This window comes from Lactuca sativa, chromosome 5 (genome assembly GCF_002870075.4).
Source record: "Lactuca sativa cultivar Salinas chromosome 5, Lsat_Salinas_v11, whole genome shotgun sequence".
NCBI classification, from domain to species: domain Eukaryota; kingdom Viridiplantae; phylum Streptophyta; class Magnoliopsida; order Asterales; family Asteraceae; genus Lactuca; species Lactuca sativa.
The window spans coordinates 279257258-279329346 of NC_056627.2; the positions used below are offsets into that span (position 1 = coordinate 279257258).

Sequence of the window (72089 nt, forward strand, 5' to 3'; positions counted from 1 at the left end):
CATATTACTATGATCATGTATACCCGATATAACTATCACAATGCGTTGTGATTCATCGGTATAGTTAGATCCTGAACTTGTTCTATGCTATAGCACCTAGTGATGTCTGTCCTATTATCGTATATGTAACCGTACTTATGTAAGTGTAATCATGTAAACATATATATGTAATAGTATAGCAATGTACTGTAATGTTCTACGTGTGCTAGCTGTAATGTGTGTTCTCTCTCTATCTAGCATGTATAGTAATGTACTGTAATGTTCTACGTGTGCTAGCTGTAATGTGTGTTCTCTCTCTATCTAGCATGTATAGTAATGTATTGTGTGTACTAGTTGTAATGTATGTTCTCTCTATCTAGCAAGTATTGACTCATGAATGAACTGACTCATTGTATGATATCGCATTCTAGTAATTGTTCTAGTATCTTCCTAAACTACCCATATGGTAGCTTACTAGTAATTTAACTGGTACGTATGAACATGGGAATGTACCCTTGCTACCCAAGGGTATTGAACTGAACTGGAAGAACCTTTATGACTATATATGTACACATGATATATAACTAATATTTAAAGGACCTTCGGACGGATACCCGATATCCCACCAGACCACATCTCAAGCGCGAAAAGGAAATAGGGTGAATAGCCTTCCTAAGTCTTTTAAACATTTCTTATATAACTATACATATATAGGCATGCAATTTATAATATTAAAGCATAAAATAAGTTTTGTAAAACCTTTGAACATAATTATTATCTAAGAAAAGATTGACTTGTTGTCAATCTATAAAACAGGTTGAAGCATGGATTTGATAAAACAGTTTAAGTATAAAGAAACATTCGTTTGAAACACAATTGTAAATGAGTTTGAAATGAAACATACAAAGTAAAATGTATAGTTTAATAAAGAGTTTTAAACATATAAAGTGTTTATGAAAAACATTTGAAGGAAACTGTTTGGTAAAACGGCTAATGAGTAGCCAATCATTTGAATGCTGCTTATTAATCACATGTGATTGATATAATAGGTAGCATGATTCTACTTGTATCCCCCCATAAAGTATTTAAAACATTTAAAAGGTTGATTAAGGGGTATGAACTCACCTGTTGCGAGTGGATCGGAAGGAAGTGTCGGATAAGTGCTTGGTGTCAAGTGGAGACTTATACATGCACAAAGATCCTAATTACATATGAGGACATATGTATATAAAAAATTAGTCTTTAAACAACTAATAAACAAGTCAAGACACTCTAGGACATGACAAACACTTTGTATAAGTGTTATAAGTACTAAGGAGTGCATCTAAGTGTTGTAGGGAAAGGCTAGTGTGTTTGGGGTTCAAGGAACACTCCTAAAATGAGTTTACTCCCTAAAGACCAACACTCCTTGAGTTTACGGTCGTAAACTCCTAACCTTTTGACCATTTGTTGATTTGAAGTCTTCTAAGCTATTCCAAACATTCCTACTTCATGTTTAAGCCTCAGGAAGTGTTGTGTGGCATCAAAACACACCTAAATGGAGTTTACGGTTTAAGGACCATTTCTCCATGAGTTTACTACCTTAAACTCATGAGTTTACTACCTTAAACCCATAAGTTTGGTATTTGGGGGTTTTCAAGTCCTTGGCTCAATCATGACAATAGTCTAGGTTAGATTTAGACATAAGGAACAACCATGGGACTTTTATGGGACATTTTAAACACCTTTTGGGGTGTTTACGGTTTTGGGAGATTCCCAAACCGTAAACACATATAAATGGTTGTTTTCTTTATCTTTTAGGTGATATACACATCAAGGATGGATCTAGACAAGTCCCTAAGGCATTGTGAAGCATCTAGACACCCTAAAGCACCCTAAGACACTAAATTTGGTGTTTACGGTTTTGGGAGCCTCCCAAAACCATGAACACCTTGTTCTTGGTGTTCTTGGGACTTTTCCTTGGTATAAACATGTATAGCTAGCTTTAAATGACTCTAGGATGGAAGTACTTACATTATGGAAGCTTGAAATGAACTTTAAGTCCAAGAACACTAGTGTGTGTTCTTGGTGTTTTAGAAAAACTAGTCAAAACACATAAATGGATGGATTAAAGGATGTACAATCACTAGATTAAGTGATATACTAACTTGAAAGGGCTAGAAACACTTACTAGATTGAAGATATTTGAACAAAACTTGGATGATACTTGAGAGAATTTTTGGAGTTTACTCTTTTGGTAAATGGGGAGTAAACACAAAATGACTAGTTTTTGGGGAGTAAACTCATGCTTAAGGCATGAGTTTATGTTTTTGGATGATTTTTCGACCCAAACATAAAAGTTTGGTCGTGAACTTCTAAGACACGAGGTGTTTGCGGTTTTTAAATTTCAAAACCTAAGACGACACTTTCTTTCACCCGTTCATTTAAAGAATAATATTAAAATAATCAAACGAACTTTAAATTTGCCAAAAATAAGTAATAATGTAATTGACCTATAAATCGAAGTGATTGACTGTTAGGGTTTTACCGAAAGAAAATTTCGAGTTGTCACAAAAGGCTATATATCTAAAAGTTAAAAGAAACCAATTAGACTGTAATTAACAATTATACACAGATGATCAATATGAACTAATTTATATAAAATGCCCAACCAATAAAAAAACATACATGTTTAGATCCTTGACATAAACAATTGACCCCAAATCATGAAACCTCATAATTTCGGCTTATAACTCTCAATCTATTAAAAGAAAATTCAGAATAGGAAACATCAATTGATAGGGTGAAATCGGTACAGAAACAAACAAAACTTATCTTGTTATGAATTGTGATTATTCTTGACATTATTCTCTCTCCCTATTTATATAAGCCTTCAAAATCTTGAGTTTTGTTCCCTTCATGCCTCTCAATAGTTCCTACACACTAAGTTGGCAAACATTTTTAAACAAATGATGGATTAATTGTATCAAATACTGATAATAAAGCATAAAAAACTCAACATTTATTGTCAGATTCAATCAATTTATTATTTCTTCAAGTAAAGCATGCATAAGAGGACTAAATCAATCAAAAATTGAGTAAAACAACTATACATCATCCTTCAATCCCAAAAGGAATTCATAATGACATTTCATCAGACACCTAATATGTTGGGATAATCGGTTTGAATCAAATAGGGATTTTTAGTTCAAATAGGAAAGTTTATTTTTTTATTAAGTTTTTCCTAGTTTTTGTATTTGAGTAGGTATCTTTTAGAATTAGTATAAGTACGTGCATTTGTTTATTATTATTCCAGATTAAGTTTATTAAGCCAATGATATTTAGACTCCAAGCAATCTTTTAATAGCCTTGTTTTCATATCTCGTTGTTAATTCTATATTATCGCTTCTTTCTTATTTTTGTTATCTACTTGTTGTTACCTTAGTGCATAAGGTACCTAGTGTGAAGAAGTTTATTTAACACTTGGTATCAGAGAGCGGTTTCGTTGAAGGGGGTGTGATTCGAGGTTGATTAGAAGCAACCCCGGTTTCTTTTAATCGGGCTTGTAAGGGACTAACTGGAGGCGCAGAGTAAAGAAATGGGAAGACGTCAAAGCGGGTGACTTTGATTCGGTTTGTTTTGCGGGTGACGGAAGACGGTAAAGGTGGTCGTGACTTTGTCTTGTTGTCCGGTGGAAGAGTGCTCTCGGAACAAGCTTGATTAAAGAAGTTGGGGTTAAGGAGAAAATGATGTCGTTGGTTAAAGAGGGAGGTTCGATGACGTATCAAGTTCCGGTTTTGAGTACTCCAACGAATTATCTGGTGTGGGCGGTCAAAGTCAAGTCGATTATGGATGCACACGACATATGGGAGACGGTCGAACCAAAGGCAGATGAAACATCGGATCAAAAAAAATTCAAAACAAGCTCTTGCTTTTTTTGTTTCAAGCGATACCCGAAGACATGGTGTTGCAAGTGGAGAGTTACACCGAACCAAAGAAAGTGTGGGATGGGCTGAAAACACGGTATTTGGGAGTGGATCGGGTGAGAACGGCTCGACTTGCAACGTTAAAGAAAGAGCTTGAAAGTTTGTGTGTAACAGCCCGGATTCCCAGGTATTATTTATTCTTTTAGATTTTGGTGATTTGTGAGGAGACTCGGTGAGTTGGAGCTCAAACTCGCCGAGTATGATCGCGGTTTGGGCACGGGTTCGCGTCCGGACTTGGCGAGTCCACGCTGTTTAATGAAACCCTAATTTCCAGGGTATGAGACCTATTTAAAGGGGCTTATGGCCGTCATTTTCGGCCACCAACCCTAGAGAGAACCCTAAAGAGTCTTTGAGCGTTTTGTGAGAGAGAAGAGGAAAATCCTTGACTATTTGTGGGTGTTTTTGCATATAGAAGAGGATCAAGGCAAGAGGAGACCAAAGAGGGTGTTCATCCAGTGATTTCTGAGCTCAAAGACTTCATTTGAGGTAACCATTCGTTCCTTTCTCAGTCCTTGGTGTAAATCTAAGAGTTAGGGTTTCTTTGTGGAATGATCCATGGAGTAATTGGCCTCTTCTTGTGTTGGTGCTCTAGATCTGGACCCAAAGAGGTCCAGAGACTCTTTTCCCTCAAGCTTTATGAGTGTTAATGGAGGCCATGAGCTTGGAATAGCATTCTAGAGACCATATCATCAAATAAGGCCTTTGGACCTTTGCACGAGCACCAAGATTGTAACTTTACGTGATGTATGTGCTTGGAAGGACTGGATCTATGAGTTGTTGGAACGGATCTGACCTCAGGAGTGAGTTTGAGTGTATGCATGGCATAGACTCACCGAGTCCGAAGAACAGACTCGACGAGTAGCATGAAGATGGTCCATAACCACTCAGCGAGTGGTCTTGCCGAGTTAAGGGGTTGACTCAGTGAGTCAGGGAGAGTCAGAGAGGGTTAACAGGTGGACTGAGTCAAGCTGGAACTCGCTGAGTTATTCTTGAGACTCGACGAGTTGAGTTGTGGTGGCCCCGCAACTCATGCCAGGTGGAACTCGTCGAGTTGGGAAAATACTCGACGTGTCGAGAGAGGATCCCAGGGAATCAGTGGACACGTATAGACTCGCCGAGTCGCTCTAGTGCACTCGCCGAGTCCGGTCAAGTTGACCGTTGACCAGAGTTGACCAGTGTTGACTTGATAGGGGTAGTCAACCTTAGTTGTGAAAGTGTTAATTAAAGATATATTGTGTTATAGGAGGATTATAGCTCGGGGGATCGAGTGCGAGTGATTTCCGGGATTTGCGAGTTATCGATATATGCGAGGTGAGTCTTCTCACTATACTTTACCTAGTGTGGTAACAGAGTTAAGAGACAGAGTATTATAGAGTTATATGCCAGTGTGATTGCATGTTATTATGTGTTGTGATTTATTGTGATATGTGATATGCATGATTCAGAGTTACAGAGTTGGGACTTTCGGGTCCCTAAAGTTAGGGCCAGAGGGCCCACAGAGAGTTGGGGCTGGAGGGCCCCACTGAGACACTTTGACTAGAGGGTCAACAGAGTTACAGCCTCGAGTGGCTATTATGTGATTATTGTGGTATTTTGGGGAAACTCACTAAGCTTATGCTTACAATGTTCAATGTTATGTGTTTCAGGTACCAGTGATGACCGCGGGAAGGCGCCGACTTGATTCGTACACACATATGGGAATTGGATGCATTTTGATCTTGGGAGACATTGTGATTTGAAAACTTGATGTTATGACGTTTTGTGAACGAATTGTTTAATTAAAAATGCGTTTTCAAAAGTGAAAAATTATTTTAATTTTTACGGTGTTACATTGCGCATGAAGGAGGGTGAAACGGTTGATGATTTTGTGACAAAATTATCCGGTTTAGCGTCAAAGGCAAGGAGTCTTGGATATGAGCTTGAAGAAGGTGATTTGATAAAAAGGTTACTAGATTTGATGCCTAAGTCGTTTCTTCAAATCGTGGCTTCAATAGAGCAATGTTTCGAGTTGGATTCTATGTTATTCAATGAAGCGGTTGGTAGATTGAAGGCATACGATGAGCGTATAAGAGGAACCGAGAAAGTGGAGGACACTCAAGGTGGGTTATTGTTGGCTAGTGAGGAAAAATCACATGTTTGTAAGCATTGTGGCAATGGACGTTCAAATCGGGGTGACTTTGGACGTGATCGGGGAAGAGGTCGGGGGTCCGGGAGAAGTCGAGATGGTAATGAACGTGTCCGGGATAAAAATCATGTTAGATGTTACAAATATGGTGAGCTTGGTCACTATAAAAACGAGTGTCCTAAATGGGAAAAGGACGAAGCGGGTCTAATCGAAGAGGAACCGACAGTGTTTTGAACGAGTGGTATAACCAAACCGATTAAGGGGGTGATTATTGGGATAATCGGTTTGAATCAAATAGGGATTTTTAGTTCAAATATGAAAGTTTATTTTTTTTATTAAGTTTTTCCTAGTTTTTGTATTTGAGTAGGTCTCTTTTAGAATTAGTATAAGTACGTGCCTTTGTTTATTATTATTCCAGATTAAGTTTATTAAGCCAATAATATTTAGACTCCAAGCAATCTTTTAATTCCCTTGTTTTCATATCTCTCGTTGCTAATTCTCTATTCTCGCTTCTTTCTTATTTTTGTTATCTACTTATTGTTACCTTAGTGCATAAGGTCCCTAGTGTGAAGAAGTTTATTTAACATAATAGGCCGTAAAAACTCTATCTGAAACAGATGAGGGGCAAATTTAAAATAGTCAATTGTATGCAAAACAAACTCATATATATATATATATATATATATATATATATATATATATATATATATATATATATATATATATATATATATATATATATTGTGATGTGATGTAGAGATAGAAGAAGAAAAAAGAAATACATCGGCGTCAATTGGAAGTGTTAAACCATGAAGAGTGTATCAATAGGAAACCGATGGATGGAAAATCTCCTTTACTGAACTTGATTATGCTGTAGTAATTTGAATGGGGCGATGATTTTGTTTGGATCTGGATGATCATGATGATGATGTTGAGATTTTTATGAACTGAAAATAAAATCGACGGAGGGCAACTTGGCACTTATCATTCCGTGTAAGAAAGGAATGAAAAAAAGTTGGGGGTTCCATGGAATAGAAAACACGCTTCTTGGAGAAATTTCATTCATTCTTGAATGAATCATTCTTTATCTGTTGCCAACCAAACATATGTTTTTTCATTCCATAGTATTAATTCATTCCAAGATTACAGCCTACCAAACGTAGCATTAGGGATTTTGAAATTAAATTCAGAGCGATTCAAGGTACCGAGATTTGGGGCGAAGATTTTGAAGGATTAACATGTAAAGTAACCAATTTATGCATAAGATTTAGAATTCAAATTCCAAAAATCAAATCTTCAACCGTGTAATATGTGTGAGGAGTATATTTGGTATTTCACTTTGGCTTAAAAAGGTTTAGGAGATGCCGGCAAAAAATATACCGATTTATTATAATAGAGGATTCTATATCTATATTGTGCGTTCGTAATTCTATAAAAAAGTATAAATAGCCCTGCGGCACTCTTTTTCCCTTATCCGGTTGACATCTAGGGTTTTAAACCAAGAACTATATCAAAACCCTGAATATGGCGACTCGTGTTCTCGTTCGCTCTCTCCTCTCCACAGCTAATCAAACCTTAATCTCTCGTTTCTATACCATCAGTTCCCCCTCCTCTATTCTCCGCATCCGCCCTCTTGTGGCTGTTGCCAACAATCTCCGCCACGTCTCACTGGTTGCTACCGGGATCCGTCCTTTTTCTACGAGTCTGACCAGATCTTCTCTAAACGACTCGAATCCTAATTGGTCTAATCGTCCTCCTAAGGAGACAATCCTTCTTGATGGGTGCGATTTTGAACACTGGCTTGTTGTGGTGGACAAGCCTGAAGGCGAGCCTACTAGAGATGAGATCATTGACTCCTACATCAATACCTTAGCGAAAGTCGTTGGAAGGTACTGCTTTAGATTTTGTCAATTTTTTTACAAATTCGGCTGTTTGATCTCTATTCATGTCACTGCGATAAAGTGGAATTCTATTCATATCATCCATCTCAGTATAAAGCTAGAAAATATTAGTTCTTAAGTCCTTATAGGACTAATAGGATTAGTTTCATTACAAATTTTCACAGGAAGTAACTGTAGATTGTGACATTGTGTATATATGGTATTCATGATTTCTGGGATTAATTCTACTATGTGTTTCTAGCTATGACGAAGCAAGAATGAAGATTTATTCAGTTTCAACTAGATGCTATTATGCTTTTGGAGCCCTTGTGCCTGAAGAAGACTCATATAAGATAAAAGGTGATAAGAGTTAGCTGTTTCTTTCTGTCAAATTCTCTAGTTTATGACACAAGCTCTTTAACCTTTTCTCTTTATTTTTGTTAGAGTTACCTGGTGTACGTTGGGTGCTTCCTGATTCATATTTGGATGTCAAAAACAAAGATTATGGAGGTATCACATTCCATCTACTCTTTACTCTTTATTATTTTGATACCAAATGCCATTCTTATGGATCCTGGTGTATGATGCTTATAAAATAAAAGCTCATTGCATTTGTCATTTGTGTTTCCATGTTATAGGGGAACCATTTATTGATGGAAAGGCTGTTCCATATGATCCAAAGTATCACGAGGAGTGGATCAGAAACAATTCCCGAGCAAATGAAAGGAACAGAAGAAACGATAGGCCTCGCAATTTTGATAGGTCAAGAAACTTTGATAGGAGAAGAGAAAACATGCAGAACAACCGCCTACCACCCGGTGGGTCCATGGGTGGACCATCACCACCACACCATGGTGGTGGTGGTGGTCAGCCTAATTGGGGTCCTCCTCGTCCAAGTTACAACGGAGGACCACCAAACATGGGTGGTGGTGGGATGCCGCCACCAAACATGGGCGGACAAAATTACCAGCAGCAGCCAAGATATGGAGGAGCAAATGGCGGAGGTATGGGTTATCAATCTGGACCAGGGCCAAACAATTATGGATCAAATGTAGGTGGTGGAAATCCGTATCAGAGTGAGGGTATTCCTGGAAGAGACATGCCTATTTCACAGAACTATCAGTGAGTAATATAAATAGATATCGGAATCTAATTCAATTTTCTTTTAATTAAGTAGAAGACATGTTGATTCTCAGTCTAGTAGTTCATAAGATGGTTATATTATTTTGGTTTTACTTCTTTTGAGAATCACGTTGCTTAACTTATTATGTATAGCGTTTTTCACCACTAAAGTTTGGTTGGTTTTGTTGATCTTGCTTCTATGTGTTTACAAATGGTGGCATTATAATTTTCATTGTGAGCAAATAGTTACAACCACTTCAGATAATCATGTGTAAATCTTGAGAATTCTTGAAGCTAGTCGAGAGTGAATTTGGCTAAGAAATGAGAACTGTCTTTCTGATGATAATAAATTAATAAGGGTATATTCACATCACAATATTTTGTTTGAGCTCTATATATAATAATTATATATACCTCGGACGAGTAAAATAGAAAAACAAAAAATGGATAGTGGTCATAGTGATAAGATTTTTATGAAAATATGGGTGGTTTTTTTTTGACACAATTTAATATTCGTGATCAAACGGATAAAAGGACAAAATATAATGCTTTTTATATTATTAGCCCTTTATCCAAGACTAAAAATTGATTATCTATGAATCAAAATTGAAACCATCATTCACCTTCGAATCACATAACATCATTTGCCTCCAGAACTATCATCAAAGTTGCATATAAAGGTTTTGTAACCACCACAAATACTCTTGGATCTAATAATCAACTACCCTGGCTTATGTTTATAGTTAAAAGTCTGCATCCAACAAGTGTTTTTACTTTTTACCCCCTCACAAGGTTAAGCAGATGAATGATTAGGTGGCATAGTTGTCAAAATCTCTGCTTTCTTGTTCTTGACTTCACGAATTTGATCAGCAAGAGAAATATCGTCTTTCTTTATGTCTCTCTTCAAAATCTCCAGGTCAAGTCTTTCCCAAGCTCTTTGATCTCGACTACTAAGCTGCTCATTTACAGATCTTTTCCTGTGAATCTGTCACCCAAAAAAAAAAAAAAAGATCCTTATAAGTTCTTTTGTCTGTGCAAAAACATAAATACCCTCATCATAGAAATAATCCCAAAAAGCTTCATGATTTAAATGATGTTGAATTACAAGCTTTTACCTTTGTTAATCTCTCTTTCAGTTTCAAATCTTCAGCTGCTGCCAACTCCTCTTTTTCTTTTTTTGATTTCTTCTTCACCAACCCTTTTACTTTGGCCACCCGTTTCTTTAAAGTAAGCTTCACCTTTTCAGCTTTTGCTTTTGCTCTTCTCTCAGCTCGAATTTGTGCCATTTCCTTTGCTTTTGCCACGTCAGCAGCACGTTGAAGCTGTTGAAGAACAATCTCTCTTTCAATCTTCTCATAGCTGTCCCAATCCAATTCTTTCTGATCATGTCCTCCATTTTTAGCAGCTTTTGCAATGCTTTCAGCCCACAATGATATAAACCTCTCACCTGATCTTTTTATCTTCAATCGCTCTCTCCATTGTTTTGTAATTGTTTTGCGTATTTTTGCCTTAGTTTCCTCACTGCAGATACATATATGCATATATGTAAATCACTATGTTTTATGGAATTATGGATTCTGATCTCTTTATAGCTAAATATGGGAATTGATAATCATACCTAAGAGTTCGAGGACATTCAGACATTTTCTTTCTTACCTGAAAAACACAAGCATCTATAAGTGAAAGACCACTATAATGCAAGAAAATTATGTGGGACCTATGTTTAAATGATATATTTAAACCAACAGCCCCTTACATGACTTCACACCTTGGGGTCTTTTAAAGCTTCTTTAGTTCTCTGACTGATCAACTCACGAGTCCCTGTATGAAAGAACTTTACAATTAATTGAAGTGTTCAAATTCTATGGATTTTGGTATCCTATTTGCTAAAAGATTCTTTACCTGCAGTGTGTTTCTTGCCTTTGTTCCATGGAACCCTTCCCCTGTTTGCTAATCCAATTTTCATCCTTCTTTCCATTTCGTTCTTATCTTTATCTGATCTTTGTTCGATAAAAAAGTTATCTGAATCTGTCTCTTTTGCCGTAGATTCCCTTTCAAGGTAGCTGGAATTAAATTGATTTCTTGATTCCAAGAAGTTTGATGCCTTATTTGAATGAGTATTGCAGTGAAATAATCTACGTAATTGACCTTCTCTGGAAGAACTAACATATACCAAATTGGGAGATAAAGTGTAATCCAGCGGCGTCACAAAATGATAAAAAGATTGTGAAGAACAGGTGTTTGGGACCAGACTGTTGTTTGCATAAGTAACAGATAAATTCCTGAAGAAAGAAACCATCGTCAGCAGTAGAATAACCTTATTTAAAGGACACATTAATTGTGTTCAATTTGATACGTAATCGACTAACAAAGCTAAAAACATTGTAACATACAATTGACAATAAATTAGAGCGTACCCACATAAACATACATATAGAGAGTTAACAGAATCGTGGTTTGGGATGAAGTAATTAGAAGGGGATGAGCTTACAAAGGAGAGGACAGCATCTCTGAGACAAATGGTCGAACAGTTGGTAGTCAAACATCGAAATGGAGGAACGAAGTAAACTGTTTATGGCTTCAAAGATAAACCGAATTGCTGATATGTGTACGTCGATTCATCGGTAGATGAGAATCACCTGGTAGAATTTATGTCGAACCAGTCGTTAGTGATATGACTGGATAGGGAGAAGAACCAGACGTTTTTTCACTCGCAACTGCTCTTCTGAAACCCTCAAGGCGTACCCTGTTTGGCCTGTTTTAAGCATTTTACTGATATGGCACTTCAACTCCAAAACTTTGTATTTATGCTAATGTCACCCCTCAACTTGATTGATTGGAAATTTTATCATTTGTAATTATTTACATTCTAATTCTAGAATCTAAAACTATATGTAAAAAATGTGGTACTTATGCAAGTAGGATGAAAGTTCATTTAAAATTGTCGTTAAAAAGCCAAACAAAAACTATCTAATATGCGAGAAAATTTGCTTGGATCGAATTTGAAAAAGAACAATGGGAACAAAGGGGCAAACTGGTGGGGTCATTTAAATTCGAAGGTTAAATCTGTCATTTAATAAAATTAAAAAGGGTTATAATGAGCCGGCGTGAATGCAAAATCCAAATAGCACATGGACCCCTTTACTTTCAGGATTTTACAAATTAAACCCTATCCCACACCATTCAAGAAAACAACCAACTCTGCCATTCTCGCTACAATCTTCACTAGGATTTTTGTAGTTGAATGAATCCCTCCGATAAGTCATCGAACCTTTCACCCAGAACAGCTGTCTGAAATCGTTCTAACAGCTTCCATCCGTCACGCGGACGTCCTTGACGCCGTTAGATCAATCGCCGACCATGATCTCAACCAACACAAACTATTTATACGCAGCCTGGTTGGAAAACAACCACCGACAAACTCCGCGCTTTATTTGCTACATACGCCATTGTGATTGTCGATAAGGTTACCGGAAATAGTCAAGGCTACGGTTTTGTTACGTATAGAGATGGCGCATTAGTGGCTTTAATGGAACCTAGCTAGCAATCAAATTGATGGGAGAATGACTATTAGTCGGCTTCGTTCTGCTGGGTTTACGAATGGGGTTACAACCTGGCGAATTCACAAACCAACCCTAGATGTGTCGTTCGTTGATTGATGTAGGGTGCTATGGCTTCGTTGATTCATCCGATGGGCATCAACTCAATTGTGGATTTGCTGATGATAATAAAAGAGTAAATACTAGCGGTATGCCTTCACCGCCAGCTGCCACCCCCGCCCCCCCCAAGTTCAAGGATCAGGTGATGTTGCTCAGCCCTAAGTAATGAATTTGAACCAGAAAAGCTCAATGCAGGGTTCTTTTGCATCACATTTTGGTGGTGGAGGACCTGGTGGCGCTTCTTCTTATATGGTGGATTACTTATGTTAATTTGTTTAGGTAACTACCATTTTTTATAATTGTGGTGAATGATTAGTTGATTACCATGCATGTTGCTCTTTTGAACACTAGTTATATATGTATCAATATGCTTTTTCTATGAGTTCATAATGGTAGTAGTCATCGTATCTAGTGGCTTGTTAGTTTCTTTTGCATACTTACACATTGTGTGTTTTAAGAACACTTATGTCCCTTAATTGTAAAATATATTGCCACAGCCTTAGAACCAAATGTTTAATAAACTAATGTTCAACAAAATAAGCTCAAGAACGTAAAAACATAAAGTAAAAACCTCCTTGATTAGTTGAACAAATCAACAAAGTTTACAGAGATTAGCACTACTTTAGCTCCATTGATGCTTGTGTATGAAGATTGAGATGTGTTCTTGAATCCTTCAGTCTTTCTCCCAAAATTTCAATTTATAACCCTCATTTCCTCTCCAAAAATTGTTTTTAAATACATGGAGAGTAATCAAACTTTTCTATATTCTACAAATAATATCAAGAAACACGATAATCCTGTAACAAAACCGCATACAAAATTTCATTCCACGTGTCGGGAATTCCCGGTAAACACCAATGAATGCAATCCGCATAGTTTTTCGGATCTGATCTTTGCTCTTTTGTCAACAATTTCCCTTTCCTTTCACCATAAACCGATGCATGACCATCTTTCCTATACTCCGACAATTGGGTAATATTTAATAATCTCACATCAACCCTCAACTTTCCCAAAACATCTTTAACAATCCCCATAATATCAAGATTTGAACCGGTTCCCCAATACGGTCTTTGTATAGGTTCCGATTCACCGAAACAATTCCCATCATCTCCATTCTTCCACTCCCAGCTCCTGTAATATCCGATTTCACCTTTTCATTATCAATCATTCCCAAGGGTACTAACGTAAATTACTCACCATAAGTGTGTTGGAGACATAGTCATGAAGAAAACTTTCTGTGAATGAGAGTTAATACTTGTTTCGATCCACTTTCCCCAAGTTTCCATTGCTCTTTTGTACGCTATGGTTACATTGTACTCCTCAACATGTTCTAGATCTCCAAACCTGAAATATTTTTGAGTAAAGTTTTGATTTTTATCTTGAAAACGTGTAAAAAGGTAGTGAAGGGCGAAGAACTAACGTGGCATTGATTGTGGGTTTATACATCCACCACACGTAGCTTTCATAGACCAATATATCAACTCCTTCCCATTGTTTACTATGGTTAGATATGGAGTCAAGTCTGACTAACCGTTTCATCACTGTATGATTCGTTGCATGATCTGAAATAGACTCGACTAGAAATGGAGCCCAGTAGAACTCAATAGATGCATTGTATTCCTAAAACATTACCAGTAGAAATTGCGTAATGTACAACAACAACTGCATAAGATACATGTGTTAAGTTTACAACAGATTACCTCAGCTCTGAAAATCTTTCTTGGAGGGTCTCTTCGAAGAGACTTCTTGCCTTCAGGAATCACAGATTGCACCAAACACACCATTGAGTCAAACATGCTTCTTTGTACAGAATCCCCTACAAACATGAGTCTTTTGTCCCTCAAAATCTCCAACAATTTCAAAGCATTAAACCTATCAAAAACATATCAATTGTCAAAATCAAAACAAAGAAGTTAAATTCAAGGTGTTTGTTTTCTTAGAGGTAAAATAGATGTGGACTAAAAGACTGTTTGTTTTTGAGTTTAGAGTTTGACTGACCTTGGTAAATTGCATCCATCGGGTTGCCATTTCCACTTCTGATATGACGAATCTGGCCTCCCGTTTTTCTGGCAGGTCACTTGTTTGACCAAAAGCGGGCAGCTTTCTTCTGTGTAAAGCGGGTACGACCCGTTTCCCTGAACCCATTTCCCTTCAAAGATATTGCAGCCGTCTTTTATGGTTTCTTCATCGGAGACACGAATGGGTGGTCTGATGACACGATAACCACCACTCAGTGGTCGGAAAAAGGCGCAGGTGTGGTGGCTGTTTTGTAAATTGTCCAAGACAATCCGTAGGGACCCGAGGAATAGAACTGATGCGAGTGCAGCCGGGAATAGGTAGTGGGCCCGGAAGGGTAAATTTGTCATTTGTACTTGTAGAGTAGTGTTTGAAGTAGTGGAATGAAGGAAAGGTAGGTTTTATTTATGTTGGTAGCGAGTGAGAGTTGACTTGGGTTCGAAGCAAGAGATGACAAAGTTATTCATGCAACAACCGGTTGGTGATTAGTGAGACTTCAAGTCTGGTGTTTGTATGTGTTAATGAGGTTTGTTTAAGAAAGTATCATTGTTTTATATTTGTTTATTGGTTGTAAGATCTTGTGATTTCTATTATTTATATAAATAACATGATTAGTTAACTTGTTAATTTTAGTAATCTCCAATCAAATTTAATTATTTGAAATTTGACAACGCCTGTCTAATTAAGTGTAGATTAGTCTAATATAAAGAAATGAATCTAAGCTTTTGGCAGTTTCTTGAAATCAATAAAATATTAAAATTTCTTTCTTATGAATTTTGAGTGCCTTGTGTTCGAGTTAATTGTGTTATACGTCAACTAGATAGATCTAAATTGGGTTGGAGCCGGTCCTAAAACCGGTTTAAAATTGGTTCGTTTCTAAACCCACTTTAAAGTTTAAACAACATGGAAATTTAGAATTGGGTTAATGACCTAGAAAGGTAATGAACTTTTGTCTTTGTTCATATTTAGGTAACCATATTTTTTTTTGTTCACATTTGACCATTGAACTTGTTTGACATGTTCAAAATAGGATAATATGACCGGTGATTACAGTAATATTACCCTATTATGAACATGTCAAACAAGTTTATTGGTCAAATGTGTACGGAAAAAACATATATGATTACCTAAATACGGACAAAAACCAAAGTTTCTTACCCATTTTGGTAATACTGGACAAGAACCGTCTTAGGGATTGTGTGTCCTGCGATCAGGCTCCGACAGTTAATGAACAATTAGGTTGGTCTTGGTCTAACCCAGTTTAGTCCCGGCTGGTCATGGGCTAAGCTATGTTGCTCAGTCTTTAAAACACATACAACCGAGCCCCTTAAGCGTATACAACCTAACCCCTAACTAGCTGGGCCTAAACTAGCCCAAGACTTAACCATTTCCTTATACACAAGTCCGGACAACCTAATTTCATTTCACATCAATGGATCTTATGACTACTTGCACTTAACATAGAACCCAACATTACCAAAATAGGTAAGGAACCTTGGTTTTTGTCCATATTTAAGTAACCATGTTTTTATAGTAAACATTTGACCGGTAAACTTGTTTGACATGTTTATAATAGGGTAATGTTACCGCTAATTACCGATCATATTACCATATTTTAAACAGGTCAAACAAGTTCAATGGTCAAATGTGAACGAAAAAAACATGGTTACCTAAATATGGACAAAGACCAAAGTTCATTACCTTTCTAAGTCATTAACTCTTTAGGATTCTAGTTTTAAAAAATGTTGATATAATTAGACATTGTTTTAAGTTGTAAAAGAAGTTTTGACTTAGATTTATAGTTGGATAAGGTGGGTCTTATCATTATTATTTTTTTCTAAATATTAAAATAGAGTAAAAGTAAATAGGAAGATGAAAATTTTAAGCAAATAGTACAATTATAATTTTGCTTGGGCTAGGGACCATACTGTAAGAAAATAAAGTTATAAGGTTTGACACCTGTCAGTTTTTCGATAGTTAACTGAAGTTGCAAACTTGATAAATTTACAAGGACTATTTCTGAAATTTTGTTAAATATAGGTGCCACTAATTCATTCTTCGATTTTATTATTGGGACGGGTATTTTATTATTGGGACAGGTATTTGTCTTTGTCCCGTCCTAGATATCTACATTTATAGAATAGTTGTGTTGCATGGAACAAGAAAATTTGGTTATCGATGTTCGATCATTGCTTCGTATAGTTGATCACTGAATCATCACGAAACGTTTTTCAAGGGGTGCGAGGTGTACAGTCATCCGTAACTTATATATTGGCTGGCAATCGACAATCCTGTAATCCAAAGACAAAAACTTATGTTTCATCGTTTTGTTTCAATTCCAAGATCTCACGTTAAAATTAAAAACTACAAAAGCTCATATTTTAAAATTTTGGCTTAAAATCAAAATTTGCATTTGGGCTAATAATAGGCTAATGTAGATTTGTGGCAAGCTATAACTCACATAACTATGAAAAGTTAGTGATCAACTTTGTTTTCATGAATTTTAGGAGAGCCTCATAATTCCTATAAATATGTAAAATTAATATCCTATTATCGTTCTTTTGTCTTGATTGTTTTATAGTATTAACGGATTTTGTTTATATAAATAAAAAATATATTTAGGACTCCATTTTGACTTTCGCATAAGGAGCTTTAAATTAATGAGACGTCCATGTGTAGGCATGCCTTAATGGGTTGGATCATGCCTCATGGTGTATGATGTGATATTGATGGGTTTCAAGCCTAGTCAAAGACCAAAATAATGGCCAACGGAAACAACAATTCTAATCTAATAGACCCGAAACAACATATCTAACTCAACAATCTATGCAACTCATTAGGACACAATGAAACGAAAACATACCTTGGATTTCTTTATAGATTTCTTCTTTTGATGAGCCAGTTGATTGACCTAGAGAACCCAACAAAAAGTTCATACTCTATAATCACAGCCAAGAAGCAAAGTAAAAGCATATCTAACCAATCCTCGAACTGTGACCTGCAAACCGAATCAAAATCACAATTTTGTGACTGACCACAACGTGGTGATCAGGGTGTCACATCGTTGGAACTACACTTTGGGATTCTTTAGGGTTTTGAGGGTTCCAAACTTTGGTAGCTGAAAGGTATTTTTTTCACAAGTATCAAAACCGGATTTGGAGCCCTCATTATATAGAGTAATGATTTAAAACCCTAAAGATAATTACTAAATAAAATAATAATTATTATATGTGGAATTCAAATTATTCTGGAATATTCTGTATTCCATTATTTTCTAATTGATTAATTAAACTATTAATTAATTAACAAAAGAAGTCTATCATATAAACATCTTTTCAGTTCCGCTTTATTTTGCTCTTACGTGTAACCCAAAAGGACATTGCTATTTATAGTAATATTATTGGGTTTGTTATGGCTATGGGTACTAATCTCCATAAGCTCTCACTTGCACTTAGACATCAACAATTAACCGGTCTAATACTTACTAGGAACAAAAGTGAGTGACAGTCCAATGCAACTATTGTGCTTATAACAACTTTGCTATAAACAACTCTAAGACTGATAACTTTAAATTCCTTTGATCTTCATGGTATCTTATTATGATTTAGAGACATGGATCTAGGGTTAATCTCATGGTTTAGGATAATATTTCCTGATACCGACTTGTGGTGACCTTTAAAATGACTATTAAATCAAATCAACACAGTCTCAACTTGGCCTAACATTTGTTGTTAAGAAAAAATCAACGAGGGTCCAGATATCTAGTTCTTTATTTATGGCAGAAGGATCAAATAAACTTTGACTACATAGGTAAATACTATTCCTCATGCGATATCTAGTCAAACCCTATATGGGTGCCTGTTACGGACAACGTTGGAGAAAGACCAATGTACCAGATTGTAGAACAAAACCTTATGCATCTCCATTTGAAGAATAAGAAATACAATCGTCTTAATTTACTCATTACGTGATCCATGGAGTAATCTTTAAGCATGATTACTCCAATACTTAAAATCTCCATTTTTAAGTACTCATTAGTATTGGTTGCGTGGCTTTGCTATGTTCATCCCTATGAACAATTGACAAATACTATGACAATATTAATTCACTTTTATCTTCCAAGAGTAGGATGATTGTGGAAATTTGAATAATAAAATAATATTTTGTAAGTGTTTCTAAACATGCAAAAGTAGGAACACAAATAATATGAGCAAACATAGTAACTTATTATTAATAATCACCAAAAGCATAGTATCTAAAATGTTCCAAATGATTAAACTACAAATTATATAATCAAACCAATTCACTAGAAAATCCAATGCCAATAAAACTTTTATGAACATCATGCTTAATCTATGATAATGGTTTGGTGAGCAGATCAACTCGATTATCTTCTGATGGTACTTTGATCACAATGATGTCTCCATCTTCAACTAGCTTCCTTATATAGTGGAACTTTCCCTGTATATGTCTTGTGCGCTTATGATCTCGAGGTTATTTAGCTAAGACAACTACAAGCTCGTTATCACAAAAGATCTTAACCGATTCGGCTATGCTAGGAACAACACCCAAATCATTGATGAACTTCTTTAGCCACATTGACTCTTTGGCTGCTTCATTGGCCACAATATACTCTGACTCTGTAGTTGAGTCTGTTGTAGTCTCTTGCTTGGAACTCCTCTAAGTCACTGTTCCTCCATTCAACATGAATACAAAACCAGACTGTGATATGAAATTATCCCTGTTAGTTTGGAAACTTGCATCCACATACCCTTTGATGCTTAACTCTTCTTTACCACCATAAACCAGAAACATATATTTAGTCCTCCTAAGATACTTCAAAATGTTCTTGACTGCGGTCCAATTACTTTCACCAAGATTGCCTTGATAACGACTCGTCATACTAATGGTGTATGCGACTTCTGGCCTTGTACATATCATGACGTATATGATCGATCATATAGCCAAAGCATATGAGACTTGACTCATTCTATCTAGTTCTTCAGCAGTACTGGGACATTGGGTTTTACTCAAAACCGTGTCACGTTGCATAGGTACAAATCCCTTCTTAGATTCTTCCATCTTGAATTTCTTCAGGATTTTATGTAAGTTTATATATTGGCAAAGTCTTTTTAGTTGCCTAGATCTATCCCTATAGATCTTAATACCAAGTATGTAAGCATCTTCTCCCAAGTCCTTCATAGTGAAACTCTTCCCAAGCCAAACTTTTATAAAATTCAATGTTGTAATGTTATTTCCTATTAGAAAAATGTCATCGGCATATAAGACAAGGAAGACAACCACTGTCCACTAAATCTAACATACACATATTGTTCATATTCATTTCTTAAGAAACTGAACTCTTTGATTTTCTCATCGAAACGGATGTTCCACAAGCGAGGTGCTTGTTTGAGTCCATAAATAGACTTTTCAAGCTTGCATACCATATTATATTAGTAGACTTAGATTGTACAAAACCTTATGGCTGATCCATGTAAGCATCCTCAGTCAGTTTTACATTAGGGAAAACAAGTTTTACATCCATTTTCCATATTTCATATTCATGAAATGCAGTTATGACAAGTAGTATCCTAATAGAGTTAATCATAGCTACTGGTGAGAAAGTTTCTATAACACCCTGTTTCGAATAATTTCTTAATTCAGGGTTGTGGACCGAAATTCGATCAAGAAAAGATTTGGGCCTTAAGGAAGTAAATTTTAGACCTTATTGAAGGTTGATAATGTTGATAGTGAGATCTAAACCTTTGACTTGTGTGTTGGACTGAAGGGTAGAAAGGGAAAGGTTATAGGTCGGGTTCCTTGCATGGATTAGAGTTTTAGTTGGACATGTGTTAAGATAAAATTAATTGGATAGTATTGTGGGGCTCTTCAATACCTTTCGGTGCATATAAAGATCGCCAAAAACGAAGTTGAAACGAAGAAGTTATAACTGTTTGAAGTTAAGTTGTAAAAAGGAGTATTGACACTACGCATGGTGTACATTAGGTACGTAGGGCGTAATGGATAAAGGGTGGGACGTATTTTTAATAGGCTACGTATGGTGTAGCCTATGTTATGCAGGGCGTAACTACGTAGAGTAAAAACCCTATTTTGAGGGGTTTGAGCCCTATTTAGGGAATCTAACCCCTTGGGATCCTTCTTATCACCGACATCCACCCTCTTGAGCTTTTAACTCGAAACCCTAGCCATCTTGTGATGATTTTGAAGCATTTGAGTGTTTTCTAGTGTGTTTTGTGAAGAATGAGATCATTTAAGGTGTGTTTAGTAGTCTAAAGCTTGTAGATCCAGACTCTACTCTTCTTCAACATCCTCCATGAGGTATAAAGCTTGAACCTTGATAATTTGTTATATAGATCTAGCTTGTTATGTATTTTAAGAGCCTTTTGTCCCTTGTTCTTGGGTCTAGTGAGTATGAGCTACTCCAAGCATCATGAGTGGCATTTTCTAGCATTTTTGAGCTTGTACAATGATAAAAATGGGAGCTTGGTCACTCTTATCCTTCCATGCATGAGTATTTGGGTTTTAGGGTGTGTTTTGGACTTGTGGTTTGGTATTGTTCTATTTTAACCTATGCAAAGGCATAAAGTTAGGAACTTTATCACTCTATACGTTTATTAGGAACATAACATACTTTGTGTATGTACTGTGTACCACTACGCATGGCGTAGATTAATTACACATGACATAATCCTGCTGGAGTTGACTTTGACTTTTGTTGACCGTTGACTTTTTGACCAAGTTTGGCCTTCTGTATAGCAGGCTTGTGGATGAATCCAGGTTGGGGGTTGCGTTAGAGCCTCGATGCCTGTTCTTGTATGATGAAATCTTTAGGGTTCGAAGCATGACCCGAACATCTGATTGGGAATTCAGTCAGATGCAGGTTTGACTTGGGATATTAGGGTTGAGATGATTTGAATGTGGTAAGACCGTGGTTGGTTAGTAGGGATGCAAGATGGCGAGGGGATCATAACATTTATAAGTTTCAGGTAACCTATCATTTGAGGTGGTCAAGAGCGTAAAAGGGGATCATTTCGTGCCTTGGGGACGATGGATATGATTTTCGAGGAGCATTTCTCTGTTTTAGGTTGAGGATCGTTGAGGTCCGAGGCGGGGTCGGGCTTGTGTAGCTCTTGATGGGTGGGACCTGTGGGCGATGCCATGTGTATATGGCAATACAGGTGGGATCTGGTTGAGACCGTTAGGTCAAGGTTTTGAATCTTGGTTGAAGGATTATGTGTGGTCAGTGAGTGACACAGATGGATTCTTAGGCTAGGATATCCATGTCTTTTGGACTCTTGGGAACCTGGTGGATGTACATGTGCGAGACTAGTATTCTCAGCGATGGTTTGGGAACCTTTATATCCTTGATTAGTGATGGGTTGTTGTGAGTCAGGAGGTTTCAGGTGAAATGCACGTGTAGATCCTTGGATCTCGGGTTATGAGTTAGGTACAAAGTTGTTTTTTGGCGATAACTCGCATTGGGAATTGCAGGTGTTGGTGTGCAAGGTCTTCATTTAAGTGGGATGAGAATTAAGGAATATGTATGCCAAGGGTATCAGTTGAAGGGTTCAAGGTTAAAGGATGGTTTCTGATATGATGGGAGATCTCTTGTGATAGTGATTTGGATTGGTTCTTTTTGTGTGGGGGTCAGTCAAGAATGGGGTTTAAGAATTTCAGCAGCGGTATGTCAGTTCAACAGTTAAGGGAAGCAGTGTCTTGTTCAGTCTGGAAGGTTTATATCTCAGTTCGTCTCACGTTGCTCATTATGTTTATGGAATTTTTATCATCAGGATGAGCCTCTCTCGAAGGAATATTTAATCCCTTTATTCAAGGGAAAGGTTGTCGGCAACAACGTGTGATATGTGATTTTGTTCTAGTGGGAACCTCACGTAATCAGAAATTGAGTAGTCAGTTGGGAAATAAGTGGAATGCAATTAAGAAATGGTTCGGTGCGGGCGGTATGTCAGGGAGTTAGACCCATTCAAGATTTAAGATTTCAGGTTGAACAGATGTGGCTATTCTACATGGGATTGTTTTAGACTGGGAAGGATCCGTTCAATTTCTGATTTGGAGAGCCCTGCTAGGGTTGGGCTCGGTCGCCTTGGGAAAAAGGAGTTGTGTACTCGGGAATGTGGTTGTGTCGCTCAAGTCATCTGGTGCCTGGGATAGTAAGGAATGATTTCGAGGACGAAATCTAATTTAAGAGGGGGAAAGTTGTAACGCCCTTTCCCAAATTGTTTCCCATTTGGGTGTTGGTGACGTAATTTAGATGATCTGGGTGTTCGGTTTGTATTTTATAGCCAAAGGTTATTTTGGTAAAGTGTCAACTCGGGCTTTTATGGAAATTGGATTTTGTTTTGAAAATCCTAATGCGCGTATGAGTTGATAAAAGCGTAGAGCTTCTCGTTACCTTTTTCGTGGATATAAGGATCGTTAATTTCAGATTTATAATGAAGAAGTTAGGTCCTTCAAAGTATTTTAGGGTTTTAGGGGAAACCATAGTACGCGAGGAGTACATAGGGAGTACGCAGGGCGTACTGGTGCAAAGTGAAGTGCGCGGGGCGTACCAAGAAGGAAGGACCGTGAAGCCTTGGCCTCGTACGTTGGGCGTACGAGGAGTGCAAGGAACCCTATTTTGGAGTGTGTTGTACCCTATTTAAGCACCTTAAGTCTTTAGGGCTGGCCTCTTTACCAGCCCCCAAACCTCCTAAAACCCTAAATCGACCCTTAAGCTTGCTTTGTGGTGTTCTTGAGCTCTTGAAAAATATTTTGGTGGTTATTTGCCCATTGTGAAGGAATTGAAGAAGATTAAATGTGCTTTGCTTGGTGAAGAGCCTATAGATCCAGAATTATCACCCTTTTTGCAAGACTTTGAAGGTATCAAGTTCATACCTTGGCTTGTAAATGCTTAGATCTCTTTATGACTTGATTTGTTATGTTTTTTTTTATCTCTTTTTGGGTTGTTTGTTGAGTTAAGACGTTTGAAGGACTTATTCTTTTAGGTCTCAACTTACTGGGAGTTCCTTAAGCATAAATGTGACAACTTTATGGGGTATTGGGTCTCATGCATGCATTAAGTCACATATTAAGTCCTTTTTAAGCTTAAGGGCTTCATTTAGCCATGCATGAACGTAAAGTTAGTAACTTTACGTGATAAATCAGTCCAAGGAAGTCAGATGTAGGCTGTGGAGTAAAGTCTTTATGGAATAAGAGCTTAATAAGGAAGTCAGTTGTATACAAGGGTACGCTGGGTGTACAATCAGGTACGCTTAGTGTATAATCCCTAATGCAAGTATGTTGCGCGTACGAGCTGAGTACGCCCCACGTACTCAACAGAGTGGGCCTCAGATCTTTTAGTATTCGGTTTGGGCCTAGATGTTCAGGGCCTTGTTGAGCCATCAAAATTTAAGTTTTTAGACTAAGAATGTTGTTGGACCTAGACTTAAGCCCAACCCTAACAATCTAAAAGGCCTAAATACCAAATAATCATACAAGGTCCACATATGGTCCAATTTTCCAAATTTGGCCCAAACCCTTATTATGGCATGACGATTAAGGATTGGAATCCAATTGTTAATTGGATGTTATTTGATATTGATAGCTCGGGGATTTGTCGGACCAACAAACAAGGAGTTATCGGTGTGGTTCAACAGTGTGAGGTGAGTTTTCTCACCATATTTATGGGTCGGTTCGACCCATTTCTTGTTAAGTGGAATGCTTGTTGTGTTATGATAATTGCAAGAAAGACCATGGGGGTAGCCCATGGCACTTGTGTGTAAGACCGGGATTTGGCCCTCAACATTGCAAGGAAAGACCATGGGGGTAGCCCATGATGCTCGTGTGTAAGACCGATATTTGGGCCTCAGCATCGCAAGGAAAGACCATGGGGGTAGCCCATGACACTCGTATGTAAGACCAGGATTTGGCCCTCGGCATTGCGAGAAAAGACCATGGGGGTAGCCTATGACATTTGTATGTTTTGGTATGTGGTATTTTGGGAAACTCACTAAGCTTTTTGCTTACAATTTTTAGTTTATGTCTTAGGTACTTCTGTTTTCAAAGGGAAGAACTCGAGATGATTGCAGAGCACACACCACCTCGTTCCGTATCTTTTTAACTTACTATGATATGATGTAATGATTGACACATTTGTTATGTCTGGATTCTTATGATAATGTTCTAGAATACTGGTTTTATTAATTTAAAAATAAAATTTTTGGGACGTTACAACTAGTTTTTATCATTGAATTAAAATACCACATTACATTAAAAAATTCCATTAATTAAAAAATAAAAATAAAAAACACAACGTTAAAAAAAGCCTAAAAATGCCGAACATAACTAAAAAAACTACCCCTATTCCTATATTGAGCTAGAACGGACTATTTCATCGCAAGAAAAATCTCCAAATCTTTACCTTTGAGATCGTCCGCTTTCATTTTCAATATCTCCATATCGGTTTTTTGTTTGAAGTGTTATTTGTGCCTCTTGAAATGACGCTTGTGCTTCTAGCATTTTTTTTTGCATTCGACTCATCATCTCTGCCTTGCTCTCTTGTATTTGGACATACTGATCAAATATGTCTCCCAATTGATCGATAATGCTAGATCTCGAAGCCGATGAACCCATTTTTTTTTATTTCTTCCAATGGGTCGATGAAGAGGTTTCTCATTTTCAAGATTTATCAGATCATCATTGATGGATGAGTGTCCGCCCGTCTGATTGTTGAGAAGTTGCATTGGAGTTTCTTGAACGCTTTAAACCGGAAGAGGTTTGTGAAGTTCCTTCGATTTTCTCTTTCTATTTTGGAGCATCTTTTAATTTTAGCTACAGTTTGAGATATGGAAAAGCTTTGCGGTTTGTCATTGTTTTTTCATATTGATCCAAGGCCGCTTTAAACATATCGAAATCGTTTGACCCAATTTTGTGTAGGTTGTTGTAAAGTCCTCCAAATTTAGTACATTTTAGCCTTAAATCGCTCCACTTTGAGCTAAATTGATTGAGATTTCAACTTTCACTTCCCATTAACTCGTAGAACACACTTCTCACTTTCTCCAAAATACAATTAAAGGTTTGACTATCTCCTTCAATTGGATCTTGAGAAACCGATACCCACGCCTCCATTAACTTTTCTTCTTCCTCTTTTGTCCATGACACCCGATCAGTGATATTAGTTGGGATGTGTTTTTGTAACACACAGAATCTTGAGGAGCAATTGTAAGGAATGAATCCCCTTTTGAGGGGTTGGACACGTCGTGTTGGAGGAACCAACACGACGTGTCTAGTTAAGGAAAAATGTGGTCCTCATTAAGGTCAACACAACGTGTTGGTGTCTAAATACGAGGTGTTGGAAGCTGGGAAGGAAACCCTAATTTTTTAGAATGTTTCACCATATATAATCTCTTTAAGCCCCAAGGGTTGGTCTCCTTACCAACCTCCATTGACAATAAAACCCTAAAATTGATCTTTAAGTCTCTTGTTGGTATTCTTGAGTTAGTAAGAAGTTCTTGGTGCTAATTGATTGTCTTTGTGAAGGTAGAGGAGATCTTGAAGTTGCTTTGTTTGGGAAAAAGCTTTAGATCCAGAATCATCATCTTGTGGGGAAGCTTTATGAGGTATCATGTTTGTATCTTTTCTTGTATATGTTTAGATCTCTTCTTTTGTGCTTTGTTGTGCTTTTGGTCCCTTTTTGGGTTGAGGAGAGAGTGAAGATGTTAAGGGCTTGTTATCCCAGATTTGAGTTGGTATTGGACCCATTGAGCATAAAGGTGCAAGCTTTATGAGATAATTGGTTACATGCATGCACTAATTCCCTTATTAAGTCCTTTTTAAGCTTAAGAGCTTCATTTAGACATGTATGAACGTAAAGTTGGCAACTTTACGTGGTTTTCTAGCTCAAGGAAGTCATATCTAGGTTTTGGGTGCTATGTCTTCAAGGATTAAGTGCTTATTGGTTAAGCCTTTGCTATATCAAGCCTTTTTGATTGGGTTTGGACCCTTTTTGGTAATCCCTATGGGTAAATATGGAAACTTTACCCTTCTATGTCTCATTTTGGTCTACATCTGAGCTTTGGAGCCCCTGGGATGAGAGAGAGTAGCTTAATGTATTAAGATGTTGGAATTCAGGCAAACACGACGTGTTGGTTGGGTTTTTCCCGATTATCTGGATGATTGAAGAACACGACGTGTTTGGTCAATATGGATTGTTGACTTTGACTTTGACCAGAAGTTTGATCAGGGTTGTCCATGGGGTATGTTGGGTAATGTTTGGGCCTCAGTCTTGGAAAAAGCTAGGTTAGGGGTAAAATGGTCAATTTACCCCGAGTATGGATTTATGGTTATGGTTTGGAACCCAACTGTTAATTAGGTGTTGTTTTGATATTGACAGTTCGGGGAATCTGTCAACCAAAAATCAAGGAGCGTCTGTGTGATTCGGCAGTGCAATGTGAGTCTCCTCACTGGGTTTAGCGGTTTGAAGGTACGCTTGTATGTGTTGTATGATGGTACGCTTACCGGGCAAGGCCCGATGCCAGGCGAAGCCTGATGAGTAGATTGTATGGTAGTTATTAGTATCTGTTTTTATGCTTACCGGGTGAGGCCCGTTGCCGGGCGAGGCTCGATTATTATATGATATACTATAGTCTTTGTGATTATTGTATGTGATAGTAAAGTTATATGCTTATATGAAAACATGGTTATATGATTATGCGCGTATCGGGCGGGGCCTAATGTCATGTGGGGCCTGGTGATGGACATATCTATAACTCGAGCAGAGCTCGATGCTGGGCGGAGCCCGAGGCCGAGTGAGACTCGAGACCGTGTGAGGCCCGATGGAGGGCGGGGGCCAAGTATGTGTTTTATGTATATGTGGTATGTGGTATCGTGGGGAACTCACTAAACTTTGTGTTTATAATTTTCAGTTTATGTTTCGGGTACTTCCAATTCCAAGGGGAAGAGCTCGGGATGATTGCATTGCACACACCATATGGATTCTGTTTATGAGACACACTCTGATTTTCATGATGTTTGACACCTTTCTTTTATTGGGTTGTATGAACAATGTTTTGGAATACTGTTTTACTAGAATTAAAAATAAATTTTTTGGATTATGTTTTTGGGACGTTACATTTTTTTTTTGGTTGGGATGGTGGTGGTGAAGGTTGTGTTTCTGATACAAAATCTGAATAATGAGGGTGTTGTGAAGGTGGTGGTTGTGATTGTGATGATTGTGTCGTGAAGGTTGTGGCTAGAAAGCTTGTTGATATACGAAATCGAGTTGAAATTGTTGTTGATAGGGCATAAAAGCTTGGAATTTTTGTTGGATTTTTTGGTTGAAATTTATATGTGTAAATGTTTAATAGAGAAAGAGAAGAATGGTGCAAAAATTAAGATTGTATATTGACCTATTTATATATGTAAATGATTGTTTTTAGAAAAAAATTAAATTTTTTGCAAAAAAGTTGCCGTTAAATGGCTAGTCAAAGTGAGTCAAAGGGGAAAGGTTGGACCGGCTGCTTATTGGACGTTGTCACTCGTCTTTGGCTTCATGAACAACAAAGATTAGGAGCTGCCACGAGCGTTCTAGCTGGCGTGCACGAACCACACTCGTGGCCACTTAAACCACGAAACCTTTTGTAATATGCATTACGGAAGGTCGTTGTAACAGAAAATGTAAAATTAGATCACAAAATAACTAACATTTTGAAATTTATCAAAAACATCAATCTATCTTTTGAAATATTAAACATTCACATAAATAACAGAAAATGAAAACTTACATCGCAATTTCATAAATTCACAACATTTTTTTTTCACAAAATAAACAATATTATTAATAAGTTTTCAAAATATTATCATATAATCTTTTCAATATTTAATATTTTTGTGATTATATCTTTTGTCATCATATTCACAAAATTTAAATGCATCACGCCGTTAGCGAATAAACAAATGGAAATCCATGGTTGTGAAAATAACATAACTAACATTTTGATATCAAAAACATCAATTTATTTTTTATTTATTATTTTTTTTGAAAAATCATGAATTTGCAAAATTGTCTTTTTCTAATGTATAATTATTGCTACGAAACAATAATGATGTGAAAACTAATCATAATTATCACGTAAACGAATGTTATGAACAAAAAACTCAACTAGTTTCTCATATTTTGTGATTAACTCTTAGGATAATAATTAAAAATAATTTGCAAAAAGTAAAATTCTTAAAATGTGATTTCATTTGTAGTGACAGCACGAAAAAATAATTTTATAAATTCATAAATTTTTTTCACAAAATAAACAATATTATTAATAAAATTTCAAAATATTATGATACTAGTTGTGAGACCCATATATTATACGAGTTGATTAAAACAAAATGTTAAGTATGAACGATTAAATAGAAATTTTATTTGAATTTGAAATTGAAATAAATAAAAATTATGAGAAAAAAACATGCAAAAAATAAATAAACTAAAATTATGTGTTTAGTGTGTATTAAACGAGTTAATTATAACAAAATGTTAAACATAAATGTTTAAAGGGATATATATAGTAAATTCTCAATATTTTCATCGATTTGACAAGAAAGTCCTAAACTTTATTTTTTTGACAGTGAAGTCCAAATTACCGGCAGTTTTTGACACTTTTACCCTTTTTTCCCGGTTATCCGGTAATTAGGATTTTTTTGTCAAACAAATAAAGTTTAGGACTTTCTTGTCAAATCGTCAATTAAGACTTTACTGTCAAAAAAATAAAGTTTAGGGCTTTTTTGTCAAATCGTTGAAAATATTGGAACTTTAGTATATATATAACTTTTTTTGGTTAGAAATTTAATGGTATGATACTCTTTAAACATAAGAGTTATTGAAACCTTAACTAATCTGCTAGATCGTATTGAAATCCTTAATGTTTTGCTTCTTGTTAAATCGTTTTTTTAATCTCAAGAAACCGACATTGAAAAAAATTGAGATAATCAAGAAAGAAAGAAAGAAAGAACCATGGTAGTGTTGACTTTTTGCAACTCCAAAAATGGAGAAATAAGAAACCAAAAAAAAAAAAAAAAACGAAATTGCCATTCTTTCCTTTCTCCACATTCACACCCTTTTGACTAGACATGTGTTGTTTGTGTTTGTATAAAGCCAGGGCAATTTCGTTTTTTTAGGTTTCTAATTTCTCTATTTTTGAGACTGCAAAAAGCCAACACAACCCTGGTTCTTTCTTTCTTTCTTGATTATCTTAATTTTTTTTTCAATGTCTGTTTGTTGAGATTAAAAAAACGATTTATCAAGAAGCAAACATAAAGGATTTCAATAGGATCTAGCTGATTAGAGAAGGTTTCAATAACTCTTATGCTTAAAGAGTATCATACCATTAAATTTCTAACCAAAAAAATTATATATATTGAAAATGAAAATTAAAGTAATGATAAGTGGAAAATAATATATATCTCAAATTATGACAAAATGATATGTAACTAATTTTATGAAAGAATGACATGTGGCATAGTCATTTTCATTTATGGGAAGATATTTTCATTTATTATGGGAAAATAAGATGATAGATAATCTTTTCAACATTTATTATTTTTGTGATTATATCTTCTGTCATAGATTCACAAAATTTAAATGCATCACGCCGTTAGCGAATAAACAAGTGGAAATCTATGGTTGTGAAAATAACATTGGGAATCACAATACCCATCAGTCCTCCCCCACTTTTAAAATTAGCCTCCTATTTCTTCCAGGACTTGCAAACTCAGCCCCTATACTTTTGTTTTATTTTTACTTGCTAGTCGCCAAGGAATTTTCTTTCCAGTTAGATCCTTCCAATTTAACTAAGCTCTAAACTTGCTTAGATCATGACATCATGAATGCATATACATATACGCCAAGGTTGAAAGAGATAAATATTGAAAAAGATAAACAATTTGAGATATGGAAATATAAATAATATATTTACGAAGTTTGTTTGTTTGTTTGTTTTTTAAAATTTTTTTAAGTTGATTTAATTATATGAAAGTGAAGATAGATAGACCTTAAACTCATGTCGATAATTTTTTCTAAATTGCATTATTTGTACTGCCATCAATTCCAACCTTCAAACCGTTTCAATATATTTTGACATAAACTCAATTACTCAAATCCTTGTTTAATTTCCTAGTTTCTCTATATAATTATGTATATGTACACATAACTTTCGTTAGAAAATTCTATCTATAATATAATATGTCAAAAACTATTATGTTGCTAACAAAGCTACATGTTAGTTTTAAATTATACCGGTGATCATTTTTCTTATCACTTATATGCAGATAAATGCATCATGTATTTACAAAAACTTAAATGTTATATTGCGTTTTATAAATATAATACACACATCAATAAAATATCATTAAAAAAATTAAAGTATGAAATTATTTGTTTTTGTCATAAAATATCATTAAAAAAATATTAAAATGAAATATTTTATAAACACAAAGTTTGACTTTATTACTTCCATCCTGCTTTCTTAAAATGTAATTCTTTACCAAGTGTCAAAGGTAGAAATCATTTTTTCGAGGGACAAAAATGGAGGTTTTTAATAGGACATGGACCATTGTTGTCACTCTCTGCTACTACTTTTCTTTCTAAAAAGCAACAGTTGTGGCTCATTTTCTCTATATCATACTCCGTCTTCAAGCGCTTTCTCTCTATACTTTCTCTCTCTAGAAAGCGGCAAGCAGAGAAAAACAATGAGGACGGCTATGTTGAGATCGATCCGTGCTTCCCTTCAGAAATCTTCTTCATCTGCTTTACTCCACCGGAGTTACTCATCGGAGTCTGCTCCTGCACGTAAAGTCGCTGTCTTGGGAGCCGCCGGTGGTATCGGACAGCCGCTTGCACTTCTCATGAAATTAAACCCTCTCGTATCTAGCCTCTCCCTATACGATATCGCCGGTACTCCCGGTGTCGCCGCTGATGTCAGCCACATCAACACCAGATCTGAGGTTATCCCTAACTAAATTATATCCGCCTTTTATTGTCAACCATCCGTTTCTAACTTTTGATCTAGTATACTGATTCTTTTATTCCAGTAGTTTTCTTCGATTTATCCTGTTGATTTGGTTCACATCTTACTTCTAGGGTTTTGATCTACTATATTCTGATTGTTTTTTTAATCTGCTCTTAGTTCAATTAAAAAATAATTAGATTAAAATCTCCTCGTTCATGCCGCCACGTTTCTCATGCTATTCTTTGAAGAACTTTTCTCGTCTCATATAATTATTCGTAGTCTCAACTCAATGAGGTTTGGAATTAGTTTTATATTTACAACTTCGCTTATTTTAGCTTTACTAGAATAAGATCCATTGCTCTCACAGTATCTTACTCATATGTTATGTATGCTGGAAAGTAAGTTTGATTTGCTGAAATGTAATTGTATTGGTGTTTTGTTGCATAGGTCGTTGGTTACATGGGTGACGAAAATTTGGGAAAGGCATTAGAAGGAGCTGATGTTGTCATTATTCCAGCTGGTGTACCAAGGAAGCCAGGTATGACCCGTGATGATCTTTTCAACATCAATGCTGGCATTGTTAAAGCTCTGTGCGAAGGTATCGCCAAGTATTGTCCCCATGTGAGTACTCATCTATCTCAACTCTGCAATTCATAGATTCAGTCAAGAAATACATACTTCTTTTGTTATGTTTCAACACATATAACAATCTTGAACATGGTGTTGTTATCAGGCATTGGTTAACATAATCAGCAACCCTGTGAACTCCACTGTACCCATTGCTTCTGAAGTCTTCAAGAAAGCAGGAACCTATGATGAAAAAAAGCTTTTTGGTGTTACAACACTTGATGTTGTCAGGGCAAAAACTTTCTATGCTGGAAAGGCTAAAGTCCCAGTTGCTGGTATACTTTCTCACATCCTATTATCTATTTCCCAAATCCAAACACATACAAAGTAAATTTTCTTCTCAAAGTCTCAATTTTCTTTCAAATCCTCCAGGAGTCAATGTGCCTGTTGTTGGCGGACATGCTGGTGTTACCATTCTACCCTTGTTCTCTCAGGTATTACTTGGTCATTACTCATTTCACATTTAGTTACATAATAGTATCTTATCAATAAATGTATACGCATAAATGTTTCTAAATTCAGGCTACACCACAAGCAAATAGTTTATCGCATGAAGAGATAGTTGCTCTAACTAAAAGAACTCAAGATGGTGGAACTGAGGTTGTGGAGGCTAAAGCTGGAAAGGGTTCAGCCACACTTTCAATGGCGTAAGTTTTTCTTTACAAAGTTAAATCATGTGATATATCATATGTAATACTAAATCTACAATTTAAATAAAATGTATGCAGTTATGCTGGAGCAATATTTGCTGATGCTTGTTTGAAAGGTCTTAATGGGGTTCCAGATGTTATTGAATGTTCATTTGTGCAATCAAGTGTAACTGAACTACCATTCTTTGCATCAAAGGTAGTTACAGAGTTCCACTATAACTAGTGAATTACATTTTGATTAAAAAGATGTTATTATTATTATTTTTTAATAAATGTGTTGTTTTTGTAGGTGAGACTTGGGAAGAATGGTGTAGAGGAAGTTTTTGGGCTTGGGTCACTATCAGACTTTGAGAAGCAAGGTTTGGAAGCTCTTTTGCCAGAGTTGAAGTCATCCATTGAAAAGGGAATCAAGTTTGCTAACCAGAGTTAAGTAACTCGGGTGTTTGCATATTTCACTATTTAAAAAAATTGTCAACAGTTTTGGACATTTGGTTGATGTGAAGTGAACTTTTGTTGTACCCTTTTGCTGAGAGTGTTATTCAGGAGGCACTAGGCTTACTACTTACCTGCCAAATAAAAAGGGAAAGGCAGATGTCTTTACCTTGCCCATATAATACCGAAAAAGAATGTTAGATTGTTTTTTATTTTTATCTTATTCTATTGGACTTTGAATTGTTGTTTAATAACTATTTTGAGTTAGTGATCAAAAGGAACTACTCTATATATGCTTAAGCCTTTTGTTTGTTATGCCCTAGGTCAATCATCTTATTTTACACCAACCATTGTCATAGTGTCTTTTGGAATTTATGAAAGGAAATCGCAAATCAAGTAAAATGATCAGAAGAGGATCAAATATCAACAAATCACCAATATAATAATTTCAAAAACAAAAGTAGAAACAGTTTTAAAACAAAACTAGATTTCTGCAATGAAATCGAAGCAAATTTCGTTAACTGTTTAATAAACAAAACCAAACAAACTCCATAAGCGATTTTTAAAAACAAAATCAGATTTTAGCAACGAAACTAAAAACAAATTTCATCAATGAAATCAGAAAAATACCGATGGCCAGGTGAGCAAAAACCGCATCATAACTAAAAATAACCAAAAAAACCGTATAAACTGCAACGACAATGAAAACCGAGGGTAAAGTTTTTTGTTTTTCAAAAACTACAAATTTACGGTGTGGTGTGGTTATTAATTTTTAAAAATCACAAAAAAACCGCACCGCATATATATATATATATATATATATATATATATATATATATATATATATATATATATATATATATATATATATATAATTAATTAATTAATTAATTATTAATATATTAAATATAAAAAAATATAACAAAAAAGAACTAAAAGTTGAGTCGGATTTTCATCCTAGATATGAATAGATATGAATCCTCTTTCTACTGTTTGGATTTGGCTTCCCTACTTTCCCTCCATTTTTGAGTCCTACATACCTTAAAGGTCTTGTGGGAACCTTTGGAAGATTCCTTTGTGCACATGAGCACACTCTTGCCTTGGCTCATCCCATGTTTGCTCGTGTATGTGTTGAGATGGATGTCTCTTAAACTTTGCCTTCTAGGGTTTGGGTTGGTCCATTCGACAAAGAATAAATTCTCCCTAAACGAGACTTCTCAAAAAGTTCTTTTCCATCGTATTTGCCCTAGCCTCCCTCATGGACTCACACACAAACAATCGCTAATTCCTCCTACTTATATGTGCCTTACAACACATCGGTTCAACGATGTTTGAGTTTTACAAAAAGAAGATTCTAAATTTTTGTCCTATAGAGAATCATAGGGGTGACACCACTGAGAGCCTTGTTTATGATTGTATACAAAATTAGGGGATTGGGATTGTGTTTATTGTCACATTGGATAACATGTCTTCAAACGATGGGGCTATAAGATATTTGAAGAGGATGTTGAAGGGACCAAATGATATATTATATTGTAAATATTTGCACCTACGTTGTTGTGCACATATCATCAATCTTGTTGTTAGAGATGGTTTGGAAGAGTAATTCGATTATTTTACTAGAATTCGAAATGCGGTGACATATGTGCGATCATCACCAGCTCGGTATAAAACATTTGAAGACAGTATTGCTTAGATTGAAATAAAATGCAAACAAAAGCCCTCTCTTGATTTTGATACGCGATGGAATTCAACATACTTATTGTTGGAAACAACAGTAAAATACGAGAATGCGTTTGAAAGGTATGTTTCTTCGTTATATACATCTGTTATGTTTTCCTTTAAACAATAAAACTAATATTATGAGACTGTTTTATTTTCTCAATAGGCTTTACACGATAAATCCTTCTTATGGAGCTTAATTTCGCAGCGAAGCGGATACCGATTTGGAAGGATGCACAAGAAAAAGGAAAAGAAAGCCTACATTAGTTGGTGCTCCGAGTGGTGTTGATTGGGAGGCAACCATGTATGATTAACTTTCTTAGTTGACACTTTGTATTTAATATTTATCATATTAATACTCAAATATTGTTATTAAATTAGGAATTTCATCGAGTACTTACAAATATTTTCTGATGTTACAACCAATTTTCTGATGTTACAACCAAGATATTTAGTTCGAAGAATGTAACATCTAATATATTTTTTTTTTTCTGAGCTTGTGAAAATACAAGCCACCATCACACGGATGTGCTTGTGTCAAGATGAACAAAAGAAAAAGATGACAACATCGATGAAAACCAAGTATGATAAATATTGGGACAATGTAGATAATATGAATTATCTATTGCATGTCGCGGTTGTTTTGGATCCGTGCAACAAGCTTCGATACGTCAATTATTGCATTGAAACGATATATGGTAAGAACTCTGAGAAAGGCAAAGAGATATCGGGGAAGGCGAATAAGACTATTAAAGATGTGTTTAACCATTATAAGAGTAAAACGGAAAAAACCAATGTACAAAACACACAAGATGGTGTTTTTATTGATAAGTCAAGTAGTATTGGTGAGATGGATGTTGATTTGGAGTTTGAGTTTGACAAATATGATGATGAAGTTCAAATACTAAGAGTGAGGTGGAGATCTAATTAGCAGATGGAAGGGAAAAAGGGACCAAACATTTGATCTTTTGGGTTGGTGGAAATCAAATTCGGTCAAATTTCCGATATTGTCTAAAGTAGCTATGCATATTTTGGCAATGCCGATCTCAACTGTTGCATCAGACTCGACATTTAGTAATGGTGGGAGAGTTATCGATAAGTATAGGAGTTCACTTAACATTGACATCTCATAATCTTTGATATTGGTACAAGATTGGATACGATCTTCATCGGCGGATCTTGAGTTCAGTTGTACTATGTCAGGTAAAGACATAAATGAATTGAACGAGAAAATGGCGGGTATAAAACTTAATAAGCATTTCTCCATATTTTTGGACAATTTTTTCACATACATATTATACATATTATGATACTAATATTATCATGTTTTTTTTATGTAGAAATGCTTTCAAAGGGTAAAAATTCATCCGATGATGCTCAACAAAACGAGTGATGGAATTGCATAGCTACCATGTAACTAACATGTTATATCTTTGCTTATATTATAACACCTGTGTTCCAGATTGGTTAAACTTACTTTTATCAGGGACCAAAGATTAAGTTTTGGAGAAAATTCTATGCCACGACGTGGCCAAAGAGGCCTACAGCGTGGCAATTGTTTAATGGATCACGTTTGTTATTGGATCGCCACGGCATTGTCAAAGGTTGCCACGTCGTGAAAGCTGTCCTGACCCAAGCCCATGATTCTTTTAGGGTTTGCTTCGTATTTAAACTCCTTTAAATCATTTTTAGGGTTCCTTATCAGCCTCCATCACGCTTAAGTTTTAGAAACCCTAACCCTAATTCCTCCTTGAGAGTTGTGAGTCCATTTTGGTGACCTTGGGTGCTTGTGAAGAAATAAGAGGCATTGGAAAGGATTGTGGTGTTTCTTCGACGAAGTGAAGATCTCTTTTGGGCATCTCTAGACCTTTGTAAGTGTCCAAGTTCCTTGCTTTATGGCTTAAAGTGGTTAGATCTTGAATATTGTCCCATGCCCTTCATGTTTGAGAAAGTTTGGAAGGAAGGAACTCATAAAATTGACAACTTTATGACTCTCCCGAGTCCTATGAGCAATATCTATTGTAGATCTAGGTTTTGGTTGAGGGTTCTTGATCTTACAAGAGTTTTGGTCATTTTAGCCCATTTTGACCTATAATGGATTCTAGACATGTATTGGTATGCATGTCCATAAAGCTCCCACCTTTATGATAGATATGGTATTAGAAAACCCTTCTGGAGTGGTTGGGTTAAGGACCTTTCAGATTAAGGACTGAATGGTTAAGACATTATGGTTTTTGGCTTTATTTGGACCTAGGGTTGGAGATCTTAATCTATTTGGGTGTCTTAATGGATAAAGTTGGAAACTTTATCCATTTAGACATAAGAATGGACCAAATATGATATTTGGAGCTCTTGAAATCGAAGAAAACAACTTAATCCATTAAGCTGTTGAAATCTCAGCTCCTACGGCGTAGCCATAGGTCGCCACGACGTGGCGACTGGGAATTTCCCATCTGTTAGATCGCATAAGGGCCATGACGTGGCGAAGGAAGGCAACGACGTGACAGTTGACTAAAGTCAATAGTAGCCATTGACTTTGACTGTTGACTTTTAGTACGGGTTGACTTTTAGTCAAATTTCTATTTTTGGAAAGTAGACTTAGGGTTTACCTTGTGTGGACTGTTAGGAGGTGTTCAACACCCATCTTTGGCAGAGAGAGAGAGAGAGAGAGAGAGAGAGAGAGAGAGAGAGAGAGAGAGAGAGAGAGAGAGAGAGAGAGAGAGAGAGAGAGAGAGAGAGAGAGAGAGAGAGAGAGAGAGAGAGAGAGAGAGAGAGAGCTATTAGTTGTTGTCTGCGCGACATTGAATTGGGTTTAAGTCGACTTTGTGAGTCAGGTGAGTTTTCCTCATTGAATTTGTGGATCGAAGGCACAAATGTCGACCCACTGGATTATGTATCTTGGTTTTGACTGGATTGATTTGATGCTGAGTATGTGTTAGATTGGTAGACCCGTATGATTATTTGTGTTCACTGAGTATGCGTTAGATTGGTAGATCTGTATGATTACTTGTGTTGCTGTTTAATGATTATTATTGTGTATGTCGACATGTTATGGTTTGTTGGGTTGAGGAGGTCCTCCTTTGTGCTAAAGGCCAAAATACCTAGGGCAGTCTGAATAGATTGAAGACCTGCTAGGTAGAAGGCCCAAAGAGCAGTCCAGATAGGCTGTAGGGCCTACGAGGCGGTCCAGTCAGACTGAAGGCTCATATATGCATGCTGTTATTTGTTGGCTTGTAGTGTATGAAGCGGAAAGCGTTTCAACGATAAGTTTTTTTTTTTTTTTTTTTTTTTTTTTTTTTTTTTTTTCAATTTTTGTGTAAGTATGATTTTGGTTGTTTACTTGTAGTGTATGAAGCAGAAAGAGTTTCAATGACAAGTTTCATGGATGAAAGAAAGATAAAGTTCTAGAAGACAAAAATGTTGGTTTTTTTGTTATGTTGAACTTAAAATGGTGAAATTTGACAATTTAAATATATTTATTGTTAATTACTAATGATTTAACATTTTAAAGATATTAGTTGTTTGTGATTTAATTTAATTGTCTTATACCTTATGTTTTTTATTATTACAAGTAACATGTTTGAACTCTTAAAACCGTTTAAAGACGTCTTAATTGTTCAAACGCGTTATGCAAAATCATAAATGGTTAACAACGGTTAAAAACCATCCAAAATAACCACACTAAATAACTTCACCAAATCCATGTGGTTAATAACCGACCCACAAATAAAAAAAACTGCATCACAAAAATAATCGCATAACTGGACCGTTAAAATTACTACACCAATCGGTTTTGAAAATGGATTAAACGCATTCGCGATTAACAGTGATGTTTTGGTGAATGACCGCACCGAACCACATTGCAATCACCCCTAATGAAAAGAATAAGGCGTTGGTCGCTTTGAAGGAGTAAAATAGTGGAGGTAGTGTGCACTGCTGGTTTCTTTAGGAGAGAAGGAACCGACAATGATTTTCTTTAGAAGAGGAGGTTACATATAAGAAAAAAGAAAGAAATATTTTATGTTTGAGGGTAGTAATGGAAATCTTCCACAAAATAATGGTTCAGACTTTAGAGCTTTTTTATATGAGCAGTGAAGAGCGCCTTTGACTGATTCAGAGGTAAATAAATGACAGAACCAAACGTGTTTAATGCTGAACCATTAAAAGGCTTACCAAACAACCCTTACATTGTATGTCATCAAAGCATGGGAGATGGGTTATTGGATTCATCTTGCTTTCAAGAGAAGATAAAACTAAAAGTTAATCTTTTTATGATTGTCTTCAACACAAAACACAAATTTTGTTTCTTCCATATACTAAGAAAAAATGCCGAATATCGGATTTCGCAACGGATACGCTTAAAAATGGCCAAAGCATTTTCACAAACCCATATAATGTGTGTTATTAGATTAGATAAACAACATTTGCATGTTATTAAAGCAACAAACCCATATTTGTACCAACTCTAATTATCCCAACAACATATTCTTATCTTATTGTTATATAAATCATCGTTTCATGTTTATTTTATAAAATTTATTTTGGATGTTTCGCTGTCATCTGTTTAAAGCTTCCATTAGATATTTCCCCAAGGTGCACTTACATGCTAACAATCTGTCAATTGTGCGGTGTTGGAAATATTTTACAAGAAATAAACAAATTAATGTTATCTAAGGGATTATGTGGTCACACACTAAAAGCCATAACATATCAAGAATAAGTAATAATTATTTGTTTGATATATATATATATATATATATATATATATATATATATATATATATATATATATATATATATATATATATATATATATATATATATATATATATATATCAACTAAAATAATATATTTGATAAATAATTATTATTTATCAACTAAAATATATATAAAAAATTAGTTTATTTTATTATTTCTTAGATCAGGAAATTAAATAAATGAGTTTATTTAATATTCATAAAATAGTTTTATTAATGACTTTTAATTTTAATTGACAGGCTTACATCAATGGTTGGACAAAACCATAATCCTTTCATTTCCTCTTAAAATTGCGAGCTTCCCTCTCCTTCTCTCTTGGTGTTCCAACGACAAAAAACAAGGGAGAAGCCGTGTCAAAGTTCTTGATCAAGTTGAAGGTTTACTCGTTAGTTGGATTGGCTTGTTGGATGCACCATACGATTGTTTCCACTCCATAAACCGTTTATTACAACCGTTTTTAGATTACATCAAACCGCAATACCACAATAGTGATATCATAGTCACCTTTAGATAAGTTTACCACATTGTTGTATATTGTTGTTCTTTGTGTTATTCAAATAGTCAGAATGCAATAATTGTTAAATTTTTTATTTTAACAATTTAATGGTTTGATTTTATTTATTTATTTATTTTAGAAAATATATTTGTGTTATTAAATTATGTGCATAATTTAATAAAAAAACCACTAAAATATTAATTAGGATGAATGCGTTGCTCTTCCCCAAATTAGATTTGTATTGTTGTTCATTATTTTTTGTTATATAATTATGATGGTTTGGTTCATGTATTTTGGCAAATTTGTTTGTAAAATTTGGGATGTATTTTGTTTTATGTATTGTATTTTAGTTTACTTTTTTTTACAATGTAAAACGTCTGGACACATAACAAAATCCTAGAACTAAGCAAAATAGACAAGAAGTCCCACTAACTCAACCCAAAATCCCTTATAGGCCTGTTCTTGCTCCCTTTGGCTTATGCCTTGGGTTGGCCTTCCCTTTGGCCCACTACTAGTTTGGGGCAATGCTGGTTGGACTTCAACCCTGTGTGGGGAACGTCTAGTGCCAAAGTCACTGAATGGATAAGTCGATGATCCCTAAAATAGACTATGTAATGCTATGTAATGTACTTTATCTGTTGGATTACGAGCGGTCATTTTACTAGTTATAATATACCCTTGTGTGATTCCTGTTGAAGCATATATACTCGGGTGCAAAGAAGACGATTTTAAAGCGGACTCTCCATTTATTAGATAAAGAAGATGACCAAGATTTGGTGATCCGCTGTTGAACTTATTCTAAGAGAGCTCGGATCGAATCAGTATTGCTATTCGAGCTCTCTTATTGAATTGTTGATTCAATAAGCATTATTAATATTATGCCTTAAATAGGACTCGAATCTCGAGACTCTTTAGCACGAGATTTTAAGTCTCACATGTCTGCCATTTCATCACCAAGGCATCTTGAAAGTGAATCATATTCCATTAATATGGTATCTATATAATATTATGTATGGAATATATGCTTTTTTTTGATGTAGGTGGACCTGTTGAGATTTCTATGCATCAATACACATGATCAACACAACAGAAACAAAATCAATAAACCTATGTGTACATGCATACTAGAATCTAACTTTTACTAGTTTTAACAACCTACTTTGAAAAGCGAACAAAAAGATAGAATACTAACCTCTTGTTGCTTTGATCGCGATCTCATAACTGCCAGCTCTTGTAACGGATGGAGGATCCAAAGTAGAACCTGTCTAATATAGTCAGACCCAAAACTCTAAAAAGCTAATAAGGATTAACCCTAGTCTAGGGTTTTTTTTCAAAAATTCTATAACCCTAGGAGAGGGGTTATAGTTTTCGCAGAAGGAGAGTGAGAGAGAGGTGAATACTTTTTCTAAGAGGAATCAACAACTAGGCTTTGATCCCTAGCAGCCTATTTATAGGCAGCAGGTAAATCCTTAAGGGATTCAAACTCTTAGGTTTTATCCTTACCTTATTTAAATCCAACTTTATCCCTATCAAGGGATAAACAAAACTCTCCCTTGTAGCTCTCCAGAAGCTTTTGGAATATTCCAGTTAATCTCTAGGAATTAAATAATACTCAAGCTCTTTAATTAATTAAAACTATTTAATTAATTCCAAAATAATTTCCAATTAATTTATTAATTACTTAATAAATTAATAACTTATTTTCTCTATTTCTTTATAGCTAATTGTGTTATGAGGCCAACCCAAAAGGACCCTACTATTATTAGAAATATTACCAAATAGTTAACAACCTTGAATATTATTTACAGCATGACCATTACAGAAGGAGGCCGATCACCCTTTTCCTAGCCCAACCTGTGAGTTATGGTGGTGGGAGGAGGTGGCAGTAGCACTTGTTGGCAACCCCTCTCTCGACAACTTCTTGTATGTGGCTTAGATGTCAGATTTTTGACCCGACCGTTTTAATTTGTGAAATTGTTTCCTTTTTCGTTGTTTATTTATGTATGAGTAATTACATGAATCGTCCCTCATGTAGGTGCCAAAACACACATTTAGTCCATATTTTCAAAAGTTAACTCGGGTCGTCCCTCGTTTGTTGAAAACATACACGCTTAATCCCTCGTTAGTTTAAATTTGCACATTGCATCATTTACCAGACATAAAATGACTATATTACCCTCACTATTTTATTTTTAATTTAGTTATAATTTCTTTTATATTAAATAAAGAAAATAGAAAAAAATTTCTAACCCACTCCAACCTAAAATTCTAATCTAATATACAATTATCTCTCAATTTCATTGTTCAACTCACAAAAAATCACTACCACCACTACCACCGGACCACCGCCCGCCACCATCGCCGGAGAATCGCCCGCCACCATCACCACAACAATACTCACAACCATTTTCATTGTTCAGAACCACTGCCTCTCTCTCTCTCTCTCTCTCTCCCCATCTCATTCTTCTATGATAGAATACATTTTCTTCTCCGATCTGATACTCTCCCATCTCAGATCTAAGATCTCCATTGAGGATGGTTTCAAACTGCCGAGTAGGGTTTCAAATGATGAAGAAGAAGCAACCAACAATTTAAGATTGATCATGACAGCCATCGTCAGGAGTCTTGAGAGAAGACAGAGGTTTGTGGTTGTCATGCGAGATCATCTTTTTCGGAATCTGGTGCTCGTCTTCTTTGGCAAGAAATTTACAATTTCACTTTTTCTACCCTATTTCTCGCCGGAATTTGGTGCTCATGGTTTTAAGCCTCTTCGTCGTAAGGTTTTACATTGGAGGCTCCTCCGACAGTCCAAGCCTAGACATTTGAGTTATTTTGATATGTTCTCTTTCTTTACCCTCTTTCTTGATCTTAATCTCTTCCGTACCACAATTGATTTCATTTGTGGATTTGAATACATTTGGTGCAATGATGTTTGTGCGCATGTGGAAGAGGCAGTGGAGGTTGTGGCGGTGTTGGTGATTCCACCGATGGTTTTGGTGGTGTTGTTTTCAGGCAAGAAAGAAGGAAAATAAGAAAGAGAAGGGGGAGGGGTAGGTTAAGGTATGGGTTGGTCCAATACTTAAATCTCTATTAAGCACTCATGAGTGTTAGCGCAATCTCTTTGCTATGTCCAATCAATATGGACAATCCACTAATACTCATGACAATCTTGAATCACTACTTACTTCCAAGAGTATGACCGACTGTGGACGTTTGAGTAAATTAATACTCAGGAAGTGGGTTCCAAACATGAAAAAGTGAGAATTCAGTGATAGGCTAATTGAAATGACCGAAATCCATCATATATTTAGATCACCACTTAATAATCGCCAAATCAAATTAAAAATTATACCGCTTCAAGTTCTCGGATTTTACAACAAACCAAACTAAGAGTGTTTAAGCCAATTCATTTGCAAATCTAATGCCTCTAGACTTTGTTTGACTGTCAGACTTGGTCAGTGACATTGGCGTAGGAATGGATCGACATGATTATTTTTCAATATGAATCATTGACTATGATGTATTTACATTTGACTCACTATCAAATGCGTTGGTACTTACTGAGTATGTGTAGTGTGAGCTTGTGTGACTTGGGATCCATATTCGAGGTAAGTTCACCCCTAAAGTCACAAGAAACTTTATAAGGATCATCAATGATTTAATTTGAACAAAGATGTCACTAACGACTCTCTTTCAGCCACATTGTCTTCTTTGCAATTTAACTAACTGCAACATACTCTAAGTATGTTAAATTCCACAAATGTGTATTATCTGGTACTCTTCCAAGCTAATATATCATCATTCAGTAAAAACATGAATTCCGACTGCAAACGGAATTGCCTTTATTTGTATGGAACTTAGCATTAATGTAACTCTTACACTGATCTCTTCCGTATTATCAATATCATTTCTTCTGTCCTCCAACATTCCATGTACTTTGGCTTAATCCAATGAATCACTTTGATCTATCTCCATAGATCCTTATTATGCACGTGTCTTGCATCTCCTATGTATATCATAGCGAAACAGTTCTCATACCAAGCCAAGCTTTTACACCTGCCAAGTTAGAATATAGTTTCCTATAAATCGTACACTGTCTGTGTACAATACAAGGGAGACTACAGTGCTCCCACTAGCATTGACATATATATATATATATATATATATATATATATATATATATATATATATGGCTTATCTATGTTTCTCGAAATTCAAACTCCTTGAGCTTTTTTCATTGAAACAAAGATTCCAATTACTCCCACTAGCTTTGACATATTTATGGCTAATCTTTATTTCTCGAAATTCAAACTTTTTGAACTTTCTCATTGAAATAATGATCCCATTTGTGAGATACTTATTTCGATCCATAAATGAACTTATTAAGCTTACACATCTTTCACAACCTATCTTGGTTTGATTATGTGTTTGTTCCTATCCATGCTTGTTTCTTCTTAAAGATCCACTTGTACCTAAGGGTTAAGGTCAAGTGCTTGATCTACCAAATTACAACATATAAGGACTGAATCTCACTTTTCCATGTCTTCCTTCCATGTTGTAGCCTTTAGGGCCTACCATAGCTTCCGATAGCTGGTACACTCTGATTGCTCCATACCAGTGACTCATTTACCTTAGCAATATAAACTCTTATATAACTAGGTCCATGACATCTTCTATCAGATCTATAAGGAAAAATGGAAATATGTCAGTTTCCTTAATAGCTCTTTCAATTCTAAATTGAATGCTATGTCCAACTTTAGGCTCTTTGTTGGTTGAATCTCGAATCTTATCAAGATCAATGTGGCTCCCACTAGCCCTTTTGGAAATCAGCTCTCTTTCTCAAAAGATTGCCCTTCGAGCAACATACACTTTACTCTCATAAGGATTGTTAAACAATTATCCAAAATGCTTTATGGGTTCACCAACGAGATAACACATCTCTATTCAAAGTCCTAGATTGTTGAGCGCTTCACGACGATCATAAGCCTCATGATCGTAGACTTCCATATATGTAAGTGAGGATAGAATCCCACTTCACATACCATAGAGTTTTTCAAGAACCTACTTAGTTGGCACAAGACCAAAGGAATTCTTGTAACATTATTCATGGCACAATCCACGAATTGTTAGCAAACACAGTGCGACTCATCTAGTACAAAATCAATGAACAATTTTTTTCTCTATCCAACTAACCCTTCCTAGTGGTAGTGTTTTGGGCGGAGATAGATCATGAAACTCTTTCACGATCACTTAGATGATCGATAAAGTTTGGAATGAGATTCTCATTATGAGTGTCTCATCCTATTGCCCAATTGATTCTTAACTTCGCTATATGAGAGCTCTGAACACCTGAGAGGTTCCAGACTCACATTCATACGAAGTTGGTCTCACAATATATCATGGTTAATCTGAACGGTCCACTAGTGTGAACTAATTCCAATAGATACTCACATCACCCAGTGACGCATTCATCATCTATCTTGATAAACAAGATTTGCATTTATCATACGACTTAAGGTCAAATGATATCCAAAATCTGATCCAACTGGATACTTGGTAATGCATTTCTCATTTATGTATCCAATACTATGATTCCACAAATACATTTCACCCAAACATTTGGATGTATTTGAATAAGTACTTATTATGGTCAATCTGAACGATCCATTAGTTGAACTAACATAAAAAAATATTCATAATAATACGCCATATTCAAATGTTCGAATCAATTTTGAACTATTGCTACTATACTAGCTTCATAGATTTCATGACTTTCTTTTAACATGTTAGAATGCTCCACATTTAAATAAGTCAGAACTATCTCATGAATCGTAGTATAAACAATTTCAATTATAATACCATAGACTAAACATTTTGAAAAGAGTTGTCTTTTGATCCTATGAATGTAGCAAGGGCTTGGAATTCATGATCAAATTATCTTCTCCATGGTTTAGTCTTCTTACTTCATTTTAATGACTGCACATTCTTGCAAATGTCGGCACTAATCCTTAGCAACACACTCAAGGTTAGAAGTAATGTTTTGATGGCATTATAAATCCATATATTTATTTGAATAACAAACATGGAATAACTAGTTATCTTTTGATCCAATGGAAGGTAGCACGGGCTCGTGATCCATGATCAAATTTAACTTCTTCATGTTCCAGTCCTTTCACCTCAAATATACATTTGGGCAAGTTTGATATCTTAGTCCTTTTCTTGTTATGGAAACAAGCAGCTATCAGAACATGTCTTAGAATAAGCCTTCCTTTGTCCTAGGTATTAGGGCCTAGATTAGGTATACTAATTGCCTTTTAAACCATGGGCAATTGGCTTTCTTCTTCTTGACACTTCTATTCATGATAGTAAAATATGGGAGTGTTTTGAAGTATGAGTTTCTATGATTAGCCATGTTAGTTCCAAAAGGAAACCACAACATGTTACACAACTCCTTAATGGATATTCCAAGTTGTTCATATCAAAATCAGAATGAACTGATCATATGTACATGTTAGCTAGTCGACTAACCATAGTTAACTTCTAACTCAATGAAATTCCATTTTACTTCAATATGTCAATTTACAACGTACATCTAATAATTACTCTTTCTAACAATTTAGAATGCAATGTTTGAAGTAACCTAGGAAGAGAAAAGGCGTGATCTTTCCTTTCGTTTATGAGAACTATTCCCAAACTATGAATTTGGCAGGATTGATCATCCTCATAGCTAATCCTTTCAAAGGTTTATAGCAATAGATTTTAGTGGATAAGGTTATAGACATCATTCAACGACAAATTCCATTATAGTTTGTTTTACTTAGCCTTAGAAAATAATTACCTTAAATTATTTTAGAAGGCTAGGATCTATATTTGGCTCCATGATGTGTAAAGGGATGCCGTAAACACACCATAAAGTTATTTAGGTAGGCAAAGCCCTTTTCCAATTTCGATCACTACGAAACTCCTAGATCTTTGAGATTCATTGACTATCAATGACATGTTAATCTCGGATTATGTTCATCTCATATTTAATGACTGGGTCGCCACAGATCATTGAACAGATGGTGAATCGACCATACAAAATCGCGTGGTCCCCGACTCAAGTTACGCTTGAGATTCGCGAGTTCCACATCATTCTCTACCTATACTCTCAAATTGACGTGCCGTTTAACCACGCGAGCTCCATCAACAAGTTATAAAGAAAATGTGCAACTTTTATGGATAACATAAGATTCACATTAAATATATTGAGAATTAACCTTGCAAAATCGCATGGTCCCTGGCTCAAGTTATGCTTGAGATTCGCGAGTTCCATATCATTCTCAACTATATCCTAGATTGATGTGTCGGTTAACCACATGAGATCCACCAACAGAATATAAAGAGAATGTGCAATTTTCATGGATAGTATAAACTTACATTCTATTAATAAAACAGGATTTTGTTTTATACTTGTATTTAGAATACTTTTAGATTAACCATTATCACTATCAAACCTTTTCGGTAACTCCATTCTTAAAATGCAATAGGGCGGTGAGGGTGGTAAGCATGAAGCATATTAAAAACCGACCTCATTAGGAATCATAGAGACCTCCTTACACCCTTACATTAGAACGGGTGAGCTTAGTCGAGGTAAGACTGGCAATGTCAATATTTAAACACGCGAGGACACAGTTTGTAACTTTCTTATACATATAATAGACACAATTCTAATATATTTAAATACAATGGGTAAATTTAAAACTCTTTAAATTTAGTTGTATATTATTAATTCTAATTAATTGCGAGGACACAATGTAACAATTAATAAATCATGAGGGGTAATATTCAAATTTATAAATCTCTATTACAAATAATATTAAAATATTTAAATTCACTATTTATACATAAATAATTATTCAAATTCAAATAAACACATTTAAATAACATTTATCCATTATCAAATAAATATTCAAATTCAAATAAACACATTTAAATAATATTTATCAATTTTCCAGATTCAAAATCAATTTAAATTAGGTATTTATCCATGTTTATCAAAGCTACATATTCGAAAAATGGCAAATAATCTAAAATTCTGATTCTGCTGAGCTCACGTCGTGAGCTGCAACTAAGGTTTTAACACATTACGATTTTTTCAGTTATTCTTCCATCATTTAGTTTCAAATAAGTTTTTATAGAAAACATGGATCTAGGGTGAAAGTAACCATGCACCAATGGCTCTGATACCACTGTTGGGTTTTCTATGCATCAAATACACTCTAAAACTAGGCAATGGGAAAATCGAAACAACAATATACCTAAGTGTACATGTATCCTATGGATCTATGGCTTCATGCTAATTACATCAACCCTAGAAAACTAAAACATAAGTAAGAAAACATACCTCTTATGTAGCCCTTGATCTCCATGCTTGAGATCTTGAACCTCCATGAAGTTGCTTGGCTGAAAGGATCCAAACCAGAATCCCTCTAATGGTATCACACCTAATGACACCAAAGAGTGGAATAAAAATAACTAGGAGAAAGGTCAATTTCACAAACCCAAAGGGGTTAGAAATCTTCCCTAAGAGGGGGAGGAAGAAGGCTTGGTGAATACTTCAAGCCAAGGTGCAAGGAGGAATGAAATCCCTAAGGCTCTATTTATAGCCTTGGATGCCTCCTAGGGTTTAGTACTCCTTCCCATGTTGGATGGAGGCCTAACCACGAAATTTCACTCCTTTCCCATGTAGGATGGAGTGATTTTCATCCAACCCTAATCCCATAAAGGTTCTGGAACATTCCTGATTAACCAACTATCGATTAAGGAACATTCAACCCTTTAATTTATTAAACTATTAATTAATTCCCAAAATATATTTCCAATTAGTTTCTAATTAATTATTAACCATAATAATTAATAAACCAATTTCTCCTTTATTTATTCTACTTAATTTGGGTCTTAAGGGCAACCCAAAAGGACCCTGCTATTATTAGAAATATTACAAATAATTAATGACCTTGGACACTATTCCAACAAACATATCATATCATAAGTGCCATTTTTTATCTTATCATTTCATTAGATTATTTTCCATTTCCATTTCTAATACCAAGGTGGGAAGAACAAATCAACGCACTAAGGCATCATTTCCAAGACCTAGGTGGAAAGAACAAATCAATCCACCAATGCATCATTTCCAAGACGAAGGCAGAATGAACAAATCAATCCATCAAGGCATCATTCATATAGGAGATCTACTTCACGATAGGGAGGTACCACCCTAGTAGATTCCTCTAGACTTCTTATGAGGCATCATTGTCCAGGTAGTTTCCGTTATTTCTTTACTTTAATTCCTTTTTACTTTATTTTTAGGTTTCACTTTCCATATTATCAATACTCATATCACCATTTACAATAATGTAGGTTATTATGAAGATATACTTTGAAAAGATATATTTCACATATCAAACATTTGTTCTTCCAAAATATTATTTTCTTTCAAAACATTCTAACTGTCAAGGCATTCTTTCAAAAAATTATTTTCAAAAATATTTAACACTTTCGTTTCGAAACATTTTGTATGTCAAACATTAGTATTTAATTATCATAAAATTTATTTTACCATGTACCCCAAAGTGGGAAAATGTCAACATGTACTCACCTCAATCAGACAAAGGCTAGCTAGTCCTATTCTAGTTCATTTCCTTTGAGAAACACTCTCAAACACCACCTATATGACAAGTAAGTAAAGGTCATTCAAAATGACCAAAATACCCCTCAAATATTCCATTAGTAATTTTCTTTGCTTCAAATCATTCCTTATGAAAAACTATGAATGTAGGCTAAAACCGCATGTAAATACAATTCCATATGCAAAAGTTATTAGGGAAATACTAAAGTTCAGATTTTTGGTCTAGTTGGGCACTTTGATGTCTGTGTGCGGGCCGCATGCCTGACCACACAGGTCGCATCTCGTAGCAGCCCAAACACCCCCCAAAAACTCACTTTTTCAGTCTTAAACTTGCTTGTATGCTTTTGGTCTTTTAGGTAACAATTTGTTATACCTTTAAAGGTTTCCAAGCACTACTAGAGGACATTTTATCATGTCAAAACATTCAACTTAATTCATTAAGTCCTCAATCAAAATGATAAGTTCATATTTCTTATAAACACTCAAATGAAAGGGTTAAGAACTCAAGTTACTCAAAAACACTCTTTAACCAATTTGACTTATTCCCAAATAATTTAATACATAATTGGGTGTTTCTTAATACAACTATGGAATCCTCAATTTCATTCCATGTTTCCTAAATTTCCCTTTAGGCCAAAACAATCACTAGAGCTAGAACCTTACTAAAATCCCTTCATGTTTGTGTTCTGATATCATCTCTATAGTGTCAATTCATATTCATGAATTTCATTCACTTGTTAGATGTCAATATTTATGTAGTAATCTATACTTTTCCCAAAATGCCCTTTTAAACACAAACTCCATGGATTCATCCAATAATTAATCAACACTTAGTATTTTTCATCAAAATCATTCTAATAACATCCATTCTCTACTACAACGGATTACATTAATTTCATTCCAATTTCCCCTAAAACCAATATAAATCGATGGTCATACTAGGTTCTACTATCATGGATGAATTCGAGCATTCCAATTGGATTTGTTGCTTCCAAATATCATCTAGGTCATAGATCCAACCAATTTCATCATCAATTTTAATATCCCCAATTTGAGTTTTCTAGGGTTCATGGAGATTTTTACCCAAATCATCAAATCCATCAATAGGATGATTAGATTGAAATTAGAACCATGTAAGCCAACCAAAAGAGGTTAGAAAACCAAACCATAATCATTTGAAGAAGTTAATTTCGACATTGGGGTTTACTCACTTCACAAAATCGATTTCTAGGTTGAAATGAAGTGAAATTATACCTTTCAAACCTTGATTCCTTCTCCTTTTTTGCTTGGTTGCTTAATTCCTTACTTGGAACAAACCCTAGAATCCCATGAGTTCAAAATCACCATTAGAGGAGGTGGTAGAAGTTCAATCATGTTTTTCTCCACGACGAGGGAATAAACGAATCGTATTTCTTGAAATTTACAATTTAGTTCCCCAAGTTTTTGTTTTGGTCAAAACTCACCAATCCTCAATAGTTGTTGTGACAAACCGATATTTCAACTCTTTATAATGACCTAAAAAGTCAAGTATTGTAACCACTTTTAAGTTAATGAAATTAACTTTGAAAATAAATTGTCCGAAAAGTTTCTATTTTAATTACCTACTATGTTAGATGTCATTAAACCGTGATCGTATGTAAAAAGAACGCCCAAATCCGACTTCGTATATTGAAGTTATGATTTTCCAAGTTCGGCTTAGCAGCAGACAGCTAAAAACTCGAAATCGGAAATCGAGCGACTTTTGGCCGGAATGACCTAAACGAGAATCGAAGGTCTCGACAATGGTATTTCAGCGGTAAAAAGTCTGGCAAAAACTGACGTCAGATAAAGAAGTTATGAATTTCTAACGAAATTCTCTTAACGCGACATTTTAAAAATAAATAATAAAAATAAATTCAAAATTTGCCGACTGAATCTAAACGAAAGTTGTAGAGCGTAGTCTCACCTACGCGTGGATATAAAGAACATCGAAAACGGAGTTCGTATGAAGAAGATATGAATTTTAGAAGTTTATTAATTAAATAAAATATAAATTTAATTATTAATCCTTGGTATTATCCGAAGGGGAGTCAGCAAGCCTATCCGAGTTACGCCCAGCGTACAGGCGTACGCCCTGCGTACTCAAGGGCTAGGCTTCGGATCGTCCACGTCTCGCCCTATGCGAAGCTAGTATCCCGTCCCATCCGAGTCCGAGGCAGTCGAGGATCCGGTCATGCGTGACGTACGCGTACGCCCAGCGTACCCTCGTACGCCTCGCGTACCGAGGCGGTTCCCAGCCCCTATAAAAGGGATGCGATGGTTTCGAAGAAAATTGCCTTTCTCTCTCATTTCTCTTGCATTGTTTCCTCGTTTTCCGTGCCCGTGCTAACCCGAAGTCCCGGTCATTTTGCTCAAGTCCCGAAGGTCGTTTGTGCTCCCGAGATTCCCGAGAATCCCGAGAAAATCCGTTTTCCCGAGAAGAAATTCTGCCCGGTTTTCATCTGCCTTTCTTCGATGTGACAACCCGATATTTCGAGCCAATGTAATGTAAAACCAATCAAATTTAGGTCAAAATGTAACTTTCCTAAAATCTTATTTGGGTTAAATAAAGTAGTAGGAATCGTATCAAGGTTTCCAAGCATATAAAGAACCCTAAAATCCGAGTTATAACGAAGAAGTTATGACCAACCGAAGATTCTCGGCAAAACCGGCATCAGCGAGTAAACGTAAAACGCGAAATTTCGATGCAATAGTTTTTAGCCTTAAGTATCTAAATGAAAGTTATAGACAACCTCAACCTATGATCGTACATAAAAAGAACGTCCAAATCTGACTTCGGATGTGAAAGTTATGAATTTTTGAAGAAATTCCTTAATCGCGTCATTTTATTAAATAAATAATAAAAATAATTTTGGAATTTGCCAACGGATTCTAAACGAAATTTGTAGATCTTGGTCTCACCTTCGCGTGGATATAAAGAACGTCAAAAACGGAGTTCGTATGAGGGAGATATGAATTTTAGAAGTTTAATTAAAATAAATATAAATTTAATTATAAACTCCCGGTATTATCCGAAGGGGAGTCATCGGATAGGACCGAAGTACGCCCTGGGTACCTTCGTACGCCCCGCGTACTGAGATCAAGGGCCTCGGATCGTCCACGTCGCCCTATCCGAGGTGTCCGACCCGTCCGACCCGCTGTCCCGTCCGAGCCGCCGTCGCATCCGACCCGCGTACCCAGCAACCCGTCCCATCCGAAGCCGAGGCAGTCGAGGCTTCGGTCATGCATGACGTACGCGTACGCGCTGCGTACGAGCGTACGCCCCGCGTACCGAGGCGGTTCAGTCTTCCTATAAATAGGATGCGAGGGCTTCCGAGAAAAGGGCTCATTTCTCTCCCCTCTCTCACAATCTTGCCTCGTTTTCTGTGCCTGTTCAAACCCGAAGCTCTGGCCTTTTTGCTCAAGTCCCGAGGGTCGATTTTACTCCCGAGATTCCCGAGAATCCCGAGAAAAATCCGTTTCCCGAGACGAAACTCTGCCCGGTTTTCCATCTCGCTATCTTCAAGCTTTCAAGTGAGTTCATACCCCTTAAATAATGTTTTAAACTACTTTTAAATGCTTTAGGGGGGGGGGGGATACAAGTAGAATCATGCTAGTATTACATCAATCACATGTGATTAATATACAACATTCAAAAGATTTGGCTACTCATTAGCCGTTTTACCAAACAGTTTCCTTCAAATGATTTTTATAAACATTTTATATGTTTTAAGCTCCTTATTACACTATACCTCTTACTCTGTTTATCATATTTCAAACTCATTTACAACTGTGTTTCAAACAAATGTTCCTGTTCCTTATACTTATATTGTTTTATCAAACTTATGCCTTCAAATTGTTTTATAGATTGACATCAAGTCGATCTTTCCTTAAACTAATATTTATGTTTCAAATGTTTTACCAAACTTATTTATGCTTTTATATTATAAATTGCATGCCTCTATATGTATAGTTATATAAGAAATGTTTAGAAGACTTAGGAAGGCTATCCACCCTATTTCCTTTTCGCGCCTTGAGATGTGGTCTGGTGGGATATTGGATACTCGTCCGAAGGTCGTTTAAATATTAGTTATATATCATGTGTACATATAAAGTCATAAAAGGTCCTTCCAGTTCATCCTATGCCCTTGGGTAACAAGGGTATACATCCACGTCCATACATACCACTTAGATTACTAGTAAGCTACCATATGGGTAGTTCAGGAAGATACTAGAACCATTACTAGAATGCGATATCATAAAATGAGTCAGTTCATTCATGAGTCAATACTTTCTAAAACATTACTATACATTACATGTACAAACTATACTAGGACGAGAACATATACATCTATACTAGAACGTTCATATTGCTATACTTGCTAGATAGAGAGAACACACATTACAGCTAACAGCACGTAGAACCTTACCGTACTACTATAATATTTACATTACTATACTTATAGGAGTACTTGTGCATAGATACATCAGTGGGAGTCCTATTACATTTTATATGTATCGACTCCGTTCTTAAATCCGTGTTCTTACCTTTTCCTTGTGATAAGATCACAAAATCGACGAGATAGAATAGGTTATTATCCTAGTACCAGAGGATGCGAGTTGGGGGATTGACCATTCCTAGAATCTCTGTTAGCTACAGAGGTAAAAGTACATCTACGGATGTCAAACGGTTGGTACCTTTTCAGGTGCACGATTAAGGGATTAACTATTCCTATACCCAGCTGTTAGCAACAGAGGTAAAGAGTACGTCTACGGATGGCTTAAAGTTAACGTTTACAGTGCCAAAGGGTATGATTCCGGTTAGTTATATTATTACCCATAATTGTGACTCATTCACATAACCAATGAGGTAAAATTATATTTAGGTATCCTTGTACCAAAGGATAAAATTTCTTATAATGATAATAATAGTAACACAATTAGGTCTTGGTAGAAGACTACAAAGAGCACAGTTAAGTCTTGGTAGAAGACTCCTTTTGTTACTAATAGGAATCATAGGGATTCTAGGGTTTTCAAACATTTACAGCTGATCTACAAACATTTTCACACTTTTATGAGCTTTCTTTCAAAACAATGTCAAGTCTTAAAAATTATAAGTTTTTACAAATTAAGACACATTAATACTTATGATCTCACCAGCTTTATAGCTGATACTCGCTTTCAAAATTACTTGTTTCCTCAGGTCATCTTAGATAGGTACCGATGCAAGAAGAAAGGAAGATGGAGCTTATTCAAGACTTATCTTTCATTTTGATTTATGCTTTAGTGTTTATCAAAATTTGACAGAATACAATTGTATAATAATTATTTTATTAATGCAATGGATGATGTTGTTTCTTGTTTACTACTTTACATTGTTGTTGATATTATACATGACGTCCTCCGCCCCAGAACGTTTCCGCCGTTCTCGGTTTTGGGGTGTGACATTCGATCTTTCAAGTGAGTTCATACCCCTTAATTAACCCTTTTAAATATTCTAAATGCTTTTATATGCTTTCAAGGTGGGGAATACAAGTAAAACACACGATTATTACCGGGTGTTATATATAAAGTTTTATTATACACTTCTATTAAATAGAATCATATGTGATTTATAAACTTTATAGGGAACTCTCGTATATAAAATATATTACAATAGCATTCTATCTTTTGAAATATAAATTGTTGTCATGTATGTATAAACTAAACATTTTGCTTAGATTATATGTATACGTGTCTATCTTAGACACTCTAAAAATCTATACTTTCATATCAAGTGATTCATTTTCTAGGGATTTCTAAACAAATGAGACACACTTTTAGAAAGCTATAATAGGAATAGTTTTACGAGAATATTGCTAACTTTTACATACTAGAAACAAGATTTTCAAGAAGTCACTTTCATATACAAGAGCAAACGAACATTTTAACACGTAAATCTGTTTTTATACTAAGATATGTGAGACATTAACTTCACGTACGTTCGAGTACACATTTCAAGTCCTGTATTATATACCAGAATCCCTTGGAGGGGGAGCATGGTGTTTGTGTATAGATCTATACGGGCTTGACAACCCGCGCCTTGACTGTTAGCTACAGTCCACCATTTGGGGTGACAAACGTCATAACATTCCAACGCCTGAAGAACGTTGTGTATAGGCATTCTGAGTCAATAGTATGGTTATAAAACTCACATGAGGTATTAAAAATACACTGATTTACGTGGTTTTCAAACATATTGGTTATTTTACACGTACATACATTCTCTAGAAACAAACATTTGTCTTGTTAGAAGGCTACATTTATGTTAGTAGAAAATATGGGATTTTCTAGAAGCAAACAAACAAAAACAAAACATTTCATTTTCATACAAACATTGTCATTTAATACTTATGAAACTCACCAGCTTAAATGCTGATCTTCTCTTTCAAAACTACTTGTATGTCCCAGGGATTTAGTAATTACAGGTATCAAAACAGCTTTTGAAGAAGGGACGCTGCGTCGTCAGTTTAAATTCATATTTTGGCATCATATTTTAATTGGGTTTGAACATGTACTTTTAACAATGTAAACTTTCAATTATATATATGATGGTTGTATTGCTTTCTTTACTATGTATTCATTTATTATGCTACCACATGAAGTCATCCGCCCCCGAACGTTTCCGCCGTTCCGGTTTAGGGGTGTGACAGTTGTGATTTCAACTTACATTTTGACATAATAAGTCCTTCCCTATCCCTTATATAACTTTTCTAGTCCCTTCCATTAATTCAGTTAACCCCTTAGTTAACTCACTTTGCCAACTTGATACTTTGGCCATTTAACTTTTAATTATTTTTACTTCTAACTTTCTAAACTTCATGTCAGCTAATGATATGCTTATTCCTTGATTATTTATCTATATAAATCATATTTCATTTATTTACTTTGTTAATTTAACAATTAGTTCTGAAATTTTAGTATGTTATAGTTTTTTTTCATGAAGTAGCTAAAAGAAAAGTACCGAACACTTGTTAAAAATTCTAGAAATAATAGGAGAGCTTAATTTAGAGCTGTCTCATATGCAAGTTGTTGAACCTGTGTTTCTTACCGAAAGAAAAAAGATGCCATAATATTATTTTTCCTCAAATTCATGGGTGTTTGACACATATTGTGGAACTCAAATTTATAACAGTATGGAGGGGTTTAAGAAAAGTACGAAATCGAACAGAGGCAATTTGGACTCGTTCATTGGAAATAAGACATGAGCACCCGTCGAAGCTATCGGAAGCTATGAGCCAAAGTTAGTAAATCTTATCATTCTTACACTAGAATATGTATCATTCTAGAAGATGTTCATTACACTCTTAACATTAGTATAGGAGTTGTTTCATTTTCCATATTTAGATGAATAAATTATGAACTAAAGGTTATTGATTGTGGTTTTTCAATTTATAAATTGAATATGTTCCACTTTAAAGATATTCCAGAAAATGGTATTTACAAACTGTATATGCATATTCAAGTTTCAAATGATAGGTTAGTATATGTATTGAATGCTATTAGATCAAAGCTAAAGTTAGATAAAAAAAAATATACATGGGATTGCCTTCTTGGTCACATAAATAAGAAAGTCATAACAAAATTCCATGTAGAAGGAATTTCAGATGATCTGGCTCATATCTATTTGATTTTTAAATATATTGTTTGTATGGGAAGATGAATAAGGCTCCCTTAATCAACATCAGAGAGAGTGTTGACGAATTGCTAGGAATCATACATACTGATGTAAGTATTCCTTTGACGACTTCTACTAGAGATGGATTCACCTAATTCATTACTTTTACTGATGATTACAATCAATATGGTTATGTATATCTTATTTAACATAAGCTTGAGGATTTTGAAGCATGTAAGGCCTACCAAAATGAAGTGCATAATCAACTCAAGAAGACCATTAAAGCGATCAAATTTGACCATGATGGTAAGTATATATGTCAAGAGTTTATGGATCATCTTAAAAGGTGTAGGACTGTCTCACAGTTCACTCCACCCGAGACACCATAACATAGCATGGTATTTGAGCAGAGGAATCACACCTTACTAGATATAGTATGGTCTATGATAAGTCTGAAGAGAGTCCCAATGAAATTCTAGGGATACACTTTAGAGTTCGTTAAATACAACCTTGATATGGTTCCAACAAATAAGGATAATAAGAATGTAACACCCGTTCCTTAGGTACATTTATTTATGTTATTAAAGTTTACTTTTTTGGGAATTATGGTTCTACGCGGGGGGTAGATGGCTAGTTACATAGGGCGTAAGTCATTAAATTCATGGGAGGATTTTATGCCCTACGCATGGCGTAACTCTAGTTACGCTGAGCTTAAGTGCGTAGGGTTTAAAATCAAATTGTAGGGTTATGAGCCATATTTAAGGACCTTAACCCTTTGAGGCCCTTCTTATGTTTAGCCTCTACTCCCATTGACACCCACCACGAAACCCTAATCCTCTTGAGCAAGTTTTGAGACTTTTGTTTGTTTTTTTGGTGCATATTGAAGTAGGAGAAGTCCATCCTTGAAGCTTGGTGAAGCTCAAGCTTGTATTCCAGAGTCTACATTGCATTATTCAGCCCCATAAGGTATAAATCTTGCACCTTGCTGATTCATGTGTTAGATCTTGTTAGCTTGTTGATTTTCATGCTCTTTTCTCCCATAATCTTGGTTCTTATGAGTATGAGCTACTCTAGACGTTGTGGTTGTCATTTCTTGATGTTTCTGAGGTTGATAAGTCATAAAAATGGGATCTTGACTATTATCCTTCACCCATGCATGAGTTTTTTTATACATCAGAACGTGTTATGAGTCTAGGGTTTGGCTTTGAGCTATATTTAGCCATGAAAATGCATAAATTTAGAAACTTTATCACTTTAGATTATTATTAGGACCATATCTGAGAAATAGATGGTTGGTCCTTAAGGATTATGAGTGAAAAATGGAAATGACTTAACAACGTAGTATGTAGGGCGTAAATTAGGTTACGCCTAACGTAGCCTGATGTTGCCCTGATCTTCACATCGGAAGCTCTACGCAACGCGTAGAGCATGGGTTATGCAAGGTGTTGCACCAAAAGGTGATTTTGGGGAAAAATGGGTATTAGGTTAAGTGGACCGGGGGGGGGGGGTTTAGTCTTGGAAGGGTAAAATGGTCCTTTACCCAGAAAGAGTAATATTGAAATAGGACCCTTGAGTATGGATGTTTACCTTAATTTTGATTAAGGTTTAACTGTGTTTATGATTAGCGGGAGGTGTCATATTATCACCAGCCCAAGTGTGAGATTATTTGTCTTCAGATTGAGGTGTGATTCTCGCTATACTCGTGGGTCGATAACACCAATGCCGAACCACTAGATTAAGTTTTTAGGATGCTATTTGTATTTGTGACTATTTCATGTGTATGCGTGTTTTATATGGGCTGGGATCGATTATATGGACTAGGCCTAAATGACATGGTCTGGGCCCGAATGTTTGGGCTGAGCCCGAAGCATGTATGTTCGGCTGGGCCCGTTCTTGTTTGATATATGGTATTTTGATGGAAACTCACTAAGCTTTGTGCTTACAGGATTGTGTTTAAATGTTTTAGGTACTTCTGGTTTAAAAGGATACAGGCCGACATTATCGCATTACACACCCTGGAATTTTATCCCGCACTACTTTTTGATTCATCATTGATGTATGAGAATACATTATCATACACTGATTATCTTTTATGAATGGATGTTGGTTTTTTGGTTATTTTATAAACAAATTTTTACCTTGAATTTTTGGGACGTTATAAGTTGGTATCTGTGCCTTGGTTTAAGGGATTCAGATACACTCTCGAGTGTGTTTGGACTCAAACTGAGGAAGTGGTAAAAATCTTTTAAAGAAAAACAGTATCTCTAAAAAGAGATTTATAAAATAAAAAGGGTGTGATGCATGCAATTAGCCGAGCTCAAGTAAGTATTTCCTGAAAATACTATATGTGTGTTATGTTTAGTGTCTTATATGTGAATCACATGTTAGATTAGGTCGAAGGATCTGCTCAGGATTGCATGATAGAATGCATGTTTAGGAGTGATGCCTTTATGCGTGATATATGAGGTGGTAGTAATGCATGCTAGTGATTAGAGATCTCTAGGAGTTTGTGAGATAAGATTGTCTGAATGTGTATTATCGTTGTCAATGCTCGAATGCTGCTTGCATCGTGATTTGGGAGAGATTCACTGATATCTATTAGCTATTAAGCGAATATAATAGGTTGCATACTACAAGGATTAAACAATCTTAGAGTGTTAGGTTAAACTCTATTTCACAACTCTTTTTTGAGTCCAACCGTTATAGTGTAAGATCTCATAGTCGAAGGATTGTTTAATATTTTTCGTATGCGATTGTATTCATGAGGTAGCTAAGGTGTTTCGGTGGAAGTTTTCTTTGCAAATGATAGTGGAGATGGGGGAGGGAATCCTAGGAAAATCTAGGAAAAATGTAGTAGCTTGTGAGTGTACTGTGTAGCGGGGTTTTTGGGAATTATTATGGAAGTAACTTAGAGGATTCATGATGATTCTTGAGGAAAGTGCAGATAGGTGTGCTCAACGCATAGGATTCTGATATGTGCATATTTAGTTCATATTAAGTATAGATTTTTATTCATTTATTAGCTAAATTATTGCATTTTATGGACAAAAGGTACTTAGAAGTGTTTGAATTATATTCTCAGTCCAAAAATGAAGCTCAGAAGCAGAAGGAAGCAGGAGAAGTGGTTGAGAGAACGAGAATGGAACAAAGAAGAAAAAAACACCAAAAATAGCACCTACTTGGCGAGTAGGGTCGACTACTCGGCGAGTCCAAGAGAAGATTCGAGAAGATAAAGACTCGGGATCCCAGAGACTTATCACAATACGGGGACTGAGAGATGGACTCGACGAGTCACCACCTGACTCGACGAGTCAGTTCGTATATATAAAGATAACTCCTCAGAACGATGGGGGAGAATTCTGGAACAATTCAGAAGAGTTTAGCTACGATAAAGAGGTCAGAAAAACCCTAGAAGACGACGAGAGAAGCTAGAATTCAATCCCGAAGGAGAATTGAGGCAAAATTTCATCATCTCACTTAATCTTTTGTTTTGACATTATGGTTAAACAATTAGACTTTGCTTGTTTGCTGTTATTTACTTCAATTATGAGCTAAAACCTTTAGACTTCTGTTTGGGGATACAAAATTGATACTATGGTTTGATTGATTGGTAGGATTAATTCTAAGTTGGTGATTTTTGTTATTTTAGCTTGTTAAAGAACCTTATGTGTGAATAATAATTAATTTTCTGTTAATAGGAAGATAATTGATTAGCATGAACATCTATTGATTATCAATCTCATATGCTATGTGATCACTTTGTCAGATGTCTAGGATTAATGAACATGAAACTAGAGTTAATAAGAAAATTGAGTAAATTCATGTGCAAGCTTGTGTGATGACCATCAACAAGAAGTTAATTAAAAGATTAAATTAGTTAACTGTTGCAAGTCTAAATTAACCCGAATAATTAATCTAGTAAATCTAATTGAATTAGACAACTGGCCACTGTTTAAGTTAATTTATTTGCTAAGGATTAGTGTAGTGAATGCGAATCTAATCACTTGAATCGGTAACCAACAAGAGAATTAATCCATTACACCATTACCTTGAAATCAACCATAGGATCAATTGAGTTGAACTAAACAGAAGTTCCTTCCCAATTATTGAATCTAGTTAGTTCTTTGTTTCTAGTTTTTAAATTAGTAATAGTTAGCAAGTTTCTAGTCTTGTAAAACTAGAGAAAACCCCTACTTATTAATTAATTTAGATAGGATTAGTTTTTAGTTTTAATTTGCCGTTCCCTGTGTTCGATACCCTACTTATTCAACTATACAACAATTAATAGGTTCACTGCCTTTGCGTGTTATTTTATAATTAAAAGTAGGTTTAAAACTAAGTGAGTTTGCACACATCAAGTTTTTTGCGCCGTTGCCGGGGAACGGTTCTAAAATTAACATTAAATTCTAATTTAATCGATCCTTTGTGTGGGATTTATCTTACACAAAGTTATTTTAAAAGGTAATTCAGTAAGTAGAACTAGTCTTAATAAAATTCTGTTTTTAGAGTAACTAGAAAAATTTTCTGTTTTTGCCTTGAACTCGTCGAGTGCACTCGTGCCGACTCGGCAAGTACATCGCTGTTACAACTTTAATTTTTATTTTATTTTTGTTCTTTTTACGCGTTTTCTGTTTTATTTACAGTTGTTTCATGACCCGAGGATCTGATACACCTCTGGTCCCTCCTCTTGAAGACCCGGAATCTGCACTAAGGAGGAGCAAAGGCAAAACCGTTGGAGAAACCGCTTCTTCAAAGAACTCACCACTCAAAAACCTAAAGTCCGTTTTTAGCAAGAAGAGGAGCAGCAAATCCGGAGCATCCAGTGCCTCTTTGACAATCGAAGACCTAATTCAAGAAGATATCGAGAACGAGACCGAGGAAGAAGAAGAGCCCACATACGAGCACGACTCCGAGTTTGAAGACGATTTAGCTATCACTATGGCTAATATCGATAAAGTCCCCATGGGGGAATGGAAGAAGAGGATGCGCGATGACACCGGCCTGGGACTTGTGCAGCCCGCAATTCCCGCGACCGCTACTTTCGAACTAAAAGGCCATATTCTCGCCCAACTCAAGGAGATCCCTTTTTATGGGAAGGATCACGAAGACGCCTACAAGCACTTGGACGAAGTGAATGATGTGGCTGACTACTTCAATGTACCGAATGTCCCCCGCGAGACCTAGCTTCTTCACATGCTTCCAGTCACGTTCAAAGGAGCTGCAAAGGATTGGCTAAAGTCACTTCCTCCCGGATCGGTCACCACATGGGCTAAGATGAAAGAAGAGTTCATAGACCACTTTTGCCCGCCCTCCAAAATAGCCAAGCTAAAGAAAGCCATTGCCAACTTCGAGCAACAACCCGGAGAATCTCTTTATGAAGCTTGGGAAAGGTACAAGAGCTTGCTTAGAAATTGCCCACACCATGACCTTAATAGCCAACAAGAGGTCTCTATTTTCTATGATGGGGTCAATGTCACCACAAGGCAATTGCTCGATTCTCAAGGCCCGCTCACGAAGAAGGCGCCCCCGGTAATCAAAGAGCTAATTGAAGAATTCTCTAATCACTCTAGAGAATACCACAATCCAAGAAATGAAGTAAGTCGGGGGGTAGTGAACTCGGCAAGTGATAGCATGGCGGCGGTGATAGCTAAGCTTGATAATCTAGATAGGAGGATGACAAAAATGGATCAAACAATCCATGCTATTCGGGTTGGATGTGAGAATTATAGAGGGCCCCATCTCACAAAGGATTGTGATTTGGATGAGAATGGAAACAAAAAGGCTCAAGTATTCTATTCAAGTGGCGATCAATACGATGTAAATTCGCGGAAACCGAAGAAGGAATGGCTCCCATACGAAGAATATACGAAGATGGGAAAGAAAGCCGATTTAGAAGAATTGTTCACTAAATTCATAGCCGTGTCCGAAAAGAGACACAACGATCACAATGCTGCAATACACGAGACCAGAAACATGCTAAGGAATCAGCAGGCATCCATTCTCAACATTGAGAAATAGCTGGGACAGCTTGCACATCAAGTGAACGAAAGAAGACGGGGTCAACTTCCAAGTAATACCGAAACCAATCCTAGAATGGAGAATGTGAGTGCAGTGACCTCCAGAAATGAAGAGATTGTCACACATGCACAAAAGATCTCCAAGAGGAAGACAGAAAAGGCAGAAGAGTCGGCTCCAGCTAAACCCGACCTGACTCGCCGAGTCCCTCTAATGGACTCGACGAATCCATGCGTAAATGACAAAACTGTCATTCCCTTAAAGCTATATAATCCTCCTTTTCCATTCCCAATCAAAGCCATGCCTGTGGAAAAAGTTGAAGCCTATAGAGCCTTTATGAAGCATGTTAAAGCCCTCCAAGTCAATGTGCCATTTATAGAGACGATGCTCACAACACCCAAGTACTTCAACTTACTAAAAAGTCTCTTTGCTGCTAGGAAAGACTTGGCTGAAGAAGCGGAAATAATATTGAGTGAGCTACCCGAAAAGAAGGGCGATTCGGGGAGTATTATAATTCCGTGCCAGTTTGGAAATACATTTGTCACTCAAGCGTTGACCGACTCAGGTGCAAGCATCAATCTGATGCCTTTCTCTTTCTTTAAGAAGTTGAATTTACCGGAGCCAAGACCGGTAAACATGAAGATCCATTTGGCGGACAAGACAACAATTCATCCACAAGGAGTTTGTGAGGATCTTCTCATTAAAGTCGACAAGTTCATTTTTCCAGTAGACTTTGTGGTGGTTGACATGGAAGAAGACCCCAAAATTCCAATTATTTTGGGGAGATCATTTTTAAACACCGCATGTGCTTTAATTGATGTATGTGAGTCTACACTAACGTTGAGGGTAGGTGACGAGTCCGCAATCTTTAGAGCCGTACCAGAAGCCAAGCAAGAAGAGGAAAGAAAAGAAGAGATCTCATTTATCCATTTGGATGATGAGATACTACAAAAAGAACTTGAACTCTTGCAAGAAGAAGATCCAAGCAAGTTTTTGCTACATTCTGGAGAGGATGGAGATGTTAACAAGGACTTGGAGGAGATAGAAAAGCTACTGGGAGGAGCTTACTCGGAAAACACAGAGGAAATAGTGGAAAACGATCCGACTCGCCGAGTCACTCTCCTGGACTCGACGAGTCCAGTCGAAATCACCAACAACTTGGACGACTTAGATCTGCTTGTTGCTAGTTCTATGCATATTCTGGACTTTTTTTCATGATTCTTCAGAAGAACATACAGCAGAAGGAGAAATGGACACGGAAGTTCAACACGCCCATATATATAATGTCTTGATGCAATTCCGCTTGAAGATGAGGTAAGCACAGAAAAAGAGGAGAAGGAAAAGGATAGGAGAGTGGAGGCTGATCAACCATTCATTACCAAACCTAGAGCACAAACCTTCACAAAATATGAAGTAATTAAGTTTGAGAAAAAGGAGGTGCAAGAGAAGGTGAAAAAGAATGGGGTGAAGCAGAAAAAGAGGAGAAGGGAAGCCCAAGCAACCGAGGATGATGCTGTGAAAAAGAAGAGAGAGGAATCAAAATGGGCTTACAAAAAGAAGATTCACGCTTACAAAACAAAGTACAAACCACAAAAGACTAGACGTGCATTCCCGATGCTGGAAGATGACAAGACGTAGATGGGAAGGAGTCCAGCTAACGACTCCTTAAAAAGAAGCGCTTGGCGGGAGGCAACCCGTTATTTAGAGTTTGCTTTCTTTTACCTTTTTAGTTTTGTTTGAATTTTTTTTCGTTTCTTAGAATTTTAATTCTCCAAATCATCGGACATGTCTCTTGAGAGTGCGTATGGACTAAGTGTGGGGTGGAATACATTTTCTTTTCTAAATAAATGACAAAAACTTTATAATATTTGAATTGTTTGCAAGAGACTCGCCGAGTCTGACCATGACTCGACGAGTCCATTTAGATTTCAGAAAAAATAAGATCGCGACCAAACTCGCCGAGTCTGACCCTGACTCGACGAGCCGGTATTATTTACAGAAAAAATAATAATAATGAAATTACTTTTACAACCGGTAACTAGGGTTTTAACCCTAAAGAAATCAGTTTCTTTTTCACAACACGCCGTGCGCCTCCCTCCAACATTTTCTCTCAAGCATTCATCTTCTTCAATTCTTCTTCCATTGTTCTTCAAGTTTTTCAAGTTCTATCACTAAAGGTAACTAATTTCTTCCTATTTTCTGTTAGAAGCATGATTTTAAGATGATCTAGGGTAGTAATTTCATAGAAAACCCGCTTTTGAAGAATAGTGAATTTTTAGGGTATCGATTTTTCATGAATTATGTTGTTTTACATGACTATTCTTGCTCTAATACCTTATAGACATGCCCCTGGACAAAACCCTTGAAGTAATTTTGAGATTTCATGGTTCAATTTAGACCGACTCGCCGACTGACTCGCGCAGTTCTTGCGACTCGCCAAGTCGTTTATGGACTCGACGAGTCGAGTCGGGGACACAAGAGTGACTTATTTTAATGATTTTCTGTGTTTGCTTGGTTTTATGTTCTGTGTTGTGCAGGGAAAATGTTTCACAGGGGGCAAGGTTCAAGTGGACGCCAAGGAGATTTTCCTTTGTTAAATTTCCCTCAAATTGAATCCGCATCTACTATGACGAGGTGGAGGAAGAAATTGGCTGAAGTAAAGAAGAAAGAAATTTATGTGCCCAACAGAATTGATTGGGGTTGGTTGCAAAGCGTGCGCTATGAAGAGGAGTTGGCTCCTTATCTTTTAAAGGAGTTTGTTTATGAGGTAGAGACGATGGTATGCGATGGGTGGAGCCGGGTCTTCCGTATTCAAGAGCCGGTGTACCGGGAGCTTTGCGTGGAATTTTTCTCCACGGTATCTTTTCGTGGGGGGGATGACTACTATCACCCAACAAGTGTCAGTTTCTGTCTTGGGGGCGAGTTTCATAAGTGCTTCGTTGTTGACTTGGCTTGTCGGATGGGTATTTATGACCGGTCATTGGTGTCGACCGCTGTTTTCCGTGCATTTATGGAACACTCTCACAAAGTGTTCCCCGATGGAGTGATGAGCACGGGTTGGTGGAATACGATTGCCAACAAAGTGTACATTCCGAAATCAGCCCAGGAAGGAAGCATTCGGTCGCCTACACACCGCCGTATCCACCGCCTTATTTCCACCACCATTAACCAAAGGAAGGATGATGACAAGGTTTCTAACCTTGATGTCTTCTACTTATGGAGCATTATCACACCCGATACTTTCTGCAATATTCCTTGGTGTTTAGCTTCATACTTGGCTGAGGGTGCGGTCAAAGACTGCAATACATCGAATATTAATGGTGGAATGTTTGTCACACGACTCGCTAATTCATTTGGGTTGATGACCCGTGGCGCGTGGAACTTGATGACTATGATTCCTACCCCTCCATTCAATCCTATTCTTTTTAGGAGGGCTAGGATCATTGAGGACTATGGTGGAGGTCATTATGCTATCCCACATGATGATCATGTTGTTGGTCCCGAGGCGCCGGGAAGGAGGGTCCGGTCGAGGCGAGAGCGTGATGTAGAGGATGAACCGCCGGTGATTCCGATAGACAATGATGAGGTACCAATGGATTGGTATAATGTTGAGATGAGGCGGTTACAAGATCAAATGGCGCGGGGTATCAACTTTAGCAATCAATCACATATTCAACTTTTTGACCACTTCAACATTCCGCATATTGATGGTGGTAACTTCCCGTATATTCTGTCGTGGGAAGAGGTGATCAATGCGAGAAGGAGCGGTGTGAGTGGAAGTGGAGCGGTGCCGAATCATGACGATGATGAGGAGGATTAGTTTCTTTGTGTTTTTATTGAACACTTTTTATCTTTGTTTTTTTTCTTGTTCTTATTTGGTGTGTTTGGAATTTGTTTAAAATTTTTACTGTTTGGGTTGATGTTTGATTGCCTTGATTATTTTTCAGAATTGAATTAGGAGTGCTTGCATAGAAGGGTTAGAGTTATAGAGTCAAGAGGGTTATAAAGAGTGAAAGAGAGTCAAGAAAAGGAAGCATTAGAGTCAAAGTGTCGAGTCTGGTCCTTAGGGACATGAACGAGTGAGTCCAGAAGTGAGGAGAAATTTTGAAGATTAATTAGAGGCTGGAACAAATACAGAATATCATTTTTTTCGTCCAACGGTCTACTCGTCGAGTGCACTAAACAGACTCGACGAGTCGCCTTGTAATCTCACATATTCGAAGATGTCCGCGCTTATACTCGACGAGTAGCATATATGACTCGACGAGTCATTGATTTTTATACCGTGAGGACTGTTGATTTGATGCTGATGAGTGTACCACTTGACTACTTATTCTTCCATACCGATTCTTGAAGATCTTACACTGTTTCCCCTGCATATTTGGAGCCTGCCACATGAGATTTTGATACCCAAGTCATGGATGAGCTGTTCCCATGTCTAAAGTCAATTGAAGATGGAGCTGAAGAGAATAGATATCAACCTCGCCACTACTATCCCAGGGGAGTTTGTTCCAATTCCCTCTATATATTTGCATTTTTATTTTTTGCATAATATGCAATGAGGGCATTGCATAAAATACGTGTGGGGTAGGGGGTTGATCAAATATTAGAAAATTTAGAATCTTAATTTAGGCTAATTTTAAAAAATTCTTGCAAACCAAAAATATTACTTAGGATTTAATTTAGAAAATGTTGGTAAAAGCAAATTAGGATTCCATGTTAGAATTGTGTTGATGATTGCATGAAAACCCAAATGTTTAGTTGAGCCTATACACGTTCTAGTGCATTTGTGGCGTCCTTATTCCAGTGAAATGATGGGACAAAAACACGACCCTGCTCAGCCTGAGGGATGCAATATGTTTAGCAGCCTAAACCTAAAATGTATACAGGAAAATTATTATCGTTAGCCAATAAAGGTTGAGGTTGAGCGCCCTTGATTAAGCATGTAGGTTTATTGAGTGAAAAAAGAGAGGTACATGTAAAAAAAAGAGAGAATTGCAAGAAAAGTTGAAGAATTTTGGAGCAAATAAAGTGAAGATCAAAAGATCAAAATTCCAAGAAATTCAAAGAGTTGAAGATATCAAAAATCAAACAATAAAGGTGGTGAATTTAAAGAGATCAAAGATCAAATTATCAAGGAAGTGAAAAATTCAAAAGAGCTCCATAGTGGTATCGAAAATTTGTAATTCTAGATTATGTATGCTTGGGTTGCTCAATTAAAAATACCTTGAGGGTAAGAGGTTTTCTACGGATGGAATCGGAGGGTTGCATAAAATGAGCATAGTTCGGGGTGAGTGGGCAAATGTTTATGGGGATTGTGAGTATGGGGGGTACTTAGGACAAATTTAGACACAAATGCATGCGTTGCGGTCTTGGCATAATGGCTGGGTTAGATTGGAATTGTCATATGTGATTCTAATGTTTAAAATTCAGTTTTGCTTGGGGGCAAGCAAATGTCAAGTGTGGGGTATTTTGATATGTTCATATTTAGTTCATATTAAGTATAGATTTTTATTCATTTATTAGCCAAATTATTGCATTTTATGGACAAAAGGTAGTTAAAAGTGTTTGAATTATATTTTTGGTCCAAAAATGAAGCTCGGAAGCAGAAGGAAGCTGGAGAAGCAGTTGAGAGATCGAGAATGGAACAAAGAAGAAAAAAACACCAAAAATAGCAACTACTCGGCGAGTCCAAGCGAAGATTCGAGAAGATAAAGACTCGGGATCCCAGAGACTTATCACAATACGGGGACTGAGAGATGGACTCGACGAGTCGCCACCTGACTCGACAAGTCGGTTCGTATATATAATGATAACTCCTCAGAACGATGGGGGAGAATTCTGGAACGATTCAGAAGAGTTTAGCTGCGATAAAGAGGTCAGAAAAACCCTAGAAGACGACGAGAGAAGCTAGAATTCAATCCTGAAGGAGAATTGAGGCAAAATTTCATCATCTCACTTAATCTTTTGTTTTGACATTATGGTTAAACAATTAGACTTTGCTTGTTTGCTGTTATTTCCTTCAATTATGAGCTAAAACCTTTAGACTTCTGTTTGGGGATACAAAATTGATACTATGGTTTGATTGATTGGTAGGATTAATTCTAAGTTGGTGATTTTTGTTATTTTAGCTTGTTAAAGAACCTTATGTGTGAATAATAATTAATTTTCTGTTAATAGGAAGATAATTGATTAGCATGAACATCTATTGATTATCAATCTCATATGCTATGTGATCACTTTGTCAGATGTCTAGGATTAATGAACATGAAACTAGAGTTAATAAGAAAATTGAGTAAATTCATGTGCAAGCTTGTGTGATGACCATCAAAAAGAAGTTAATTAAAAGATTAAATTAGTTAACTATTGCAAGTCTAAATTAACCCGAATAATTAATCTAGTAAATGTAATTGAATTAGACAACTGGCCACTGTTTAAGTTAATTTATTTGCTAAGGATTAGTGTAGTGAATGCGAATCTAATCACTTGAATCGGTAACCAACAAGAGAATTAATCCATTGCACCATTACCTTGAAATCAACCATAGGATCAATTGAGTTGAACTAAACAGAAGTTCCTTCCCAATTATTGAATCTAGTTAGTTCTTTGTTTCTAGTTTTAAAATTAGTAATAGTTAGCAAGTTTCTAGTCTTGTAAAACTAGAGAAAACCCCTACTTATTAATTAATTTAGATAGGATTAGTTGTTAGTTTTAATTTGTCGTTCCCTGTGTTCGATACCCTACTTATTCAACTATACCACAATTGATAGGTTCACTGCCTTTGTGGGTTATTTTATAATTAAAAGTAGGTTTAAAACTAAGTGAGTTTGCACATACTCGAGTCGAGGACAGTCACGATGATTCTAAGGAACTTATAGAGTGTGAGTTTCTTCGTGTGTATTTTGATTGTTTGCGTACTATATTTTAGTAGGGTGATGACACATGGTGGAGCAAGAGGTTCAGGAGGTGGTTCCGGTTCATGCTTAGGTACCGAACCAATTGATGAGGGACTATATGAGTTCATGGCATTGAAGATTACATGTGGTGTCCTTGATGCGACCCCCATGATGTTCGGGACGATCAAGGAAGGGATTGTTAAGATGATGGAGGAGCGTTTTCGGATATTTCGTGCTAAGATGTCTGTTGGAAAGTTTGTACAGACTGTTGAGGTGCAGTAACCAACGAGGGAGTTCCAGGACCTGTGCCAAACGTTTGAGACTGTGGTGGAGATCACCTCAAAGGTTCAGGAGAGAGCTTTACTAGGTCTACAATATGTCGTAGATGAGGAGATGTAGAATAATCGGTACCACAACATGCTGAGACCGAATATTAGGGAAATTGTTAGCTTTTTAGCTTGTCAGAAATTAGATGATATGATAGCTAGAGCCCGGGAGCGGGAGGTTGACTTGGAGTACCTCAGGAGTTGGAAGGCAGAGTAGGTGCAGGTAGTTGGGGGTCCTTCGAAGAGACCAAATACTTCTGATCAACGATGTATAGGCCAATTGGGTCGGGGCCGATGTGGTAGATGTGGTAGAGTTCATGAGGGGAATTGCCAAGAGAAGGGTGATCGCTGCTTAAACTTTCGCAAGACAGGTCATTTTATCAAGGATTTTTCTAAGGATCGGGTCTGATTTTCTTTCATTGCAATCAAATGGTTTACAAGAAGGACGGTTATTAAAGACTACAGTGAGGAGCAGTGATGACACCCGATCCAACTACATTGAGGATCACATATGGCCGTGAAGGCATGGCAACGACCCATGTGGTAAAGAGTAGGGCTTTTCAGCTGATAACCAAGGAGGCGCATGTGACTTTTGATGTGGTCACAAGTATGTTTTCCATTTATTACTCATTTTCATTATTTTAATGCTTATGTTTAATGTTGTGATGTTTAGAGACGTTCTTAGTGATTGGGTTGCTTGCTTTGTTTCTTTTAGATTTGGGTGCTACTCGATCTTTTATGTTTCTTATGCTCAACAAGAGGTTTGATGATACTCCTGGTGAGCTAGATTGTCTTTTGGAGGTTGAGAATGCCGATGATCATTCAGTGGGAGTTTTGAAGGTTCATCGGGGTTGTATATTAGAGGTCTTTAGTGAGAGATATTCGATTGATTTGGTTCCCATTCCGTTATGTGAGACGAAGGTGATTGTGGGTATGGACTGGTTGAGCCCTAACGTGGCTATGATTGACTGCAAGCACCAATTAGTGAGAGTTCGAACCCTAAGTAAGGGATAACTAGTTATTCATGGAGAGAGTGCTCATCATGTGTCGAATCTTT

The 72089-nt window shown here is 36.3% G+C and overlaps 5 protein-coding genes and 1 non-coding gene across 6 annotated transcripts; 3 read left to right on the forward strand and 3 right to left on the reverse strand.

The window, feature by feature from the left end:
* The first annotated feature begins 7509 nt into the window (after positions 1–7509).
* On the forward strand, positions 7510–9260 carry LOC111919995 (multiple organellar RNA editing factor 8, chloroplastic/mitochondrial). Its single transcript, XM_023915569.3, has 4 exons — positions 7510–7958; positions 8212–8309; positions 8394–8459; positions 8588–9260. The coding sequence occupies exons 1-4, from the start codon at positions 7594–7596 to the stop codon at positions 9073–9075; spliced, it is 1017 nt and encodes a 338-aa protein (XP_023771337.1). The 5' UTR covers positions 7510–7593; the 3' UTR covers positions 9076–9260.
* Positions 9261–9689: 429 nt separating this feature from the next.
* LOC111919994 (uncharacterized) lies at positions 9690–11812 on the reverse strand. The gene is made up of 6 exons (XM_023915568.3): positions 11563–11812; positions 10974–11353; positions 10840–10892; positions 10690–10727; positions 10187–10592; positions 9690–10056 (listed from the first exon to the last, which is right to left on the reverse strand). The coding sequence occupies exons 1-6, from the start codon at positions 11577–11579 to the stop codon at positions 9865–9867; spliced, it is 1086 nt and encodes a 361-aa protein (XP_023771336.1). The 5' UTR covers positions 11580–11812; the 3' UTR covers positions 9690–9864.
* A 1477-nt stretch (positions 11813–13289) lies between these two features.
* Positions 13290–15114, reverse strand: LOC111919993 (protein trichome birefringence-like 31). Its single transcript, XM_023915567.2, has 5 exons — positions 14729–15114; positions 14431–14602; positions 14151–14350; positions 13928–14074; positions 13290–13861 (listed from the first exon to the last, which is right to left on the reverse strand). Exons 1-5 carry the CDS (start codon positions 15094–15096, stop codon positions 13510–13512), a joined length of 1239 nt encoding a protein of 412 aa, XP_023771335.1. The 5' UTR covers positions 15097–15114; the 3' UTR covers positions 13290–13509.
* A 16304-nt stretch (positions 15115–31418) lies between these two features.
* Positions 31419–33770, forward strand: LOC111919992 (malate dehydrogenase 1, mitochondrial). Its single transcript, XM_023915566.3, has 7 exons — positions 31419–31756; positions 32209–32382; positions 32495–32663; positions 32761–32822; positions 32911–33035; positions 33117–33234; positions 33328–33770. The coding sequence occupies exons 1-7, from the start codon at positions 31502–31504 to the stop codon at positions 33466–33468; spliced, it is 1044 nt and encodes a 347-aa protein (XP_023771334.1). The 5' UTR covers positions 31419–31501; the 3' UTR covers positions 33469–33770.
* A 1948-nt stretch (positions 33771–35718) lies between these two features.
* LOC111920023 (uncharacterized) lies at positions 35719–36123 on the forward strand. The gene has a single exon (XM_023915599.1). It carries the CDS (start codon positions 35719–35721, stop codon positions 36121–36123), a length of 405 nt encoding a protein of 134 aa, XP_023771367.1.
* A 26994-nt stretch (positions 36124–63117) lies between these two features.
* Positions 63118–63224, reverse strand: LOC111920028 (small nucleolar RNA R71). Its single transcript, XR_002859697.1, has one exon. It is a non-coding gene; the product is annotated as a small nucleolar RNA R71 (small nucleolar RNA).
* Positions 63225–72089: the final 8865 nt, after the last annotated feature.

Bases quoted from the DNA above. Each gene is read 5' to 3' on its own strand.
- LOC111919994 (XM_023915568.3), bottom strand. The intron at 10,893-10,973 runs GTAAAGAATCTT...TCTTTCATACAG, and splicing joins AGGCAAGAAACACACTGCAG to GGACTCGTGAGTTGATCAGT. The intron at 10,728-10,839 runs GTGTGAAGTCAT...TGTGTTTTTCAG, and splicing joins AAGCTTTAAAAGACCCCAAG to GTAAGAAAGAAAATGTCTGA.
- LOC111919992 (XM_023915566.3), top strand. From the start codon at position 31,502: ATGAGGACGGCTATGTTGAGATCGATCCGTGCTTCCCTTCAGAAATCT. The intron at 32,664-32,760 runs GTATACTTTCTC...CAAATCCTCCAG, and splicing joins GGCTAAAGTCCCAGTTGCTG to GAGTCAATGTGCCTGTTGTT. The intron at 32,823-32,910 runs GTATTACTTGGT...TTCTAAATTCAG, and splicing joins TTCTACCCTTGTTCTCTCAG to GCTACACCACAAGCAAATAG.
- LOC111919993 (XM_023915567.2), bottom strand. From the start codon at position 15,096: ATGACAAATTTACCCTTCCGGGCCCACTACCTATTCCCGGCTGCACTC. The intron at 14,603-14,728 runs GTCAGTCAAACT...TGTTTTTGATAG, and splicing joins GATGGATGCAATTTACCAAG to GTTTAATGCTTTGAAATTGT. The intron at 13,862-13,927 runs GTGAGTAATTTA...CGGATATTACAG, and splicing joins ATGTCTCCAACACACTTATG to GAGCTGGGAGTGGAAGAATG.
- LOC111920023 (XM_023915599.1), top strand. From the start codon at position 35,719: ATGTGCTTGTGTCAAGATGAACAAAAGAAAAAGATGACAACATCGATG.
- LOC111919995 (XM_023915569.3), top strand. From the start codon at position 7,594: ATGGCGACTCGTGTTCTCGTTCGCTCTCTCCTCTCCACAGCTAATCAA. The intron at 7,959-8,211 runs GTACTGCTTTAG...ATGTGTTTCTAG, and splicing joins TTAGCGAAAGTCGTTGGAAG to CTATGACGAAGCAAGAATGA. The intron at 8,460-8,587 runs GTATCACATTCC...TCCATGTTATAG, and splicing joins CAAAAACAAAGATTATGGAG to GGGAACCATTTATTGATGGA.